The following is a 72089-nucleotide window of genomic DNA, read 5'->3' on the forward strand; positions in this document are numbered from 1 at the left end:
CGTTGGACTGGAGGGCGGCATCTCCGGCCTGGATCGATCGCCTCACCGCAGAGGGAGAACAAGGAGGGAAGAGACGGAAACTAAGACTTTGCCTCCATCACAGTGAGGATGTGCTTGGTGAACTCACTGTGGTGGATGTTTAATTTGTGTTTATTGTATGTTTTGTTTTTATTGGTTCTGTGTATGACTGCAGGCAACACAATTTCGTTCAGACCGTAAGGTCTGAATGACAATAAAGGAATCTAATCTAATGCCACCCAGACTGTTCGACACCAGACCGGAGTTTTGACACCACTCCACAACAGTACAACCGATCACAAATGTAACAAAATGTTCATTTACAGGAACACGTTGACTGCTGCAGGATGCAATATAATTAGTTGCAAATCTCATCGGCCCCAGTTAACCTACAACAAATTATAATTAATCAGATCAGATAGAAGGCAGGTACGGGATACCGAGTTGGATGATCAGCCATGATCATATTGAATGGCCTACTCCTGCACCTAATTTCTATGTTTCTATCTCGTGGTCACTGCTCCCTCTGTGAGGCTGTGGGCGGCTCTTAGAAGAGCCTTTGTTTTGTGTTGGAATAAATGGGGTAGTTATTTAGCCGCCGAAGCCGTAGAGAGTGCGGCCCTGTCGTTTCAGAGCGTATACCACATCCATGGCAGTGACCGTCTTGCGCTTGGCGTGCTCGGTGTAGGTGACCGCGTCCCTGATCACATTCTCCAGGAAAACCTTCAACACCCCGCGGGTCTCCTCGTAGATCAGACCCGAGATCCGCTTGACCCCACCACGCCGAGCCAGGCGGCGGATAGCTGGCTTGGTGATGCCCTGGATGTTATCGCGAAGCACTTTGCGGTGCCGCTTTGCTCCGCCTTTGCCTAATCCTTTGCCTCCTTTCCCTCTGCCAGACATGATGCTGCTTCACTCGAGTAGCTGCTCAGTAATAATTTAACTGGTGCTATCTCATTTTATACGCAGCGCCCCGACCTGCCCGAGATACGCAGAGAGTGAGAGGCGGGGAGAGGAGGAGACAAAGTGACAGACAGAAAGAGGGACGTCTCCCATCTTCCAGCTCCGCCCTCGGTTTTTTGCAACAGGAAGACGCCCCACAGACCTAGATTTTGCCGATGACATTGCACTACCAGTAGAGTCGATATAAATCCTTAAAGAGATATCAGCTCTGGAGGAGAGTGCATCAAAGGTTGGATTAAAGATCAGCTGCCAGAAGCCAAAGACCATGCAGACTGGAGACCAGCAGCCAATAGACCAACTGATAATCAATGGGGAAGCTGTGAAAACGCCACAAGATTTACCTTTCTTGGCAGCATAGAACCATATAAAAGAGGTGCAGGAGTAGGCTTATATTATACTGCATTTGTCACGCATCTGCCCACTCACTAATTCCCTCTTCCAAATCGTTAATATACATGGTAAACATTTGCGGCAACACCGAGCCTTGCGGCACTCCACTCGACACTGCCTGCCATTCTGAAAAGGACCCGTTCACTCCTACTCTTTGCTTCCGGTCTGCCAACCAATTTTCTATCCATGTCAACACCCTACCCCCAATACCATGTGCTCTAATTTTAGTCACCAGTCTCCCATGCGGGACCTTATCAAAGACTTTCTGAATGTCTAGATACACTACATCCACTGGCACCACTTCATCCATTTTACTTGTCACATCCTCAAAAAATTTCAGAAGATTAGTCTAGCATGATTTCCCTTTCATAAATCCATGTTGGAAACATAGACATAGAAATTTAGAAAATAGGTGCAGGAGTAGGCCATTCGGCCCTTCGAGCCTGCACCGCCATTCAATATGATTATGGCTGATCATCCAACTCAGTATCCTGTACCTGCCTTCTCTCCATACCCCTTGATCCCTTTAGCCACAAGGGCCACATCTAACTGCCTCTTAAATATAGCCAATGAACTGGCCTCAACTACCTTCTGTGGCAGAGAATTTCAGAGATTCACCACTCTCTGTGTGAAAAATGTTTTCCACATCTCGGTCCTAAAAGATTTCCCCCTTATCCTTAAACTGTGACCCCTTGTTCTGGACTTCCCCAACATCGGGAACAATCTTCCTGCATCTTGCCTGTCCAACCCCTTAAGAATTTTGTAAGTTTCTATAAGATCCCCCCACAATCTTCTAAATTCTAGCGAGTACAAACCGAGTCTATCCAGTCTTTCTTCATATGAAAGTCCTGACATCCCAGAAATCAGTCTGGTGATATTGACGTGGACTAATCCTTTTACTGCTATCCAAATGACCCGTTATTACCTCTTTAATAATTGACTCCAGCATCTTCCCCGCCACCGAAGTAAAGACATTTCCAATCGTCAATCAACAACAGAATTTAAATTTACCAATCCCGCTAATCCCTGTGTTGAACTGGTTGAAATAAGGAGCTGCAGATGCTGGTTCATAATAAAGATTGTGTGTGTGTGTGTGTGTGTGTGTGTGTGTGTGTGTGTGTGTGTGTGTGTGTGTGTGTGTGTGTGTGTGTGTGTGTGTGTGTGTGTGTGTGTGTGTGTGTGTGTGTGTGTGTGTGTGTGTGTGTGTGTGCGTGCCCCTCCCCCCCCCTCTCACCCCTCCCCCCTCTCTCCCCCCCCCCCCCTTCCCCTCTCCCCTCTCTCCCCCCCCCACTGGCATCCCCACCTCAAGACGCTACCCTCCGCCTGGCTATAGGATGCTCCCCCTCCTGAAGCTGCCCCCATCCCCAGCTGCAGGGCACCCCCTCCCTCATCAGCCCACGAGAGCCCCCGCCTGAAGCCGTCCCCCTCTCTCGGCTACAGGACGTTTGCCACCCCCGGGGTGGAAGATTGAAACCTTCACGTGGTCCGCCCAGTTTCGAGTAATGCAATCAACTCGACGTGCACAAACAGAAGATCAAATAGGACAAGATGTCCTACAACTTTAGGCTGTGCACGCCACACGAAATAAAAAGCCACCCCCCACCACACCTTGACAGCCCCCGCCTCAAAGAAATGTTTTGCACAAATTCTTCAGTGAGCCCAGAGGATTGAGAATTACAACAAATTACAACCGCTCAATCTCTATATTAAAATTGTCTCCTTTTTTTATCAACAGCAAATAGCCATCAAGAGGCAGTGAACAGCAGAACACAACAAGAAAGAACTTAATAACTCTCATCTTTAACATTTAAATTGTTCTTATATTTTAAGAGTAATTCACAATTTAAACTTTAATAAATCCTTTTTCCACTTTTCATGCCTGCGTGTTCTTCATCACAATGGGAACCTATTAGGCAGGAATGGCTGTTCTGTGGGAGAGCCACTAAGAGTGCATGGGGGGAGGGAGGTTGTAGGGAGATGGACTGAATGTGTGGGGGGGAGGGAGGGGAATGGCAAAGAGCAGAGTGGGGGGATGAAGGGAGGAGCGATAACTGAATGAACTGCCAGCGTACCAGGCGTGAATTACTGCACTGCCAGTCCACCAGCCATGAGTAAGTGAACTGCCAGCCCACCAGCCGTGAGTAAGTGAACTACCAGCCCACGAGCCGTTAGTAAGTGAACTGCCAGCCCACGAGCCGTTAGTAAGTGAACTGCCAGCCCACCAGCTGTAAGTAACTGAACTGCCAGCCCACCAGCCGTAAGTGACTGAACTGCCAGCCCAATAATCTATTCAGTCCACCCTCTCCCCCTTCTCTCTCACAGTCTGTCACCTGTTTTTGGCAGAATTTCTGGCAGTTTCTCAGCTGCCAGCATCAAAGATCTTAGAGCAGAGCAAGATAGGCCACTCCTGCGAAATACAATGGGCTGACGTGTAGTACGCTACGGTGGGGATCCTGGGCATTTTTCCCCGCCCATTTTAGTAACCGGAGCCTACCTGACCCGACCCGACTCGCAGTGTAATCAATGTTGCGGGGCAACCGTTTGTGTGGGTTAGATTCATAAATCTGTCAGTTCATACTTCTTGTCAAGAATAAAATTTGACTCTGGTAATTGTCTTTTTCAATGTTTTTTAAATCATTTCTTTTTAAATGGCTCACAAGCAGTGTTTGAGTTGATTTTGTAGTAACCGGAACCTACCCGACCCGACCCGACTCGCAGGGTAATTGACATTGCGGGGGAAGTTTTTGTGTGTGATATAGGGTTAGATTCATAATTCTGTTAGTTCTGGAAGCTCATTCCAGATATGGACGACACTCTGATTAAAAGTGTTGCCCTTGAGGTTTCTCTTAAATTTATTCCATCTCACTCTCATCATGTGCCTTTGATTTTTTTAATCCTCTACCCTGGGGGGGAAAAAAAACTTCATTCAATTATCCTGCCCATCAGTTTCTTGTACACATCAAAAAGGTCACTGTTTAGCCTTCAATGCTGCAAAGTATAAAGTCCCAGCCCATCCATCCCTGCACTGGCCCTGCTTATAGCTTCTAGAGAGGAATGTGGTGGGGCGCTTACCATTGGTGGCGCTGCGCTTCAACTCATTGGTAACATGAAATAGGCCAATCGTAGAGCTGCCTCGTTCTCCAATGACCAGACGCCAATAATAAACCTAAATGTGTTTAATTCACACAGTGAGTGCCAGTCATCTGTCATTCTATAAAATACAATTCATAAAGTCATAAATAGGAAAACAACCGTCGCTCCACAAAAGAACTGACATTTAAAAAACCCGCCCAAAAATAACATATATTTTCAGCAATACCTTAGACTTTAAGATATTAATGACACGTTTATGTATGATAATGGATCCCCGCATCCACAGTTATTCTATGCTGACCCACCTACAAAACACACCGAGTGTGAATTAGTTTCACGGTGAGAGACTCCTAGGAATGCATTCTTACTATTTTAAACCGCTAACCTATGGGAACAAGATCGCTCTTTGCATAAACGACATTAGAGTATTGACGGTAGACAAAAATGATGGAGAAACTCAGCGGGTGAGGCAGCATCTATGGAGCGAATACAACTATTTTCGGATCAACTATTGACGATCAATTGTCTAATAACTCTCGGAGCCGTCGCAGCAATGTTTCTCGAATAGAAACCGGGACTCACACGTTCAAAACAACAGATTGCAGTCAATAAAAGTCACTTCACAACTAAAACAGCAGCAGCAACAAACACACAAACATCTTGTTTACGTTAATTCAATCTGAAGGGATGGATCACTGAGATAAGTGTATGAAGATTGAGACAAACTAACGAGAAAGGCGAGGGTGAAGTTTCTGTTTCAATGAGGTGGGCAGGAATGTACTCGCATCTAGATTATACCGGGTTTGGACGGCTCATTTGATCAAATTAAACAGAATGAGAACTATCGCCTGCGAATGAAATATCGAACCAGTTGCATCAATGCGGTGTCCAAATATCAACACAACACTTTCAGTGAGACCGGGCGTGAGCAGAGCCATTAGGATTTCCTTTAGCAGCGTCAGCGCTGTGTGGGTCGTTACTTGGAGTTGGAGTATGTGGTCGCCGCCTTTGTCCCTCCAACCGGCCTCATCATTATGGAGATGGTGTAACTCAGTGTCTGTGGAAGGACTGATCAGCGACTGAGGGGCGCGCGTGGAAAGTGCGTAATAAAGGCGTTTGTTGTCCTTGAACCCGGAGCGCGAGAGAAAAGGGGGCGCAGAGCGAACAGGGGCTGGTCGTGTACACACTATTATGAGCCGTGTTGGCATTTACATCGAAACCAGTTACACTTGACTCACTGAAGTCAGACTCCACTCAGCAGCAGTCTCTGCGGCATCAATTCAGATAAAAGCCCGCAGAAAGAAGAGAACATTGATGTAAAAGGATCATATGATGAGGCCGGTTGGAGGGAGAAAGGCGGCGACCACATACTCCAACTCCAAGTAACGACCCACACAGCGCTGACGCTGCTAACGGAAACCAAACCAGACTTCAGGAAGAATAAAACGGACATGGTACCATTAATTATCGGAGGGGACTGTGTGGAGAGGGTGGCGGATTTCCGCTTCCTGGGAATCCATATTGAGGAGGACCTGACGTGGAGCGTGAACACCTCTGCGCTGCTGAAAAAGGTCCAGCAGAGACTGCACTTCCTGAGGGTGCTCAGGAAGAATAACATCACTCAGAGACTGCTGCTGTCCTTTTATCGGTGCTCCATTGAGAGCATCCTAACATACTGTGTATGCGTATGGTACACCAGCTGCACAGCGGCTCAGAGGAAAGCGCTCCAGAGGGCCATTGACAACGCCCAGAGGATTGTCGGCTGCCCTCTCCTTACCTTGGAGGACTTACACAGTTCCCGCTGCATCAAAAAATCCCAGAGTATTATAAAGGACATTTCCCACCCCGGACACTCCCTGTTTGAACTGTTACCGTCAGGCAGACGGTACAGATCTACAAGGACAAGGACAAACAGACTTAAAAACAGTTTTTACCCCACTGCTATAAAGGCACTAAATGTAGCCGCCAAGGAACGCAGGGGCGATACATACTAAGAGACTGTGAAATCGACAGAAGGATGTAGGGCTGGGTGTTTATGCGTGCTATTTTTATGATATTTATTTTAGTTGTTTATCTTTTTTAAATATTTACCTTGTATGTATCGTTAGCTTTTAGAAATGTTTGAATGGTGCACTGACTGGATGACATTTTACAATTTCGTTGTACATGGTTCATGTTACAATGACAATAAAGAAACTATTCTATTCTATTCTATTCTATTAGAAAGCCACAGCTCTTTCTTCTGCCGGATTAGTGGCTCTTAAAAGAGCCGTTTGTTGTTGGTGGAGAGGTGGAGTTTAGGCGCGCTCCCCGCGGATGCGGCGGGCCAGCTGGATGTCTTTGGGCATGATGGTGACTCGCTTGGCGTGGATTGCGCACAGGTTGGTGTCCTCAAAGAGCCCCACCAGGCTGTGCTCGCGCTAGGTTAGCATTAGCCTGTGGTGGGATGTATATGGCCATGATGATAACCACAGTAAACCCCCGAGGCAGGTAAAACGGCCTACATTTAATCACTAGGCATTCCAGGTCTGGGGAACAGTAGCTCTCTACTGTAGTGTGGTTGGTGCACCAGTCATTGTTGATATAGTTACAGAGCCCGCCGCCCTTGCTCTTACCGGAGTCTTTGTGCTATCAGCACGATGCAGTGCCCGTTTGGTTAGGTCCACAGCCCCATCGGGAACCAGCGCGCTGAGCCAGGTCTCTGTGAAGATCAGCACACAGCAGTCTTTCAGGGATCGCTGGGTGTTGATCCAGAGCCTTACCTCATCCAGCTTGTTGGTGAGTGACCGGACATTTGCGAGGAAGACGCTTGGGAGCGATGGTCTTTGTGGAGCCCTCCGTAGCCTGTCCTGCACCCCCGCTCGCCTTCCACATTTCTGCTTTCGCTCCCGGCGCTTGCTCCGTCTCCTGCCCTCCGGGGTGGTGATCCAGGGGGCTGTTCTGCCCAGCTCCATCGGGATTTTGGTGAGGGTGCTGTAGTACTCACAAGCCAGTTTCTCGCAGCCACGTCCGATATTGAGCAGTTCCGTGCGGCTCCATGTGCGACCCGTCGGGATTGCAATGTGGGTCCTGGATTTCCTCATCCTGGAGGTGAGTTTCTTACTATGGTTTCTGGGGGTACTGGGGTTTCTAGGGGTTCCAGGGGTTCTGAGATTTTTAAATACCTTATTTTCACAGCCGCGTTCGGTACCGGGCTGCTCCGAATTGACTCGGACTTGGGAGCGCAAAGCCGCTGCGTCTGAACGCGCCGCCATCTTGCATCTACATTAACTCTGCACTACGTCCTATTTTGATTTGTCTTGCCAAGGTGTAGCACCTCACATTTATCAGCATTAAACTCCATCTGCCATCTTTCAGCCCATTCTTCCAAATGGCCTAAATCAATCTGTCGACTTTGGAAATCCTCTTCATTATCCACAACACCACCTATCTTGGTGTCTGCATACTTACTAATCCAATTTACCACACCTTCATCCAGATCATTGATGTACATGACAAACAACAAAGAACCCAACACAGATCCCTGAGGCACCCCACTAGTCACCTGCCTCCAACTCGACAAGCAGCCATCCACCATTACTCTCTGGCGTCTCCCATTCAGCCACTGTTGAATCCATCTTGCTACTCCTGCATTTATACCCAACAGTTGAACCTTCTTAACCAACCTTCCATGAGGAACCTTGTCAAAGGCCTTACTAAAGTCCATATAGACAACATCCGCTGCTTTACCTTCATCAATTTCCCTAGTAACCTCTTCAAAAAATTCAAGAAGTTTAGTCAAACATGACCTTCCAGGCACAAATCCATGTTGACTGTTCCTAATCATAAGAGAAACCTCAGGGCAACACTTTTATTCAGAATGTCGTCCACATCTGGAATGAGCTTCCAGAAGAATCTATAGGAGCGGATACAATTATGACATTGGACAGATACAAGGCCAGGAAGGTTTTAGAGGGATATGGGCCAAAAGTAGGTAAAAGAGACTAGCCCAATATGTCAACTTAGTTGGTATGGACAAGGTTTCCATGCTGTACAGCTCTATCACTTTATGACTTGTATTTTATACAATGACAGATGACTGGCACTCACTGTGTGAATTAAAAAGATTTAGGTTTATTATTGTCACGTGTACCAACAGGAAACAATAAAACTTCCCTGCACTGTACTGCAAGGAGACAGGCCTGGAAAACACACTATTTGACCATCACACCGCACAATAATGTAATGACATGGACCTCACACTTCCCTGTGGGGCAACAGATTTCCAACACCAACCCCTCGTGTACAGATAAAGACAGGAACACCCCCTGCACTACACTGTGAAGTCACAGCCCAGTACAGACCACACAGCCTGTGGTCTGAGAGATTTGCACCAGCCACTCCCAACACTGTAAGGGCACAGACCTGCACAAACCATCTCAGAACTGCATGGAGACTGCCCAGTACAGCTCCAGCACTGACAGCAGGGAGATGGACAAAGGGAAATCAGCCACAGTCCAAGACCAAGCTCAGGGAACTGGGTCTCTGCACATCCATATGCAACTGTATCAAATTGCTGGGCATGCATATTTCTGAAGATCTGTCCTGGCCCCAGCACATTGATGCAATCAGAAAGAAAGTGCATCAATGTTTCTACTTCTAAGACTGGGGAAATTCAGTATGCCAACAAATACGTTATTTAATTTCTATAATTGCATCATGGCCTGGTTCAGCAACTTGAACGACCAGAATCAAAGATGATTGGACAAATGGATGAACACTGCCCAGTCCATAAACACACAAAGCTGGAGCAACTGAGTGGCACAGGCAGCATTTCTGGAGAGGTTGACGTTTCAAGTCAAGACCCTTCTTCAGGCTGGTTAGGGAAAAGGGAAACAAGCGATATGGAAAGGTAAAGAACAATGAATGAAAGATATGCAAAATAGAAACAATGATAAAATTAACAGGCCATTCCTAGCTAAGAAGCTAGTGCGTCTTGTGTGGGGGAGGGATAGAGCGAAAGAGACTGCCGGAGCTACCTAAAGTGAGAAACATAGAAAAAGGTGCAGCACAAGGCCATTCGGCTCTTCGAGCCAGCACCACCATTCATTATGATCACGACTGATCATCTAAAATCAGTAGGTACACAAAAGGCTGGAGAAACTCAGCGGGTGCAGCAGCATCTATGGAGCGAAGGAAATAGGCAACGTTTCGGTCCGAAATCCTTCTTCAGACTGATAGGGGGTGGGGGGGGTGAAGGAAGGAAAAGGGGAGGAGGAGGAGCCCGAGGGCGGGGGGGATGGGAGGAGACATCTCGAGGGTTAAGGAAGGGGAGGAGACAGCAAGGGCTAGCAAAACTGGGAGAATTCAATGTTCATGCCCCCAGGATGCAAACTCCCCAGGCGGAATATGAGGTGCTGTTCCTCCAATTTCCGGTGTTGATCACTCTGGCAATGGCGGAGACCCAGGACAGAGAGGTCGGATTGGGAATGGGAGGGGGAGTTGAAGTGCTGAGCCACCGGGAGTTCAGGTAGGTTATTGCGGACTGAGCGGAGGTGTTCGGCGAAACGATCGCCCAACCTACGCTTGGTCTCCCCGATGTAAATCAGCTGACATCTAGAGCAGCGGATGCAGTAGATGAGGTTGGAGGAGATGCAGGTGAACCTTTGTCGCACCTGGAACGACTGTTTGGGTCCTTGAATGGAGTCGAGGGGGGAGGTGAAGGGACAGGTGTTGCATTTCTTGCGGGAGCAACGGAAAGTGCCCGGGGGTGGTACGGGAGGGAAGGGAAGAATTGACAAGGGAGTTGCGGAGGGAGCGGTCTTTGCGGAAGGCAGACATGGGGGGGGATGGAAAGATGTGGCGAGTGGTGGGGTCACGTTGGAGGTGACGGAAGTGGCGGAGGATTATGTGTTGTATTTGCCGGCTGGTGGGGTGAAAGGTGAGGACTAGGGGGACTGCCCTTGTTGCGAGTGCGGGGATGGAGAGAGAGAGCAGTGTTGCGGGGTATGGATGAGACCCTGGTGCGAGCCTCATCTATGGTGGCGGAGGGGAATCCCCGTTCCCTGAAGAACGAGGACATTTCCGATGCCCTGGTGTGGGTACTAATCAAAATCAGTACCCAGTTTCGGCTTTTTCCCCCATATCCCTTAATTATTTCAGCCCTACAAGCAAAATCTAACTCTCTCTTGAAAACATCCAAAAAAGTGTAGTTACAGTGTCTACCCTCCAGTACAAGGAACTGATCCAGAGTCGAGTGAAAATTGGAAAATGATCACCAATGCATCCATGATTTCTGGGGTACACCTCGTTGAGTACGCTGGGATGTAGACCATCACGCCCTGGGGATTTATTTGCCTCCAGTCCCAACGATTTACTAACACCATTTCTTGACTAATGTGAATTAGTTTCAGTTCCTTCCTCTCATTAAATTCTCGGTCCCCTAGTATTTCTGGGAGATTGTTTGTGTCTTCCATAGTGACGACAGAACTAAAGAACTCATTTAACTGTTCTGTCATTTCCTTGTTTCTCCATTATAAATTCATCTCTCTCTGCATGTTAGGGACCTATATTTGTGTTCACTAATCTGATACTATTTACATATCTAAAGAAGCTTTTACAGTCTGTTTTTATATTCCCGCAAGCTTTCATTCATGCTCTTTTTGCCCCTCTTAATTAACCCCTTTGTCCTCCTCCATTGAGTTCTAAATGTTGCGGTTCTTCTCACAGTCCTGGTGTCGCTGTTACGTTCCCGTCCTCTGCACTGACACGGAAACTTTATCTTCTTATTCCCTCTCAGCTTGTCTCTGTCTCCAAATATTTCACCCACAACGTTACATATAGAGCAGACTAATATGAACAAGGTACTGCTGTTGATGTGGTTTAATTGCTGTGGTGAACATGATTTATTAACTGTAACCTCCCGTGTTATAAGTCCCCTGAAATCTCTTCTTATCAAGATCAGTACAAGTTCTCGGTCCTTTCACTGAACCAACTTTTACACCTAAGTGCGGATTTGACCCCGGTATATGAATAATAACCTGTCCACAACCTAATCCCCTTTTCATTAAAATCCAACCGCTGTTATGTTCCATGAATCGTATTTGTTTCGAATGGTTACCAGGTGAAATTAATGGGAGGTTACATTCCCAGAAACTCCTATCAGATAATTAATTCACCCGCAGTCTGTATTGTAAATGGATCGGGATCAAGTGAAGGGTGCAGTGGCTAAACCACATTCACACATTTATAATGTACTAGACTAAGTGGAACCAGTTGGGCTGGTCACCCAAAGCAATATTCCAGCTCACCACCAATTCCAATATTGTTCGCCAGTGGGGGGGGCTTTCTGTTGCACTAGTATGGGTGTTGTGGGCCGAAGGTATTTGTTTCCAGAGGGCTAGTATTGACATTGTGGGCCAAATGGATTCTTGGGCTGGCAGCTCAGTCACTGAGGCCTGGCAGTACAGTCACTCGGACCTGCCAGGCTGGCAGCTGAGAAACTGCCAGAAATTCTGCCCAAAACAGGTGACAGACTGTGAGAGAGAAGGGGGAGATGGTGGACTGAATAGATTATTGGGCTGGCAGTTCAATTACTTACGGCTGGTGGGCTGGCAGTTCACTTACTCACGACTCGTGGGCTGGCAGTTCACTTACTCATGGCTGGTGGGCTTGCAGTGCAGTCACTGATGCCTGGTACGCTGGCAGTTCATTCAGTCACCCCCAAAGATCCTATAGCGGAACAAGTTAGGCTACTCCTGCAAAATGCAATGGGCTGCAATTCCACTCTGATTTTAGTAACCTGAGCCTACCTGACCCGACCCGACTCGCAGTGTAATCAATGTTGTGGGGCAACAGTTTGTGTGGGTTAGATTCATAAATCTGTCAGTTCATACTTCTTGTCAACAATAAAATTTGATTCTGGTAATTGTCTTTTTTAATGTTTTTTAAATCATTTCTTTTTAAATGGTCCACAAGCAGTGTTTGAGTTGATTTTGTAGTAACCGGAACCGACCCGACTCGTAGGGTGATTGACATTGCGGGGGAAATTTTTGTGCGTGATATAGGGTTAGATTCATAATTCTGTTAGTTCATAATTCTGTTAATTCTTGTTAAAGAATAAAATGTTTATAAACACACATACATGAAAATTATATAAATGTATATAATCATATAACACACACAATTATATTTCTTCTGATCCAATAATGAACTTTATTTCAGACTAGACAAGGGACATTAAATAAGAAACATTGTAAATAAGAAACATTGTAAACCTCCCCGCAACTTCACACATGCTAGGCCTTATCCCCCCCGGCACTCCCTCGCCTGCCCCCTCACTACAATGTCTCCCCCCCCCTCCTATTCCCCTCTCCCCGCTGCCCCGGGCCCCGCACTCCCTCTCCCCGCTGCCCCGCACTCCTTCTCCCCGCTGCCCCGGGCCTGCGGATCCAATCTTTGGCCGGAAGCAAGAGGGTGGAACAAAATGGCGGAACAAGATGGCGGAAAAAGATGGCGGGGGCATGTTGCTAAAATGGGTCACAAAATCACCCATGAATCCGCCCATGAGCGTACTACACATTTGCGTGAGAGTAACCCATCTTGCTCCGCTATAGGATCTTTGGTCACATTTTCTTCCCTTCATCCCCCCACTCTGCTCCTTGCCATTCCCCTTCCCCCCCACACATTCAGTCCATCTCCCTACAACCTCCCCCCATGCACTCTTAGCAGATCTCCCACAGAGCAGCCATTCCTGCCTATTAGGTTCCCATTGTGATGAAGAACACGCAGGCATGAAAAGTGGAAAAATGATTTATTAAAGTTTAAATTGTGAATTACTCTTAAAATATAAGAACAATTAAAGATGAGAATGATTGTTATTTCTTGTTGTGTTCTGCTGCCCACTGCCTCTTGATGGCTATTTGCTGTTGATTAAAAAAATAGAGACAATTTTAATATAGAGAGATTGAGCGGTTGTAATTTGTTGTAATTCTCAATCCTCTGGACTCACTGAAGATTTTGTGCAAAACATTTTTTGAGGCGGGGCTGTCGGGGTGGGGTGGGGGGTGGCTTCTTCTTTCCTGTTGTGTGCACAGCCTAAAGTTGTAGGACAACTTGTCCTATTTGATCTTCTGTTTGTGCACATCGAGTTGATTGCATTAGTCGAAACAGGGCGGACCACGTGAAGGTTGCAATCTTCCACCCCGGGGGTGGCGAACGTCCTGCAGCCGAGGAGAGGGGAACGGCTTCAGGCGGGGGCTCTCGTGGGCTGATGAGGGAGGGGGTGTCCTGCAGCGAGGGATGGGGGCGGCTTCAGGAGGGGAAGCATCCTACAGCTAGGCGGAGGGCAGCGTCTTGAGGTGGTGATGCTAGTGGGGAGAGGGCAGTGAGTGACCCACTCATGGCCTCTGGACTCACTGCCTTGGGACCAACTCATGGTCTCTGGACTGACTGACCAACTGATGGCCTCTGGACTTTCAGACTGAATCACAGCTTGTGGGCTGCCTTATGCCCGACTTCTGGAGGCTGACTTTTGTAAACTGAAAACTATAACATCCACATTGAAGAACAGCTTCTTCCTGACAGCTATCAGGCTATTAAACATAACGAAATACTATATTATTTGTACTATTTGTTGATTACACACACACCCTCCACTTCAGACAGACAGACAGACAGACAGACAGACAGACACACCTAATTCACTAATTCACGGTTAATTAGTAAATAACTTGAACCTGGGCCTTTGGCGCTCTTTTTAAATCTTCTTTCCCTTTGACTCACTTACTTCCAGCCAATACTAGCTCTCGCTGCTTCTCTCCTCTCTCCGGCGGTCAGAGCTCAGTCAATCGGAGAAAAGACTGCAGTGTGATTGCCGGCCAATTTCAGTGCAAACAAGAACAGAGGCAAATGTTATCATAATATCGTTTCCATCAATTTATATCGATTTTAATGTCCCCATAAATCGTATGCGGTGCGGATTTACTGATCCACTAGCGAAACTGACGGAATTCAGCTCTGCCCGAGGCTGGATATTAGTCGCTGTTTTCGTAGAGAAGCCTTTGAGTCGATGTTAGAGTTGCTGCATTAATTGTTCTGTAGGTGAGAGGGAAACGGAGTTGGTTTCGAGGAGGATCTCTTACTGTAGGTCGCTGCCAATGTTCTGAGGAATATCTGCCTAAATGTATGTTCCCGCATCAGCCAACCGCTGTTTCATGTTTAGTTTTGAGGTACAACGCGGAAACTGACCCTTCGGACCAGCGAGTCCGCACCGACTAGCGATCCTCACACATGAACACTATCCTACAAATGAACACTTCCTACACTGGTCCCATTTAAAAATAAATTGGATAGTTATATGGATGGGAAAGGAATGGAGGGTTATGGTCTGAGTGCAGGTATATGGGACTAGGGGAGATTATGTGTTCGGCACGGACTAGAAGGGTCGAGATGGCCTGTTTCCGTGCTGTAATTGTTATATGTAGGTATGTTGCAAAGCCTACCTGAAGCGTCTTTGAAAATCTGCCGCTGCGTGTGTGCGCGATTTTGGCGCCGTTTAGAGGGGGCGGGTTTAAAACGCGATTTTCTCTAGGCTGTTCAAATCGAAGATGTTCAGCCTAGTTAATTATTAACGAAAAATCGCTGGAAGACCCCGTCGCAAAAGCTATTATTAGGTTTAAAGGCCTCGTATAATAGTTATAGTAGTTTAAAAATCAATCTCTAAACCCGCGACCGCCAGCAACCGCAGAGTCTCATAAAGCAAATAGCAGAAGTTAGGTTGTATATTTTTACATTAAAAAGGGCTTCTAAAGATCCCTTTATACAAAGTTTAATATTGCGAGTAGCTCAATTTGGGCCCATTATATCGCGCAGTATTTTTCTGGGCATTTGGGGCACAAATCTACCGCAATGTGAACGTTCTAAACCAGCGCGTTCCACAGGGACCCACTGGAAAGCTGATTTAAATGGGCATTTATTTACAGCAATTAAACACTGAATTCCTTCCATTTGGCCTATAAATTAATGTAAATGAGATTTAAAAATCATGTTTTATTGTGAATTATTTGTGAATATTATTTGGACATTTAGGCTATTTAAAAATGTTAATAATTTATTAAGAAATGGATAGATGTTTAGATCTAGTAATTGAAGTCTGAAATTAGCTACAATTAGGTAACTAACTAATTATATGCTTTAATTTCAGGTCATCCAAGTAAGATTATTTTATATTTGTTTCAGAATGCTTCAATCTATGATAACTGAAAATTTCATTCAGTTCTCTTAATTTTTAAGAAAGTTATGGGCTTTTGACTGTTCACGATCACAACTTTTTTGTTATGTCCATAGAAAATCAATAGGGAACAAGATGCTCATTTCCGAGTATGAAAATGGCCATAACTTTTTAAATACTTGAGATATGAAAGTGAATTAGGTGTCAAATTAAACTTATTTTTATGCTTTATCTGATGGGATAAATTACAGACTTGATTTTTAAAATCTCAAAATTTTGTAACATTGCTATTATATGGTTATATTATATGGTTATAAGTGTTTGAAAAACATATTTTTAAACATTTATATCAAACCAATTAACCTACAACCGTGGACGTTTTTTGAGTGTGGGAGGAAACGGGGAGAACGTACAAATTGTGTACAGGGAAGCGCCCGTAGTCAGGATCGAACCAGGGTCTCTGGCGCTGTGAGGCAGTTGGTCTACCGCTCCGCCACCGTGTAGACAACTGAATGTAGTCGGTTTTCGACAACAAGGAACACTTGTCCCGCACTAAACATAATCGATGATCAGCCCTTCCACAGACATGGTGAGTGGCTCTGAAAAGAGCCTTTGGGTCACTATGTTGAGTATCTCTCGCTTACTTGTTCGATCCGCCGGTTTTCTTGGGCAACAGCACGGCCTGGATATTGGGCAACACACCGCCCTGAGCGATGGTCACCCCTCCCAGCAGCTTGTTGAGCTCCTGGTCGTTGCGGACGGCCAGCTGCAGATGTCTGGGGATGATGCGGCTCTTCTTGTTGTCCCGGGCCGCGTTGCCGGCCAGCTCGAGGATTTCAGCCGTCAGATACTCGAGCACAGCAGCCAGATAGACAGGGGCTCCTGCACCCACCCGCTGGGCATAGTTGCCTTTCCTCAAGTGCCTATGAACACGACCGACCGGGAACTGCAGTCCAGCCCGGGACGAGCGAGACTTGGCCTTGGCCCGAGCTTTGCCGCTGGTTTTTCCTCGTCCAGACATCTCCTGATGTTTTGTACACGCAGAATGAGAACATGATCTCATAAATCTGTATGTCAATACAATTTGCTACATCACATAATCATTGCGTTTTTGATTATCATTTTTTATGTAAGTGCATTGCGTTAAGATGTTAATTATACTGCTGCGAGTAAGAATTTCATTGTTCCGTTCACGGTACATATGACAATTAAATACTCTTGATTGTTTGACCACCTTGAACCCCGGGCAATACAGCACAACACATTTAATTTACGATTTATTTGGGCCGGTAACCGATTACAAAAAATGATCCTCGGCATCAATTAGCGATCGGTCACTGTGTAAACGGTGTCGGATTATCGTCCGGTTCATTTTCATAAAAATCGGAATATGGGTGACTGTGAAATGTTCCTCCTTGAAAGACTGGACGAATTGCCGAGTGGAAATGCAATTCAGTACACTTACAGAGATGAAGACAATAAAACAGCAACTACAGCACTAATCGGCTGGCCGTGGGCATAATTTATGATGACTGGGTAGACAAAAATGCTGGAGAAACTCAGCGGGTGAAGCAACATCTGTGGTGCGAAGGAAATAGGCAACGTTTCGGGTCGAAACCCTTCTTCTGACTGGTTTATGACGACTGGGACAAGCTGACGTGAGTTTTACTTCTGTTTGATGAACAGGAACGCAACATGGATACCGGGAATATCCTGCGTACATCGGAACATTTAATCACTAAACAGAATGTAAAATAATTCGCCAAACAAAAATATCCTGAAACAATTCTGCTGCGATTCAATGTCGAAACATTAGTACAACTCTTTCTGCGAAAATGTCGGTGGCTCTTAAAAGAGCCGTTTGGTTTTGGGTGTTTTCTCAACAATGTGTGGATCTTTATTTGGAACTGGTGTACTTGGTCACCGCCTTTGTCCCTTCCGACACGGCGTGTTTGGCCAGCTCCCCGGGAAGAAGCAGTCGCACGGCGGTCTGAATCTCTCGGGAGCTGATGGTCGCCCGCTTGTTATAATGCGCCAGGCGGGAAGCCTCGCCCGCGATACGCTCGAAAATATCGTTCACGAACGAGTTCATGATGCCCATGGCCTTGGAGGAGATGCCGGTATCCGGGTGAACCTGCTTCATCACTTTGTAGATGTAGATGGAGTAACTCTCCTTCCTCGACCTCCTGCGCTTCTTGCCGCCTTTGACTGCGGATTTCGGCAAAGCTTTCTTTGCGCCCTTCTTGGCGGCTGTTTCCTTCTTGGCGGCTGTTTTCGGCAAAGATCCTACAGCATCTTTGGTTTTCGCAGGATCAGGCATTTCCTCGGTTGATTTCAAACACGGAAGTGACCAGCTAGGAGTCGGAGCGCGGATTATATAGGCAGCGGCGTCACCCTATGCTAATGAGGGATGGAGCAGGAGCGGATCGTCATTGGGTGGTCGGAGACATGAATCACACTTCGCTATAAACCTTCTGATTGGATATCTGCGGTGAAACATTGCAATCCCTCGCTCCCCCAATCAGAAGCCGCTTCCACAGCCTACGTTCGCGTCACACCAAGCTCCAGTATCTTTGGCGTGACACTACATTTACATGGATAGGGAAGGTTTATAGGGATACTAGACGAAGTGGGACCCGTTGGGTCCCATGTTCACACGGGACGGCTGGTCCCCAAACGCAATATTCCACCTCTCCACCAATTCCAATATTGGTGGCCAGTGGGGAGGGGGCTTTCTGGAACGCTAGTATGGGTGTTTTGGGACTGGCTACCAGAGGGATAGTATGGACATTGTGGGCCGAATGTATTCTTGGGCTGGCAGCTCAGTCACTCAGGCCTGGTGGGCTTGCAGCTCAGTCACTCAGGCCTGGTGGGCTTGCAGCTCAGTCACTCAGGCCTGGTGGGTTGGCAGCTCAGTCACTCAGGTCCGGTAGACTGACAGCTCAGTCACTCAGGCCTGGTAGGAAACTGCCAGAAATTCTGCCCAAAACAGGTGAGAGACTCTGTGAGCGAGAAGGGGCATTCTTTTCCGTTGCTGGTTGCTCAAGTTGCCGAACCAGGCAACATGCTCTCTACTGTACACCTTTAGAAGTTCGAGAGAGTCCTCTTTCACATACCGACTCTCCGTAATATTCTCAGGAAGTAGAGGCGCTGATGTGCTTTCTTTATTATTTCATCAGTATGCTGGGACCAGGAAAGAACTTCGGAAATATGCACGCCCACGAATTTGAAGTTCTTGACCCTATAAACGGGATTGTGAGTCCCTATCCTACCCCTCCCTAAGTCCACAATCAGTTCGAGGATCCAATTGTAGACGGATGCGCAGAGACCCAGACCTGAGAGCTTGGTAACCAGCATGGAGGGGATGATGGTATTAAATGCCAACTTTTAATGCCAACTTTAGGCTGTGCACATCATACGCAGGAAGTTTGGTTTGGTGGGGAATGACAAATATAATTTAACTCTGACAAATGTGAGGTGTTGCACACTGATATGCAAATCCAGGGTAGGACTTGCACAATAAATGGTAGAACCCTGGAGAATGTTGCAGAACAGAGATCTCGGATTACTGGTGCATGGTTTCTAGAACATCGTAAGATGGATGGTGTGGTGAAGGCTTTGCCATACTTGCCTTCAATGGGAAGAGTATTGAATACAAATATTTGGATATCATGATGCAGCTTTGTATTGGTGAGACTACACCTGGAATAGTGTGTGTAGTTCTAGTTGCTCAGCTGTAGCAGGATGCCATTATGCTGGAAATGGTGCAGAAGAGGTTTACCAAGATGTTTCGGGGACTTGTGTGTTTGAATTATAAGGAGAGGCTAGATAGGCAAGGATTGATTTGGGAGAATAGGAGGTCGAGGGGTGACCTAAATAAAGTGTGAAAAATCATGAGGGGCATGAATATTCAACACTCAGTTTATTTCCCCCAGGATAAAGGATTCTAAAACAAAAATCATTGGCCCAAGGTGAGAGAGAGAGATTTAAAAGGGACATCAGGGCAACATTTTAACTGAGAGTAGTTCATATCTGGAATGAGCTGCTGAGGAAACAGGTATAATTACAATGTTTAAAATATATTTTGACCAATATTGGGATAGGAAGGGATTAGAAGATGAGGGTCAAATGTGGGCAAGTGGAACTGACCCAGAATGCAGACATGATTGCCATGGCCAAGGTGGACCAGGCGGCCTGTTTCTGTGCTATAAAGCTCTATGACTCATTAATTCTAGAAATGTTCCACAGCTCAAGGGACAACACATCATCTTTCACCTGTGCACAATGCAGCATGTAGGACTCTATGCTGGATCCTCGTGTTGATATCAGTCTGACCAAGTTTGCCTGCCATCTATCTTCATTACATAGAAACGTAGAAACATAGAAATTAGGTGCAGGAGTAGGCCATTCGGCCCTTCGAGCCTGCACCGCCATTCAATATGATCATGGCTGATCATCCAACTCAGTATCCCGTACCTGCCTTCTCTCCATACCCTCTGATCCCTTTAGCCACAAGGGCCACATCTAACTCCCTCTTAAATATAGCCAATGAACTGGCCTCAACTACCCTCTGTGGCAGAGAGTTCCAGAGATTCACCACTCTCTGTGTGAAAAAAGTTTTTCTCATCTCGATTTTAAAGGATTTCCCCCTTATCCTTAAGCTGTGACCTCTTGTCCTGGACTTCCCCAACATTGGGAACAATCTTCCTGCATCTAGCCTGTCCAACCCCTTAAGAATTTTGTAAGTTTCTATAAGATCCCCTCTCAATCCCCTAAATTCTAGAGAGTATAAACCAAGTCTATCCAGCCTTTCTTCATAAGACAGCCCTGACATCCCAGGAATCAGTTGGTGAGCCTTCTCTGCACTCCCTCTATGGCAATAATATCCTTCCTCAGATTTGGAGACCAAAACTGTACGCAATACTCCAGGTGTGGTCTCACCAAGACCCTGTACAACTGCAGTAGAACCTCCCTGCTCCTATACTCAAATCCTTTTGCTATGAAAGTTAACATACCATTCGCTTTCTTCACTGCCTGCTGCACCTGCATGCCTACTTTCAATGACTGGTGTACCATGACACCCAGGTCTCGCTGCATCTCCCCTTTTCCTAATTGGCCACCATTTAGATAATAGTCTGCTTTCCTGTTTTGGCCACCAAAATGGATAACCTCACATTTATCCACATTATACTGCATCTGCAAAACATTTGCCCACTCACCCAGCCTATCCAAGTCACCTTGCAGTCTCCTAGCATCCTCCTCACAGCTAACACTGCCCCCCAGCTTAGTGTCATCTGCCAACTTGGAGATATTGCCTTCAATTCCCTCATCCAGATCATTAATATATATTGTAAATAGCTGGGGTCCCAGCACTGAGCCTTGCGGTACCCCACTAGTCACTGCCTGCCATTCTGAAAAGGACCCGTTAACTCCTACTCGTTGCTTCCTGCCTGCCAGCCAGTTCGCAATCCACATCAATACTGAACCCACAATACCGTGTGCTTTAAGTTTGTATACTAATCTCTTATGTGGGACCTTGTCGAAAGCCTTCTGAAAGTCCAGATATAAGACATCCACTGGTTCTCCCTTATCCACACTACTAGTTACATCCTCGAAAAATTCTATAAGATTCGTCAGACATGATTTACCTTTCGTAAATCCATGCTGACTTTGTCCAATGATTTCACCACTTTCCAAATGTGCTGCTATCCCATCTTTAATAACTGACTCTAGCAGTTTCCCCACCACCGATGTTAGACTAACTGGTCTGTAATTCCCCGTTTTCTCTCTCCCTCCCTTCTTAAAAAGTGGGGTTACGTTTGCTACCCGCCAATCCTCAGGAACTAATCCAGAATCTAAAGAGTTTTGAAAGATTATTACTAATGCATCCACTATTTCTGGAGCTACTTCCTTAAGTACTCTGGGATGCAGCCTATCTGGCCCTGGGGATTTATCGGCCTTTAATCCATTCAATTTACCCAACACCACTTCCCGACTAACCTGGATTTCACTCAATTCCTCCAACTCCTGTGACCCGCGGTCCCCTGCTATTACTCTTTCAGTTGTATTGTCTGGCCCATTCAGAATGTACCAGTCGACCAGACTACAGCAGATTAGGTGCGTTGGAAGGAACTGCAGATGCAGGTTTACATCAAAGATAGACACTAAATTTTGGAGCTACTAAGTAGGTCAGACAGCATGTCTGGAGAGAAAGGAAGGGTGATGTTTCAGCTCATGACCCTTCTTCAGACTGAAGGTCAGGGGAAAGGGAGTCTGGAGATATCGTGGGGTAAAATTATAGTTCAAAGCAGACGATGATAAGGAAATGTAGAATGGTTCATTGTTAGCTAAGGTGACAAGGAATCATAAGGAAGGGGGAGGGATGGAGAGAGAGTTAGAACTAAACCAAGGTAAGTACATTTGCTTATTTATCTCATGGGGACCTGCTGACTCCGACCTCGTACTCCCTCACTGTTTATGCTTCCCACACACCAGATTGTTTCCCCCTCTAGCCGCTGCTCCCAACTTTCACTGGACATGTTGAAGAGTCAAGAGTGTTTTATTGTCATCCTAAGTGGGACCCGTTGGGTCCCATGTTCACATGGGAGGGCTGGTCCCCCAACGCAATATTCCACCTCTCCACCAATTCCAATATTGGTGGCCAGTGGGGAGGGGGCTTTCTGGAGCTCTAGTATGGGTGTTGTGGGCTGAAGGGACAGGTTTCCAGAAGGCTTGTATGGACATTGTGGGCCGAATGGATTCTTGGGCTGGCAGCTCAGTCACTCAGGCCTGGTTGGCTGGCAGCTCATTCGCTCAGGCGTGCGTGTGTGTGTGTGTGTGTGCGCGCGCGCGCCAGCCCACCACGGCTGGTAGGCTGGCAGTTCACTCACTCACGGCTGGTGGGCTCACACACACACCCAATCTCACACACACCCTCCATCTCTCACACACACTTACACCCTCCATCACTCACACACAACATATATATGACAGTAAAACTCTCTTGAATCTACTCATGTGGTTGAGCGTGGCCTCTCCACTGAGCAGGACTTCCTGAATGACCAGAACCTCTGCACTGAGCAGGAAGTCTGGAGTGAGCGGGACTTCCGAAATGAGCGTGACCTTCGGAGCAAGCACGGTGCAGGCCAACAACTGAGTTGAAGCACGATGCAGGCCAACAACTGAGTTCAAGCACAGGTTAGGCCAGCAACTGTTTTCAAGCACAGTGCAAGGCCAACAACTCATTTCATTTCCATTTCAAGCACAGTACAAGGCCAACAACTCATTTCATTTCCATTTTGAGCACAGTGCAAGGCCAACAACTCATTTTACTTTGGAGTCACGTGAGTGACTATGTGAATAAGCCCGCCACGACGCATGCGTGTCATATCGCTTTCACGCTTGAGAAACGACAGGCGGGTTGGAGCATTCCCCCGCAGCGGTAAGTTTGAAACCGCGACCTGCAGGTAAGTGATTTACTCTGTGGTAGTGTTTGTCCCCGCGCTGTTTTACACAGGGGGGGAAGCTGGTCAAAATAGTGTCCACAAGTGCTGCGAGTGAAGCTGGCTGGGGAGGACCGCTAAGTTGCGGGAGCCTGCAGCAGCTGAAGGCACAAGCCCCGTAAGGGATCAGCTGAGCCGATTTCTGATCCCGCGGCAGCAAGAATACCACGGCCGGGCGGGAGACTATTCAGAATGGGGCCTTCGACTTTTGACAAGTCGATAACGGCAGGAGGCGGGGTGGAACGACGTTCCCCCGTAGCGTCAATTTAAACCAGGACCTGCAGATAAGAACTGCGGTCTTTTTGTGTTTTCCCATGCTGATTACAGGTGGAGAAACCAACGGGAAACAAAGAAGACAAGGTCTACGATAAAGCTGGTGAGGGAGGACCGCGGAGCAGCGGGCAGCCAGCAGCAGCCAGCGGCACTCGGATCACCGATAGTGAGATCAGCTGTGCCCGATGTCGCCTCCGCACCGGCCAGATCCACGCGGCCGGGCGGTAAGGCTAGACACAAAAACAAACAAGGTCATGGACTCAGAGGAGTCCGACTTTGAACAACTGCGGGCGGCCAGCGACTGAGAGCGCTGGAGCTGGATGGAGCGGTGTGTGGAGCATTTGCTCCAACGTGACAGACTCCGGGAGATGGAGTCGGGTCACTGTGGGCCCTATGATAAACCCACAGCAGTACATCTTGAAGGGCTGCACAGTGCTTCTACCTCATCAGAGGGGAGCACTGCGGGTCAGTTCTGGGCTGACCTGGAAGAGGGGTCCGCAGAAGGAAAGACAAGTGTGCAAGGGGTGCAGGAACGAGAGAACCTACTGGACTAATAAAAGGGACTCCAACAAAAACCCACTACAGCCAAAGACAGCACCCCTACGCACCCACTAGCAGAACTGGTGGTCGAAGGCCCGGTACTCAAAACATGAGTCTTTTTTAGGCCATGGCCCAGGCCGGCCTTCTTGGAAGATGCGGGGACCTCCAACGCCAACCAAACCGAAAATCCAGACACCAGCGCAACAACAGCAGCGAAGAACCTACAAAAAGAAGTAAACCTGCCACTGGTAACTATGGAGGTAGGTGGGTCTGGTTCCCTACAAAATACAGGGAGCATGGAGGTTGTGGGAGATTACACTCTTTTCTGAATGCATGGAGCATGTTAACAACCGATACTTACATCTTAAGCAGTATCCAGGGATATACAATAGAGTTTATACACAAGTACAGCCCTCCAGTTCAACATATACCGAACCGAATGTTCGTGCTTTCTGATAAAGAAAAATCAAAAGCGCAAGCTGAACTGGAGCGGCTTTATGTAAAAGGTGTAATTGAGAAAACTCAACACGACCATTAGAATTCGTGTCCAATATATTTACCAAAAACAAAAAAGAAGGTGGTTGTCGCATCATCATAGATCTGACAAAATTGAATACATTTGTACAATATATTCACTTCAAAATGGAAACCTTTGTTACTGCAAAACAATTAATTTCCAAAGGTTACTTCATGGCCAGCATCGATTTAAAAGATGCTTACTATTCAGTGCCTATACGAGGTGACCACAGATGTTACTTAAAATTCAACTGGATGGGACAACAATGGCAGTATAAAGCACTGCCAAATGGTTTATCATCAGCCCCAGGCTGTTCACAAAAATTTTGAAACCAGCCCTAGCGTTTCTACGTAAACGTAAACACATGGTCATGGCATATTTAGATGACATACTCATTGTGGGCAAAACTTAGAATTGGCCAAACAAACTGTAACAGCCACAAAACAGTTATTTGAAAAACTGGGATTTATTATCCATCCAGTTAAATCTAAACTAACGCCTTCCACTACTATGGACTATTTGGGGTTCACCATTGACTCAGTTCACATGTCGGTGACTCTGCCTAAGGGAAAGGCTAGAGATTTAATAGAGGTTTGCAATAACCTCATTGACATCAGCAAACCATCCATCAGATTGGTAGCAAAAGTAATTGGCAATCCGGTGGCTGCCTTTCCAGCCACACAATTTGGACCTCTACATTACCAAAACTTACAGAGAGCAAAAATACAAGCACTCTAAATTAATGCAGGTCACTTTGACCGACCTATGAAACTACGAATCAAGCTAAAATGGAAATAAAATGGTGGATAGATAACATCTGGCTTTGTTCCAATCCAATCATTGTCAGTAACCCTTCCATGGTACTACAAACTGATGCCAGTGCACTTGGGTGGGGAGCCACCAATACCATCACCAGCTGTGGAGGTAGATGGACTGCTCAGGAGGCATCATTATTATTCACACTGGGCATAAACTACCTGGAAATGTTGGGTGCATTCCATGGCCTAAAGTCATATTGTACTGGGTCATATCACCAGCATGTTAGACTACAGATAGACAATACCACCGTGGTAGCATACATTAACCACATGGGTGGAAACAAATCGACATCATGTGACAATCTGGATAATACAATTTGGCAATGGTGTATCCAGAGAAATATTTGGATATCAGCCACTTACCTACCAGGAAGACTAAAATTAGTGGCAGACACCAGGTCACGCAAATTTAATGAAAACACCGAATGGATGTTGAATAAAAAAGTATTTGCTGATATTACAGCAAAATATGGAACACCTGATATCGATCTATTCGCATCCAGACTTAACCACCAGTTATCAAATTATGTTTCATGGGAACCAGACCCTGGGGCAGCGGCGACAGATGCATTTTCGCTGCATTGGGGGAAATTGTTTATTTGCGCATTCCCTCCTTTCTGCCTCCTCAGTCGGGTATTAAGGAAAATACAACAAGACTCTGCGTCTGGTATTTTGGTAGTACCCGATTGGCCTACTCAACCATGGTTCCCAGTGGTATTAAACATGGTATTAGAACCATGTATCACCATCCCACATAGACCAGATTTATTGCTACATCCCGTAACAAGGGATAGCCACCCATGCCATAAACATTTGAACTTATTAATTTGTAGAGTTTAAAAACACCTCTACTACAACTGGGACTGGCGGACCGAACAGTGAGCATGATCTCGGCGGCCCAAAGACAGTCAACCAAAAAACAGTATCTGGTCTATATCAGGAAGTGGGAGATGTACTGCCATAAAAACAACATCACCTACAGAGACATGAACATCCCATCTGTTCTGGAATATCTGGCAGGCCTCCACTATGAAGAGGGGCTCAGTTACAGTGCCATCAACTGCGCCTGAAGTGTCCTATCGACTTACCTATGGCAGGGGACAGAGCGTTACTCTGTTGGGACTCACCCACTGGTAACAAAACATATGAGGGGAATTTTTAATACTAATCCCCCAAGAACCAGGTACTCCCAAATATGGGATGTAAGTATTGTCCTGAAGATGCTCAGGAATTGGTCTCCAGCAACAGCTCTGTCCCTACACAGACTGACATTAAAAACAGTCATGCTAATAGCTTTGGTCACGGCACAGAGGGTACAGTCACTGCAAAAACCAAGACTGGACAACATGACTTCCTCAACAGAAAATATTACGTTTCATATCTATGAGTTAGTAAAGCAGAACAGACAGGGATCAGCAGGCCTCAATATACAATTTAGGTCATACCCAACAGATGACCGTCTGTGTATAGTAAGACATTTGTCGTTATACATGGAGAAAACGAAAATCCTAAGAGGCAATGAGAAGGCACTTTTTGGTCAGCCACAAGCAACCACACAAAAGAGTGATGGTCCAGACCATCTCAAGATGGCTGAAACAGGTGCTAACACAGGCTGGGGTGGATACTAATATTTTAAAATCTCATTCGACCAGGGCTGCAGCTACATCGGCAGCGATACAGTTGGATGTACCAATGGACCAAATCCTCAAGGCAGCAGGATGGTCTGGGGAAAAAACATTCCAATTATTTTACAACAAACCAGTAATGAAACCTGGAACGTTTGCAGAAACAATTTTAAGTTCTGTAAATTAATTTAAACCCATAAAAAGGGGTTATAATTTTGTGTTAATAAATTTTATGATTTCAATGTCGAATTCATGTCCAAATTATGTTAACACAATTCCTCCTACAGTCATCAAGGCAGACGTGATGCATGGACTCGTTTCCACGGCATGAAATCACAGAGTTTTAAAATCTTCACGTAGTCACTCACGTGACTCCGAAGTAAAATAGTAAGATTAAACGAGAACTTAACAGTTTGAAGTTTGATCTGTATTTTATGAGGAGTTACGATGAGGGATTACGTGCCCTCCGCTCCCACCCTTGATCATATACTTAACTGGTATCTCTTCTCTAATCTTACTATGTTTAGTCATTACAGTTATCTGTGATTTCACACCGCTGCTTTGAAGAATGACACGCATGCGTCGTGCGGGCTTCTTCACGTAATTCCTCATCGTAACTCTTCATAAAATACAGATCAAACTTCAAACTGGTAAGTTCTCGTTTAATCTTACTATTTCATTTCCATTTCAAGCACAGCGCAGGCCAACAACCCATTTCATTTCCATTTCAAGTACAGTGCAGGCCAACAACTCATTTTGAGAATTTTAGTAAAAGTATAGATGTCGCAGAAAGAACAATGAATTTCTTACTTGCTGCAGCACAACAGAATAACTATATAACTTTAGCTTGTGGAGCAGTTCTGTGTTTTTACATAACTGTATTAACACAAATAGAACTAAAGTTCCTCCCCACCTACATTTCAGACACTTGCCCTATTTCACAAGAATAGTTTAAGCTTTGCCCACCCCCTCTAAGCCTCAATCCTAGTCTATATCCAGAAACGTAAAATCCACTTCACAGCCTTTGTTATTCTTGGAACTTTCTCCAATCTTTCTGCATTTTGCTCTTTCCCAACAAGATCACCCCCATATTTCAATGTTCCATTCATAAATCCTCAATACTTTCATCTTAGATAACTGCGTGATGTTCCCCCTCATCAAAAACTCAACTACCTCTCCTCTCTTTCTCCTGCTCCATCTCGCCTATCGCACTGGTACCCTGGAACATTAAGCTACCAGCCCAACCCTCTATTAACTATATTTCTGCAGCGGCTGTAATATCCCAATCCCATGTACTTATTCACGTCCAGTGTTCGACGATCTTATTTGTCCGGCCACATTTACTGAAATAAATGTGATTTAATCTTCCCTGGTATCGTGAGCAAATCTGCCCGCCAGAATATTGGTCACCCTGACTTCCGGTGGCGCTATGGAGTAGGAGAGACTCGCGCCAACTAGCTCTGTGAAAAAAACGAAAAAACGGGGGGAAAAGACAGATCCTACCTGCAGAAAAAGGCACCAATTCTTTTGCAATAGGCCCGTGACGTCATCAGGCGCGCGACACCGGCAGTATGTCGACTCAGCATACTCCCCCCCACAAGACAAAAAACGGCAAGACTAAAGAGGTAGGCCCAACTGAAGCCTCGGCCTCAGGTAAAACAGCATCCCGAGAAGACATCTCAAAGAAGAAGAAAAATACCTAGATGGAAGAATTAAAAATGTTTCTTACAGAGGAACTTAAAAATCTTAGACAGAACTTTAAAGAAGAGCTGACATCTTTTAAAAAAGAAATTAAAGAACAATTTAAAGAAGATGTTACAGAGATTGTACACGAAGTCCTTGAAGACTGGAAATTAGATATGGAAAGAAATTTGACTCAAAATGTAGAAGTAAATGAAAAACTGAATATGATGGAATCCAGATTTGATTCTAAACTTGAACCTATCTTCCAGACATTAAACCAACACCACAAGATTGTAAAAGAACTTGAGGAACTTGCTGAGACAAGCACCGCAACTACAAAACAACTCATCACTGAGAACCAACGCCTATCAAAGTTATTGCGTCAAATAACCGAAAAATGTACAGACTTGGAGGGACGACAGAGGCGTCAGAACTTAAGAATCGTGGGCATCCAGGAAGGCAGAGAGGGGACTCGTGACCCCCGTGAATTTGCTGCAGATGTACTGAAAACAATTTTGAACCTGGACCAGGCACCATTACTTGCCCGAGCGCACAGAGTGCCGAGACGTCGCCCAAAGGTGGGCGACCGACCAAGAATAATGATAGTAAAGGTCCAATATGACCATGTATTGGATGACATGATGAGGAAAATTGTCAAAAGCAGAAATCTTGTATATGAAGGAGACAAGATTAGCGTATTCAGAAATTATCCTGTGGAAGTTGCTTAGAAAAGAGCATTGTTTACAGAAACAAGAAGAATACTGAAGAACATAAAGAATCTGAGATATGGACTGTTATACCCCGCAACACTAAGAGTTAGTTAAGAAAATAAGGAACACTTCTTCATCAAGCACACAGAAGCATTTGAATTTGCCAAGAACATCGAGGACAAGATCGAAGATTGAAAAATATTCAACATTCAACACCTACCTGGATACTGCTATCTCGCAGAGAAGATATGGAACTCTAAACTCTAAACTTTAAACTATTATATTTAAGAGTTGCCTAAAATTCGCAATAAGATTTGGGTAAATATCCTGCAACAGATATATAATACTTACATTTTAGTACTAACTTCTAACAACTATTAATAATCATGAATACTAACTAACACTAATTATTGATAATTAGATTATTTAGATAATTTAAGAATTAACTAAAAGTATGAAACATAAGTAAAGTGTGATTCAGATATTTTACAATGAAAAATGTATGGTGGCTCTCTCTCTGATGTTTTTGTTTTTGATTATTCTTTTATAAATGTTTATATTATACAAAACTAACATTTCAATTTGAGACTACTAATTATATCATTAATGGAATATAATCATTATTTCTTTCTCCCCCACAAATTGTTTGCATCGAATTGGAAACTTTCCTTTCAAGGAAAGTACGGAGCTAGTATTTTTATTAACCAAAAGCTACGGAAGTCCATAAATGCTTAGCCACATTAGGGTGGCTATCACTAACTGCACTAATTGTAGTTGTAGTTGCTTTTTCTTTTTACTTTCCACACTTTACTAATCCAATTTGCTGTCACTTTTTTTATTTTATATCATATTATATTTTGTATTTGGAATGGAATTGCATATTTTACTTAAGGAGATATGTTCGGATGGAAAACAGACGTGACCTAAAATTCATCTACCTGATGTTCGAGTATAAGGTAGGGTTGAGTGTGCTGAATCATCTGCTCTACCACTTAATCACAAGATGCAAGACATGAATATAAAAATTGGGGGTGAGGGAATTAAATTCTGTAGTTGGAATGTTAAGGGAATTAATGAACCTATCAAGAGAGGCAAAGTGTTAGCTCATTTAAAATCATTGAAAACAGATATAATATTTCTCCAGGAGACACATCTTAAAAAGGAAGCACAACACAGATTGAAAGCAAAATGGATTGCTAAAGCGTACCACTCTTCATTCTCACATAAATCTAGAGGTGTTGCAATATTAATTCGTAAAGGTATACCCTTTAAACATATATCAACGATAGAAGGCACTGAAGGCAGATATATTGTAATAATAGGGGAGTTATACTTAAAAAATGTGACTCTCCTCAATGTGTATGGACCAAATTTTGATAGCCCTCTGTTTTTTAAGAGAATTCTTAACAATATCCCGGAATGTACACAACAAAACTTAATAATCGGTGGAGATTTAAATTGTACATTGGATGCTTGTTTGGATAGATCATCAACTCAAAGAAAACAAAAATCTCGATCAAGTGAATTTTTAAACTCATACATTAATACTACTAATATTAAGGACGTTTGGAGAATTGAAAATCCATTGGGCCGAGAATATTCATTTTACTCACCAGTACATAAAACTTACTCAAGGATAGACTATTTTTTAGTAGATTCAAAACTTATCCCATTTACCTATAACTCACAATATCATAACATCATAATCTCAGACCACGCTCCACTAACATTTATGATCAAAGTAAACGGAATGGCAGAGACACAGTCACAATGGAGATTTAATCCCCAAATCTTAAAAGATAAGTTATGTAATGAATACCTAATAAAACAGATTAAAATGTTTTTTGAGGCTAACGATAGCCCTGAAATCTCTGCTTCCCTTCTTTGGGAAACATTTAAAACATTTGTACGAGGAGCATTAATTTCTTCCCAATCATTTTTTAATAAAGAGAATAGGGCCAAACAACAGAAACTGGAAATGGAAATAAAGCAATTAGACACAGAAAATGCAGTAGCACCATCCACGATAAAACACAATAAAATTGCAGTACTCAAATATAAATTAAACAAGATATATTCAGACCTAGTTATAAAACTTTATCAACATACAAAACAATTAAATTTTGAATTTGGTGATAAACCACAAAAACTACTAGCGCGTCAACTTCGTAAATTGGATGGGGAAAAAACAATATACAAAATAAGAACAGACAAGGGAGAAACATTAACACTGCCTAAAGATATTAATGATAGATTTCTACAATACTACCAAAAATTGTATTCATCTAAAATAACAGAACAACCAACGGGAATGGAAACATTTTTACAGAATTGTAAGTTTGCGGGTCTAGATCAGAAAGAGAGAGAATTACTAGGGGCTGAAATTACGATAAAAGACATCGAAGAGTCAATCAAATCTTTAAAAAACGGAAAGGCTGCAAAAGGCTGGTCTAAATTCTGAATTTTATTTTTAAAATTATGATTTGCTTTCCCCACGCCTACAGACAATGTACAAATACGCCTACACTCAACAGAAACTCCCAGAAACTCTAAATGAATCTACAATCATACTCATACCAAAAGCGGACAAAGATCTTGAAGACCCAGGTTCATACAGAGCTATAGCCCTCTTAAATACTGATCAGAAAATATTAAATAAAATTTTATCTAATAGATTGAGCTTAGTGATCAGTAAATTAATACATCCCGACCAAACAGGGTTTATCCCAAAACGTTATTCATTTTATAATCTGAGAAGATTATTTAATATTATATACTCCAATAGAATTCCTAATGCAGATCTAGCAATTATTTCGTTAAATAATAAAAATAATTTTTATTTTTTATTTATATAGCACATTTTTAGTCAACTTGCATTGACCCCAAAGTGCTTCACATAATTACATCCACACACACAGGCAAAGGTGGGTGAAGTGTCTTGCCCAAGGACACACACAGGCAAAGGTGGGTGAAGTGTCTTGCCCAAGGACACAGCGACAGTATGCACTCCAAGCGGGATTCGAACCAGCTACCTTCCGGTTGTCAGCCGAACACTTAGCCCATTGTGCCATCTGTCGTTAGATGCTGAAAAAGCATTTGACCAGGTAGAATGGCCATATTTATTTTCGGTGATGGAAAAATTTCAACTAGGAGAGAAATACTGTACATGGGTTAAATTGTTATATTCTAATCCAACAGCCAGAATATTAACAAACAAAATGTTATCAACTAAATTTAATCTCTCTAGAGGCTGTAGACAAGGATGTTCACTATCCCCACTATTATTTGCTCTTGCAAGCGAACCCCTAGCAGAAAGCGTTAGAAACCATCCAGGAATATATGGATACAATACTAGAGACACAAGGAATAAAATTTCCTTGTATGCAGATTATGTACTAATATATATTACAAAGTTAGAAACTAGTATTCCAAACTTATTAAATCTAATAACTCAATTTGGTCAGTTTTCGGGATATAGAATTAATTGGAATAAAAGTGAAATCATGCCAATAACAAAATTCAATTTACATACAATGCAACAATCCCCTTTTAAAATAGTTAAAGATAAATTTAAATACTTAGGAATCTATGTAACTAATACATCTCTTTATTTAAACTAAATTTCCCACCCTTACTGAATAAACTACATCAGAATATTCAATACTGGAAAACACTCCCCATTTCTATGCTTGGGAGAATTAATGCTATAAAAATGATTTTTTTACCGCAACTGCTGTACCTATTTCAATTAATTCCGATATATATTCCAAAAACTTTTTTCAAAAAAGTCGGCTCCAAGTTTTGTCTGGGATTATAAGAATCATAGAATAAGTAAAAAACATTTATGTAAGTCAAAGATAAATGGAGGTTTGGCTTTGCCAAATTTCTTATTTTATTTTTGGGCAGTCCATATTAAAAACATGAATTTCTGGCTGGAAGAAATGGATCGACAACCAGATTGGTTAATGATGGAAAAGGAAGACTGTCTACCTTTTGAAATAGGTCCGATCACGTTTGCCCCCACAAAACTGCACAAAAAACCTATAAAGAAAACCCCATAAATACATAGTGGAATACGAATTTGGAAACAAATAAAAAAAGATTTAAAATTGAATAATATACCACTATGCCTTCCCATTGTAAATAATCCTTCATTCAAATCATCCTTTATAGACAAAGGTTTCACACGATGGAAAAATTATGGAATCAAAAATATTGGACATCTTTATGGGAAAGGCACTTTTCTTTCATTTCAAGAGTTACAACAGAATTATGGACTGCACTCAAATAATTTCTTCAGATATCTACAAATTAGAGATTATGTTAAATCTAATACACAAGTCTACAGGAGTAGGAAATCAGAAATTCTTGATGAATGTTTGAACAAGCATCCTAATACTGAAAAACGAATAGCTTATATTTATAACACCCTACTAAACAACGAGGTATAGATAGATAACCATATAGATACAAATGGGAAAATGAAATAGGTCACCCTATAACGAAAGATATGTGGGACGAAAGTTTACAACAAATACATCAATGTCCATTAAATGCCAGACATACTTTAAGGTCAATTCAAGGTCTTACATAGACTACACTACTCTAAAATAAAACTAAATAGAATCTTCCCACAAATCTCTCCTATTTGTATTAAATGTCTACATCTAGAGGCTAATTTAACACATACGTTTGCAAACTGTATAAAACTTAAACATTTCTGGACTGATATTTTTGAAATAACTTCAGAAGTTATTAATACAAAACTGGTCCCAAACACAAAATTAATAATACTTGGAATATCAGAACAAAGTTTAACACTCACAACAAACCAAAGAAATTTCCTCGACTACAGTATAATGATCGGGAAAAAATTAAAATTAAAATTTTGGAAAGGCCCTACAACCCCCACAATTAATATGTGGATTACGGAAATGTCGGAGACCCTATACTTAGAAAGAATTAGACTTGTCTTAATGGACAAACAAGATATTTTCGATAAAATCTGGGCTCCATTCATTAACTATCTGAAGGGATAGATTGGCACAGCACGAGGACCCAACTGAAACTTGCTCAGGATCAGATGAAAAGCTATGCTTTATAATCTACGAACCTATCTCCATTGACGTATTACTGGTAACCCATTCCACCTCTGTTTTTCTGGGGTTTTTTTAATTTGTAACTTTCTACCCTGTTTTTCTCTCTCTTTCTATAAAAAATAAAAACACTAGAAGCAGAAGTAATTGATAATTGAAAATTTTAATAATGTATGACTGATGTATATGAAAAGTTTTTTTACTATAATATGTAACTATACTTTATAATATGTCTACTTCTAATAAAAATAATAAAAAAAAATTTTTTAAAAAAAAAGAATATTGGTCAGGTGTAACCCGTCCCTCTTGTGCATGTCACTGCTGCTGCAGAAAAGATCCCTATAATCCAATAATCTGACTCCCTGCTCCAACTTTTCAGTTATGCATTCATCAGTCCCATCTTCCTCTTCCTATCCTCACAGAATTTCCTTCTTTTCCCCTGACTATCAAGTATCCTATCACTGTCGCCTGACTGGTCTCATTCATCCCCACTGTGCCACAGAGCCAGTCCTAGTAGCACAGACCTGGATGTTGCTTTCTGTTGCAACATCACTGCTTTTCCCCACCCAACAGTTAAAATTACCCATGACTACAAACACATTGATTTCACATCCTTCCTCATTCAGCCTACATGCCTGGTCTCCTCATGCATGCTGACTATTGAGAGGCAGATAGTATAATCCCATCATAGTGATTGTCCATTTCTTATTCCCAAGTTTTAACCATAAAGTTCCATGAGTCGATCCCTCCAGGATATCCCAGCTCACCCATCTTACCCGTGAGACTCCTTTCATTCAAGTAAATGCAGTTAACCCCACCGGCCCTTCGCGAGATTCCCCTCCTGTCTCTGTCTACTCATCCCACTGGATTTTACTGTCCCATTTTCTACATAGCCCACCTGATCAGAATCACTGTGGATCCCAGCCCCCTGCATCACTAGATTAACTACTGAGTAGCCCTGGTGCAACTATCAGCGAACTTCACTCTGTTCCACCCACTGCCCTCCCAGCCCTCTCTGCTGCTGAGACACATTTCTTTCTTCCTCTGTTCCAATCAAGCATGTCAGAGTTAAAATGTCAGCCATTTCTCTTTCCACAGATGATGTCTGACCTGCTGAGTTTTCCACCATGTCCTACATTTCACATTCACATCAGAGTTGCCGCTTCTCATCAACAGCACGGCCATGACACAAGTTCCCAGTGAGTCCCACTGCCAGCAGCCGTCGGGCACTAAAGCATTTGTCAACAACTGTACTCAATCCTGTCACTGACACAGTCTTGGGATAAACTTGCACGTCACACAGATGCCATGTTTTCACTCCTCAGATCAACCTGATTTGTCACACTATGCGCCAATGTGCAAATCAACCATCTTGGATGCACAAACATCATAAAATATTCAGATCTCGATAAAGCAGTGCGTAGAAGAGCTGAATTACCTTAGCTTCGGCAGTAAATCCGCACCGCATATGATTTATATAGAGGGGGGAGAATTAAAGTGGATTTAATATAAAGTTGAAAGAAACTGATTATTCAGAATAATAAGGAAATGGGTGTAGAGGTAGATCGCTTGCAGCGCCGGAGACCTGGGTTCGATCACGACTACGGGAGCTGTCTGTCGGAGTTTGTACCTTCTCCCCGTGACCGTGTGGAATTTATTCCGAAAACTTTCCGAGAGAACTGAAAACGTTCAGCAGGTCAGGCAGCATTTACTGGAGTTGTGAAGCACAGAAACCGGTTCTTCAGCCCAACGTCCATACTGAGCAAGGGCCTCCGTGAGGGTGTCACATTGGCCAACCTTTGGCCCTTAATTCTACTTGCCTCTATCGTCTCATCTGTCAGCATGTCTCATACGCCCACATCCCTTTCTGTTGAAAAATCTTGCCCCTCACGTGTCCCTTAACTCTGTCCCCTCTCACCTTAAACCGTCGCCTAATACTTTTAGATTCTGAAACCCTCGGACAAAGACTGTGTATCCACATTCCCTCCGACCCTCATGATTTTCTGTAACTTTGAGGTCAGCCCTTCAGTCTACATAGTTTCTGATGAAGCAGTCCTTGTGAAAGATTAAACAGTGTTAATGATTCAGGCCAGAGATCCTTCATCAGATAACATTCTGTTTGGTTTTCAGATTGGTTCTGTACCTGGCGAATGAGCCGTTGAAAATCAGGCACCAGGAACCCAAGAACTCTCTGAATCCCAGATCTCTGTCATGTCTCACAATTCGGACAACATGCGTCCGTTTTCCAAAAATGGACAATTGCAGAGCGATAGAGTGCTACAGCCCAGAAATAGGAACTTCAGCCCTCTCCGTCCATCCCCACGTCTTTGCCCATCTACACAAATCCCATCTGACTGTGCCCTGTAGTTCTTGCCTATTTAACTATCTGTCTAAGGTAGACAAAAAGCTGGAGAAACTCAGCGGGTGAGTCAGAATCTATGGAGCGAAGGAATGGGTGACGTTTTGGGTCGAGACCCTTCTTCAGACTGCCTGTCTAAATGCCTCTTCAACATGCGGACCGTGCCTGATTCCACAACCTCTCTCTGGTGCCATGATTCAAATGTCAACCTTTCCCTGTCTAGAAAACTTCTGCTTTCTTGTTTTTGACACACCTGGCATGGGAAATAGATTTTGATGTTCTACCCTGTCATTGCCTCTCACTGGTTTATATACTTTTATCTGGTTAGTAATCAATCTCCTTCACTGCAGGGAAAACAAGACCAGCGGCTCCAATAATACCTCATAGATAAGGTTCTCCAGTCCATGCCAGATCGTGGGGAATGTCCTCTACACTCTCTCCTGTACAACCACATCCTTTCTCGTGCCACAGATGGAGAAGAGAGGCAGAATGGCACAAATACTCCAAATGTGGATTAACTAGTGTTTTGTAAAGTTGCTGCATAACATCCTATCCATTATATTCTATGCCATGACATAGGAAGGCAGGGATGCCATATACTTTCTTCATCAGCCTATCTACTGCATTGGAATTTTCAAGGAACTTTGGATTTTAACCCTCGGTCTGTCTATGCATCAACATAACTTAGCATCCTGCCAATGACCCATCTTTATTTTACATCCTAAAATGCATTTGTCAGGATTTCATTCCATCTGCCAATGCTCTACCCATGTTCCAACGGAAATATATCAATGTCTGGGCTCAAACCTCTTGCAATTCCTCTCAATTACTTCACTGAAGAATGAAGGTTGGATTACTGAATTTACGGATGGTACAAAGTAGGAAAGTACGTAGTGAAGGGGACGTGGGGATGATAAAATATGCCAGATCTCTGCCCATTTACCTGACACATATATAGATCATTGTATCCTCCTTATGTACCCTTCACAAAGTACTTTCCTAGCTCTCTTTATATTATCAGTAATATAGTTATCAAAACTTTGGTTGTCAGAGAAGTCATTCACATTAATTGTAAGAAGTTTGGGCCTGGGCATTAATCACTGTGACATACCACTCATGTCAGTGGGCAACCAGAGAAAGATTAATTCATGTCCACTCGCTTCTGTTCACACCCACGTCATCTCCCAATCTCTGAACTTTTATTTTCCACAATAACCTTTGATCTGGCATCTGATCAAATGCCTGCTGAGTACACCCACTGCTGCCTCATGAACGACAATACATGTTGCTTATCAAAGAATTGATGAAGTTGATCAAACATGTATTGACTTTCAGAAAACCTAGGAAACATTGTCCTCCTTCATTATCTTAAGGGAGGAAACCTTCCCCCAATCTGTGTACGCTTGGTTATTTTTAAAAAACAAGGCACCCATCTACTCACCAGGCGCTTCTTGTACACCACTGGGATGAAGAGAAGATGACCCAATCACCTGTCTGTGTCAGCTCCAATATGGGGTTCGTAAACAATTCCTATGGTTCTTGGATCTTGGTTTCTTGGTCCTCCAAAATATTCCAAATGGAATTTAAACTGGAGGTGCTGGAGGGAGGACTTAAGCCAGAAAGGGTTATTGGGAAGAAAGAGCTACTTTAAATTTAGTTGCATCTGGTTGGGTAACTATAGTAGGGTGGAGATTATTCCATGCTTTAATTGTGCGGGGGAAGAACAAATTGCTGTACACATCTGTCTTTGTAGCTGGGATCACAAATTGGATTTAATGCCCTTGTCTGCTCCTAATTGGTTTGGGTTTGGTGTAGGTCTTGTAATCTATGTCGAGCTGACCATTTAACATTTTGTAAAAACAGGTCAAACGGTGAGCTTCATGTATGTCTTGGAAAGTGTTCCACCCCAGAGAATTCAGAAGTTTGGTGACACTTGCTTCTCTCTCATAGGTGTTAGTAACAAATGCCTGTCTTTGGACACGTTCGATGGAAGAAATGGTTTTATTTGTGTATGGGTCCCATGCTGCAACTGCGTAATCCAAATGAGGTCTAACGAGGGTGAAGTGCAGCTTCTCCTTGACAGAAGTTGAACAATTATGAAAGTTGCGCCTCAGAAAATTTAGGACACCTGTTGCTTTCACCGTTGCATGATGAGTCTGAGCATTCCAACGCAGATCATTCTGCAATTTGTTTGGATTCTTCAAGGGTGGTACCAAGTATATTGTAAGATGTTTCGCCTGGATTCCTCTTTCTGGTGCCACGCATGGTTTCACATTTGGAAGGGTTGAACTGCATGCCCCATTGTTGTGACCATAGTATCGAGATCCTTTTGGAGAGCATCTTCATCATCAGCTGACTTAATTGGACGGTACAGCAAACAATCATCAGCGAATAGTCTGGTCGTACATGCGACTTTTTCATGGATGTCATTTATGTAAAGCAAAAATAGATGTGGGCCAAGCACTGTGCCCTGAGGTGTACCACTCAACACTGAATGCCAATTGGAGCTCTTTCTGTTCACACACACACGCTGAAGATGTTTTGTCAGAAAACCGGAAATCCATCGTTTCGTGTTGGAACGAATACCATAGAAGTCAAGCTTCCGAAGCAGTCTCTGGTGCGGGATGACATCAAATGCTTTAGAAAAGTCCAGCACAACTAAATCCGTGATTACGTTACTATCAAGGTGCTTGGCCAGGTCATTTGTCGTCAGGATAAGCTAAGACTCACATGATCTATGCCTCCTAAATGCATGTTGGTTGTCAGCAAGAATGTTATGTTTGCTCATGTGTCGCATCAGATTACTATCAATTAAATGATTAGTGTAATTTTCCTGAATTCCCCTCACTTCCAGTTCCTGATCAACAGCCATTTTAAGAGGTTCCTTGCATCCTCTGTAATGACATCTGATGGAGTTGTACAGCACAGAGACAGTCTGTGTGGCCCAGTATGCTGGCCATCAAGGACCCTCTGCACCAATCCCATTTATCATCTGTTGTTTTGTAACAATCTACACCGTAATGCTTCAAGCACTCATCCAGATACTTTACACATGTTTAAAGTGTACCTGCATCCCCCACATTCTCAGGCAGTGTCTCACATTGCAATCAGCCAATGGATGAAAATATAATCCTCACGTACCCTCTAAACCTTTCCGTCCTCCCATGGAAGCGATGCTCACTAGTTTCACATGCCTTTGTTTATGTCATAGCAGCAGAATTAAAACATTCAGCCCATTGAAACTATTCCACCATTCAATCCTTGCTGACCTACCTTTCCTTCTCAGCTACATTCTCCTGCTTTCTCCCCATAATCTTTGACATCCTAACTAATCAGGAAAGGCTTGGAAAGGTTTCTCACTATCCATGCTATCTCTGTCCCTATAATCTTTTACTATATCTTTATCAGGTTCCGCCTCATCCCAGGCAACAATCTTCCCTGGTGAATCTCCCCTGCGTATTCCAGTTCCTCCTGTAGTCTGATGACCAGAACAGCACATAACGATTCCAACTCCATACACAGGAGGGAGGGATTACACTAAATTGGCAGGGGGGTGGGATCTCATGCAGGACAGAGGCACAGGAGAGGCTATAGTTTGGTATGGATGGTGGTGTGGGAAAGGTTAATGGACAGAATAGGCAAAAATCTGGAGAGCGAGGAAGGAGGGTTGGTTTAAACTGCAGGTATTTTAATGCAAGGGGCTTGACGGGTAAGGCAGATGAGCTTAGGGCGTGGATACGTACGGGCAACTGGGACGTTGGAGCCATAACTGAAACCTGGTTGAAGGAGGGGCAGGACTGGTAGCTCAATGTTGCGGGGTACAGGAACTTCAGGAGAGACGGATGAGGAAAAAAGAGTTGGGGGAGTTGCATTGTTGGTTAAGGAGGATGTCACAGTTAGTGTTCAGAGGTGACATTATGGACATTTTGTCTAGTGAGGCTATATGGATGGAGCTGAGGAACAAGAAAGGGATGATCACCATGTTGGGGGTGTATTACTGACCCTCAAATAGTCAACGGGAATTAGAAGAACATATGTGCTGGGCAGCTGGGATCAAGTGCATCCTTGTTGGAGTTTCGGGAACTAAAAACTCTGTATTTACCGAGGAGAAAGACAGTAGGACGGAGGAAATTGGAGGAGTCACTGGAAGTGTCATGAGAGCAGTCAGGGTTACTGTCAATAGACAATAGGTGCAGGAGTAGGCCTTTCAGCCCTTCGAGCCAGCACCACCATTCAATGTGATCATGGCTGATCATCCCTAATCAGTACCCCATTCCTGCCTTCTCCCCATATCCCCTGACTCTGATATCTTTAAGAGCCCTATCTAGCTCTCTATTGAAAGTATCCAGAGAACCGATCTCCACCGCCCTCTGAGGCAGACAATTCCACAGACTCACTACTCTCTGTGTGAAGAAGTGTTTCCTCGTCTCCGTTCTAAATGGCTTACCCCTTATTCTTAAACTATGGCCCCTGGTTCTGGACATCCCCAACATCAGGAACATGTTTCCTGCCTCTAGCGTGTCCAAACACTTAATAATCGTATATGTTTCAATAAGATCCCCTCTCACCCTACTAAACTCCAGAGTATACAAGCCCAGCCGCTCCATTCTCTCAGCCTATGACAGTCCCGCCATCCCAGCAATTAACCTTGTAAACCTACGCTGCACTCCCTCAATAGCAATAATGTATTTCCTCAAATTAGGGGACCAAAACTGCACACAATACTCCAGGTAATGTCGAGGAAGAACTGAAGGTACTGTCGTGTTTGAAAGTAGACAAATCTCCAAGGCCTGATCAGATATAGTCGAGGACATTGCAGGAAACTAGAGAGGAAATTGAGGGAGGCCCAGTTGAAATGTATGAGTCGTACTTAAATACAGGAGAGGTACCAGAGGATTGGAGGGTGGCAAATGTTGTGCCTCTTTTCAAGAATAACAGCAGTGAAAATGCTCGGAACTCTAGGCCAGTGAGCTTAACATCTGTAGTTGGTAAATTACTGGAGAGTATTCTGAGGTATAGAATATACAGGCATTTGGATGGGCAAGGGCTGATTAGGGACAGTCAGCATGGTTTTGTACGTGAGAGGTCGTGTCTCACAAATGATTGATTTTTATGAAGACGTGAGCAAAAAGGTTGATGAAGGCTGAGCTGAAGATGTTGTGTACATGGTCTTTAGTAAGGCATTCGAAAAAGGTTAGATCTATAGGCATCCAAGGAGAGATAGCTGAATGGATAGCACATTGGCTCCATGGAAGGAAGCAGAGGGTGATTGTGGAAGGTTGCTTCTCAGAATGGAGGCCTGTGACTAGTGGTGTGCCACAGGGTTCGGTGCTGGGCTCGTTGCTGTTTGTCATCTACATCAATGATTTGGATGAGAAAATACAGGGCAAGATTAGCAAGTTTGCTGATGATCGATTGGCCAGGTGGGCAGAGGAATGGTTGATGGAATTTAATACAGAGAAGTGTGAGGTGTTGCATTTTGGGAGTCGAACAAGGGCAGGACCTACACAGTAAATGCTAAGCCTCTGGGTAGTGTTGTAGACCAGAGGGATCTCGGAGTACAAGTGCATGGTTCCTTGAAGGTCGAGTTGCAGGTAGATAAGGTGGTCAAAAAGGCTTTTGGCACTTTGGCCTTCATCAGTCAGAGTATTGAGTACTTGGCGGTGTAACATAGATTACTGTAGATTAAATGTTAACTCTCTGCGGATTGATAGTCTGGAACTGTCGGCCTTTCTGAAATTCCCCAGTTCCCCCACTCGGGCCCCATTGAACCTGTTGGGAGAGAATATGATACTGGCTGAAGAAATGTCTCCACCTGAAACGTCATCCGTTTCTTCGATCCAGAGATGCTGCCTGTCCCGTTGAGTCACTCCAGCATTTTGTGTCTATCTTCGGTGTAAACCAGCATATGTTGTGCCATCCTACATTAATTCCGCAAAATGTGTAAATTGTCCGTAGTGAGTGTAGGCTTGTGTTAGTGTACGGGGATCACTGGTCAGCGTGGAATCGCCAGGCCGAATGGCCTGTTTCTGCGCTGTATCTCTGAACTAAACATGTAATTGGCGAACATGAGAATGGGGGACAGTGGAGGAACCCGGACAGTAGTGGATCGTTGTTTGCTGTAGATTATGGTTTTATTCATGAGGACGTAACGGGGAGTGAGTGTTAGCCCGGGTGGTTTATAACAAGAGGCGCGTCCACACAAGACATGCGAAGCGGACCTCTGAACGGAAATACCCAGCCGGTGCTCAGCCCTTTGATAGACACTGTAGGTGGCTCTGAAAAGAGCCTTTGGGTCGTTAGATTGAGGTTTCGTTGAACTACTTGCTCTTGGTGCCAGAGGCTGCGCTGGTTTTCTTGGGCAAACAACACGGCCTGGATATTGGGCAGCACCCCGCCTTGAGCGATGGTCACCCCTCCCAGCAGCTCGTTGAGCTCCTCGTCGTTGCGGACGGCCAGCTGCAGATGTCTGGGGATGATGCGGCTCTTCTTGTTGTCCCGGGCCGCGTTGCCGGCCAGCTCGAGGATTTCAGCCGTCAGATACTCGAGCACAGCAGCCAGATAGACCGGGGCTCCTGCACCCACCCGCTGAGCATAGTTGCCCTTTCTCAGGAGCCGATGAACACGACCGACCGGGAACTGCAGTCCGGCCCGGGACGCGAGTGACTTGGGCTTAGCCTTGGCTTTGCCGCCGGTTTTCCCTCGTCCAGTCATTTCCACCAACTTCTACGCACAAAGAATGAGGAAATCCTCCCGCACTCGCCCTTCTTGTAACTTCTAGAGGAATGCGGTGGAGCGCTTCCCATTGGTGGCGCAGAGCTTCATCTGATTGGTGATTTCAAATAGGCCAATCGTACAGCTGCCTCTTTCTCCAATGAGCAGCCAACAACCGGAGATGCGCGGAAAATAACCGCCTGGCCCCAAAATAACAGGTTTGAAAAGCCCGCCCAAAAAGAAAATGTATTTTCAGGCAAAAAAATAAAAATAATGACACACATGTGTGTGATACTGGATCCCCGCATCCCAATTATTCTATCCTAACCCACCAACAAGACACACCGAATGTGAATTAATTACCTGAGAGATTTTTAAGAATGCATTCTTACCATTTTAAACTGCAAACTTATGGGTACAAACACTATTCATAGAACATGTTAGAGATCGCTCTTTGCATAAAGGACATTAGACTATTGACGATCAATTGTCTAATGACTCTCGGAGCCGTCGCAGCAATGTTTCTCGAATAGAAACCGGGACTCACACGTTCAAAACAACAGAATGCGGTCACTAAAAGTCAGTCACTTCACAACTAAAACAGCAGCAGCAACAAACACACAAACATATTGTTTACATTAATTCAATCTCAAGGGATGGATCACTGAGAGAAGTGTATGAAGATTGAAACAAACTAACGAGAAAGGCGAGGGTGAAGTTTCTGTTTCAATGAGGTGGGCAGGAATGTACTCGCATCTAGATTATACCGGGTTTGGACGGCTAATTTGATCAAATTACACAGAATGAGAACTATCGCCTGCGAATGAAATATCGAACCAGTTGTATCAAAGCGATGTCCAAATATCAACACAACACTTTCAGTGAGACGGTGCGTGAGCAGAGCCATGAGGATTTCCGTTAGCAGCGTCAGCGCTGGGTGGATCGTTACTTGGAGTTGGAGTATGTGGTCGCCGCCTTTGTCCCTCCAACCGGCCTCATCATTATGGAGATGGTGTAACTCAGTGTCTGTGGAAGGACTGATCAGCGACTGAGGGGCGCGCGTGGAAAGTGCGTAATAAAGGCGTTTGTTGTCCTTGAACCCGGAGCGCGTGAGAAAAGGGGGCGCAGAGCGAACAGGGGCTGGTCGTGTACACACCATTATGAGCCGTGTTGGCATTTACATCGAAACCAGTTACACTTGAATGACTGAAGTCAGACTCCACTCAGCAGCAGTCTCTGCGGCATCAATTCAGATAAAAGCCCGCAGAAAGAAGTGAACATTGATGTAAAAGGACATTAGAAAGCCCCAGCTCTTTCTTCTGCCGGATTAGTGGCTCTTAAAAGAGCCGTTTGTTGTTGGTGGAGAGGTGGAGTTTAGGCGCGCTCCCCGCGGATGCGGCGGGCCAGCTGGATGTCTTTGGGCATGATGGTGACTCGCTTGGCGTGGATTGCGCACAGGTTGGTGTCCTCAAAGAGCCCCACCAGGTAAGCCTCGCTGGCCTCCTGCAGGGCCATGACGGCCGAGCTCTGGAAGCGCAGGTCTGTCTTGAAGTCCTGAGCGATCTCCCGCACCAGGCGCTGGAAGGGCAGTTTGCGGATGAGCAACTCGGTGGATTTCTGGTAGCGCCGGATCTCCCTCAGAGCCACGGTGCCGGGCCTGTAGCGATGAGGCTTCTTCACTCCGCCCGTGGCTGGAGCGCTCTTCCGCGCCGCTTTGGTCGCCAGCTGTTTGCGAGGAGCTTTCCCTCCGGTCGATTTGCGCGCTGTCTGCTTGGTCCGGGCCATTCTCCTTCAACAGTGGTAGCGCAGTGTGAAATACAGGGACTGAAAGACGGAGCTGGCTCTGGGACCTGCTTTTAAAGCGTTGGTGAAGGGCCGGCCCACAGCCTCTGAATGGATGGAGCAGAGATGTCACTCACGGTGTCCCATCCCTGCGAGTGGCTGCAGGTCTGTCAGCACCAGGCGGCTGTTTCAGAAGGTCTGAGGCCGGCCGGCCGGGTGGGGTGGGGGAAGCTCGGCCAACCAGAGAGCACGGACTGCAGTATCATTGGTTGTGGGTTGAATTTCAAATTGAATTCAGTTTCTGTCAACTTAATATCAAATCCACTTTAACTTCTCGCTTAAATCATGACTGAATATGCGGCGCGGATTTACAGACCGGATCCCTGTGCAGACGGAATTCAGCTCTGCTCGTGCCTGGAAATAAGCGACTGTTACCCAGGGAACGGTTTGGAGTCGACCCTCCTGTTGCTGCATTAATCATGAGGTATATCGGTAAAAGGGAAACTGACATCGCCTTGTCTTGTTTATCTTTTACTGTCGGCTTTGCATTCTAATGACCGCGGTGATCAAGCTAAAATCTGTTATGTTCAGTGGTGGAATAACTAGTTTAATAAAACACATTTCTATCTGCATCTACTCTAATTCCCTAGTCTCTGCTCTTTCTGTGAGGTTGTGGGCGGCTCTTAAAAGAGCCTTTGTTTTGTGTTGGAATAAAGGGGGTAGTTATTTAGCCGCCGAACCCGTAGAGAGTGCGGCCCTGTCGTTTCAGAGCGTACACCACATCCATGGCAGTGACCGTCTTGCGCTTGGCGTGCTCGGTGTAAGTGACCGCGTCCCTGATCACATTCTCCAGGAAAACCTTCAGCACCCCGCGGGTCTCCTCGTAGATCAGACCCGCGATCCGCTTGACTCCACCACGCCGAGCCAGGCGGCGGATAGCTGGCTTGGTGATGCCCTGGATGTTATCGCGAAGCACTTTGCGGTGCGCTTTGCTCCGCCTTTGCTTAATCCTTGGCGTCCTTTCCCTTGACCAGACATGATGCTGTTTCACTCGAGTCGCTGCTCAGAGATAATCTAACTGGTGCTGTCTCTTTTTATACGCAGCGCCCCGACCTGCCCGAGATACGCAGAGAGTGAGAGACGGGGAGAGGAGGAGACAAAGTGACAGACAGCTTCCTCTCATATTCCAGCTCCACGCCCCAGATTCCTGAAAACATTTTTCAAACGGTTTACCCGCAAACGACCCGAAATTTATCGCTCCGGCCAAACTTTCAGACAGACATTCCGTGGTAAAAGTCAGTCAGTGATATTATCGTTGTCAAATTAAATTGTCTCCTTCCGGTTCATCCTCGGAGCCCGTTCCCTCTGCCGATATCGCCCACCCCACTGCGTTCAGCAGCTTTTAACACGGATGATTTGGCAATATTACTGAGTTGATGCATGGGCTCTGAGGCGGGGATTTTGTCAGTGTTATTGTCTCACTGACAAGGAAACGGCTTTGAACTCAGCTTGAAGCCAAACGTATGCCCAGTCCGAGTGAGGTTTAGCCGGGACATACCATTTAGTTGTATTCCATATACTGGATACCGGGGGGAGGTGCAGCGAATGTCAGCTAGTTACAAGGAACCCCCGGTAATTTAAACGAGTCCCCACTGGCACTGAGCTGGTTTTGGGTCTGGATCAGCTCTTTCCTGAGAGATGTGGGTGGCTCTGAGAAGAGCCGTTGGGTTCAGGTCTTTACAATGTGCGCTTTATAATTCACTTTTTGGTCACTGCCTTCTTGGGTTTCGCCGATTTGGTCTTCGCCTGGCCTTTTACCGGCTTCTTGGCCGCCTTCGCCTTTTTGACTACGGCCTTTTTTTGTTTTTTCGGCGCCGCCTTCTTGGGCGATGATTTCTTCGCCGCCATTTGTTTAAGCGCTGGTTTCTTGGCCACAACTTTCTTGGAGGGAGATTTCTTCACCAATGATCTTTTGATGGTTGATTTTTTTGCCCGTAATTTCTTGGTCGGGGTTTTCCTGGACGTTGATTTCTTGTTCTTGGAGGTTTTGGCTGCTGGAACAGTTTTCTTTGCCGACTTCACGGCGCCTTCTCCCTGACCGGTCTTGAAAGAACCCGAGGCGCCCACGCCCTTGATCTGAACCAGGGAACCGTTTACTAATTTCCTCTTGATGCCCGTCTTGATCAGGTGGCGGCACTTCTCCACATCCACACCCTTGGCGGCCAGTCCCTTCTTTATCGCATAGAAAGACATCCCTCGGCGATCGTGGCAATCCGCCACAATGTTGTCGATCTGGTCGCTCAGCTTCGGACCGGCTGCCTTCTTCCGGGCGGGCGCCTTCTTCTTCTTGGGAGCCTTGGTTTGGGCGGCGGGGACGACTTGAGGAGCCGCTTCGGCGGCTGCGGTCTCGGTCATGTCGGTGCCTCTACACAAACTCTCTCTGACACTCAGGACTGAGTGAGAAATGAAGCGAGAGGCGGCGGCACAGCGCAACTTAAAGGCAGCGAGCGGACGGGGCGGAGACATCCTGCTCTCAGATCACGGCCCCTTCGCCTCGCTGTGTTTCTCTGTCCTCAAAAACTCTCCGATTCCAATTAAAATCAGATATCTCGGAGACCTAAACTGACCTCGGTACATCTCTGAGACCGGAATGTTTATTGTCCAGTAGATTTGATACGAATTAAAGGCAGCGCTTTCCATTTCGCCCGGTTTCACTGCTGCACTGAGGGCGTTCTCTGCCCCGATCGCTGACATGCTCGCTGCTTATCGTCAGAAATATCGAAACCAACGTAAACTATCCGGTTAATTCCAACTTCAGGACTGAGCTGGGAAGTGGGGCGATCGCGTGCCACTGATAGCTTTACATTTTTCACCAGAGGGGCTGGGAAATCCGGCAAAGTGTTCGGACCCACAAACACAGTGACATCAGCCTGAGCCGCCCGCCCCTTCAACACACTCTCTGACACAATGTTCACGTCTGCACATTCACAGCTCAAACAGGTGGCCCGTTGCACAATTCCCAGGGTGGAATTACCTCGACGATTGACCCGTGCTGTGGATTCTCGGGGGTTACGTGTAGTTTCCCAGCTCAGTAACTGTTAAACTCGCTGACTCCGCCGCTCCTCAGAGTCTCTGATCCCTGGAATCGGATTCGTCTCTTTCATACATGAGCGACCCTGTATTTTAAACAGTCCAACACCCGACACAGACTCCAGTTGTGGTATCAACTCACTGTATGTCTGAAATATAATGTATTTACTTGTTTTTTATTAAAACTGATATAATTATGGTCACTGGCTCCCCACTGACACTTCAGTCACTTGGTCTGCCTGATTTACCAATAGGAGGCCCAGTGTCGCCTCCTCTCTATCAGGCCCTTCCTTATTGTATTGTATTGTATTCAAATTTATTGTCATTGTCTCAATTAGAGACAACGAAATGAATTTCCCTTTACAGTCAGTATCATAAAAATAAATAAATAATAAAACATATTAAAAATAAAATAGAATTTTAAATTAAAAAAAAAAAAAGCACAAACACAGAAAGTCCACGACACAACATAACACAATGGCACCAAGGTGAGGAAGGCACCATAGTCCAGCCAGCCTCCCCTCCGATCTTCCCAGATGTTCACCCGTGGTCGGGGCCTTCCACATATTATTTGAGAAATCGTTCCTGGACGCATTTAACAAATTCCACCCCCGTCCACATAGCCTCGAATCTATGGCAGACCCAGTCAGTATAACGGAAGTTGAAATCACCTACCTGTTATACATACAGCCTTCTGCAACCCCACTCCCTTACATAGAAACATAGAAAATAGGTGCAGGAGTAGGCCATTCATTCCGTCATTCAATATGATCATGGCTGATCATCCAACTCAGTATCCTGTACCTGCCTTCTCTCCATACCCCCTGATCCCTTTAGCCACAAGGGCCACACCTAACTCCCTCTTAAATATAGCCAACGAATTGGCCTCAACTACCTTCTGTGGCAGAGAATTCCAGAGATTCACCACTCTCTGTGTGAAAAATGTTTTCCTCATCTCGGTCCTAAAAGATTTCCCCCTTATCCTTAAACTGTGACCCCTTGTTCTGGACTTCCTCAACATCGGAAACAATCTTCCTGCATCTAGCCTGTCCAACCCCTTAAGAATTTTGTAAGTTTCTATAAGATCCCCCCTCAATCTTCTAAATTCTAGCGAGTACAAACCGAGTCTATCCAATCTTTCTTCATATGAAATTCCTGGCATCCCAGGAATCAGTCTGGTGAACCTTCTCTGTACTCCCTCTATGGCAAGGATGTCTTTCCTCAGATTAGGAGACCAAAACTACGCAATACTCCAGGTGTGGTCTCACCAAGACCCTGTACAACTGCAGTAGAACCTCCCTGCTCCTATACTCAAATCCTTTTGCTATGAATGCTAACTTACCATTCGCCTTCTTCACTGCCTGCTGCACCTGCATGCCTACTTTTAATGACTGGTGTACCATGACACCCAGGTCTCGTTGCATCTCCCCCTTTCCTAATCGGCCACCATTCAGATAATAACCTGATTACATCAGGTAACCTGTTAAGTTCACTAATTCTGTCTGCGTCTGCATGCGAGTTATTAAAATCATGCAACATGACCCTAAGGTCTGTGTGAACCTCAGGCCTTTGTCATCTCTTGGTTTTTTGAGTTGATTTATTATTGTCAAATGTAGCAATGTACAGTGACAACGTTTATTTTGCATGTAATGCAGGGAAATCGTTCACTCATACAATATATTACTGCAAAAAGAAAATAAAGTGCAAGGGGCCACAACGAGGTGGATTGGAAGATTGGAAACATATGAAAGGTGTCAACAGTCTGATAACAGCGGGCAAATAGCTGTTCTTGAATCTGTTGGTACGTGATTTCAAACTGTCATATTTTCTACCTGACAGCAGAGGAGAGGAAATAGAATGACCAGGTTGTGAGTGGTCCTTGGATTATGTTGGGTGCTTTCCTGAGGTAGCATGAGCTGTAGATTAAGTTGATGGAGCAGGCTGGTTTGTGTTGGACTGGGCTGTTTCCACAACTCTCCACATTTTTTGAGATCCCGGACAGACCAGCAAGCTATGATGCTGCTGGATAAATGATGTCTATAGTGGTGCATAAGCAGACATTGATAGTCACTGGAGAGCTGCTAAAATGCTTTGTTATTCTGAAGAAGTAGAGGCGCTGGTGTGGCACCTTAGCCCTAGTAACAATGTGGTTGTACCAGGACAAATAGTTGGTGATATGTTTGGAGAATCTGCTTCTTTTCCCCACCAAATATGATCATTTTATATTCAGATGGACAGAGTCATCCAGCCAATAAATGGAGCCTTTGGCCCACCACATTCATGCTCATCTTTTTGCCCACGTATATTTATCCCATTTGCTTGCATTGGGACTTCATCTTCTATGCTTTACATATTTATCCATCTGTCTAAATGTTTCTTAAACACATTGACTGTATCCGATTCCACCACCTTCTCTGGCACATGATTCAGATATCAATCAATCCCTTTGTAAAAAGAACCCTTCGATTTCCTTTAAACCTCCATGTGCCTTACCTCAAACCTATCCCCTCATGTTTTTGAAACACAGACCATGCTTCTCCAAGCTCCCCCCATGGCTAAAGTCCTCCAATCCAGACATCCTGCTGAATTTCCTTTGTACTCTCTCCAGCAAAACCACATCCTTCCAACAGTCTGGTGACATTTACTGTTCAGCCAAAATGAAAAACTATGCACTTGTTCAAGTTAAGTTCCATCTGCCATTCCTTGGGCCTCTGTCCCAGCTGATTTAAATCTTGTGGCAATCTTAGTTAACCTTATTCACTGTCGACTGTACCACTAATTTATTATTCATCAACTTACTAACCAAGGCAATCGCATACTCATGCAAATCATGGACATAGATGATAATCAACAGTGGACCCAGCACTGATCCCTGCAGCACACCACTGGTCATAGGCCAAACTCTAAAACAGCTCGACACAAACACGTCTATAGCCAGTTTTCTATCGATTGAATAGCTCACCCTGGATCCCTTATGGTCTAACTTCTGGACCTGTGTACCATACATGACCATGTCAAAGGCCTTGCTAAAGTCCATGTGGCAACATCTACTGCCCTTCCCTCGCCAATTTCCATGGTCCCTTTTTTGAAAAACCCAGTCAAATTCTTGAGGCATGATTTCTCATGCACAGAATCATTATGACTGTTCCTCCTCAGTCCTTGCCTTTCCAAGTGCAAGTGGATCCTCTCATAATCCCCACCAGTAACTTTCCCACCACTAACATTAGGCTCACTGGTCTGTAGTTCCCTGCCTTTCCTGAACTGTCTTTCTTAAGTAAAGGGACCACATTAGTCTTCCGGTATCTCAGCCATGCCTAACAGTAATACAAATATCTCTGCAGAGCCTCTGCATTTTCTTCCCTGGTTTCACACAAAGTTCAAAGATAGCCTTGATCAGGCCCCTGGGATTTACTCTTCGTTTTGTACTATAAGACCACCAGTACCTCTTTCCAGATTGAACGTAGAACAGTACGGGTCCTTCAGCCCACAATGTTTGTGCCAAACATGATGCCTGATTTTATCTGTCTATGCATGATCCATACTTCTCTATTCCCTGCACATCCATGTGCCTATCTAAAAGCCTCTTATACACCACTATTGTATCTGCCACCATCAACAAAGGCAATGCGAACAAGACCCCCACTATTCTTAGTAAAAAACCTGCCCCACATAGTCCTTTATGCTTTCTCCCTCTCATCTTACAGCTATGCCCGCTGGCACAGGACATTTGCAACCTGCAAAAATGTTTTGACTGTCTACCTTATCTATGCCTCTCAACGTTGATATTTTACCAGACATCGTAGTTCTCTTCACTGAATCCCTCAGTTCATGTAACATTCTCCATGGCTCTAAATATAGACATCCACATTGATCCTTCAACGACCCTAATCTCTCCTGAGTTACCTTTAGCTCTTAATATACACAAATCCACCCCTTTTATAACCTTCTCTGCCAAAGATATCTAGTGTCCTCTTTTTGGTCTTTTGCTTTTCCACTTAAGTTACTAGATTAGCTTCATCTCAGCTGTCTACACATGATATACACCTATTTTTTCCTTCCTCTATTTCCTAAAAGGATTAATCAATTCAGTTTGTTGACAAATACTTTATTTAACTTTTACAGGTGTACAGTTGCATCACGGTCTGGTTTGGCAACTCAAATGCCCTTGAACAAAGAAAACTACGGGGGAGACACTACCAGGTCACTCACAGGTAAAACCTCTCCAACATCTGAGCGATCTGCAGAAGGCAATGCTTTAAAAGGCAGCTAATATTGCTAAAACCCCACTACACCCTGGCTGTGAACACATTTTGCTCCTACCAACAGAATGAAAGTTGACGAATCTGAAAAACATGCTCACCAGTTTCAAGAACAGCTTCTTTCCAGTAATTACAGTGCTTTTAAACATGACACAACCTCAGTGATTTCCTGTGCACCAGGTTTTTGGCAGCACTATGGATTTCAGTTGTTGCACAATTTTGGTTACCTCGTAATGTGGTTACTAATTTAATGTACGTTTAATTATTAATTATGATCTGTGTGCACCGTGTGTGGTAGATGCCCTCCAAGGCTGGTAGCTGTGTTCCAATAATCCTCTGCGCTCTGTGGACGATGCACTGAAGAGCTCTCCTCTCCGCCTCCGTGCAGCTGAGATACCACACAGAGATGCCATACGTTAATATGCTCTCTGTGGTGCAGTGCTAGAACGTTGTCAGCAGCTGTTGGGGCAGACCAGTCTTTTTTAAGTGCCTTCTTGACCAGCGCAGCGGTGTTGGTGGACCATGTGAGGTCCTCTGAAATGTGAGTGCCCAGAAACTTAAAGCTGGACACTCTCTCCACACTTTCCCCGTAAATGGAGATTGGGGTGTATTCTCCATTATGGGACCTCCTGAAGCCAATAATCAGCTCCTTGGTCTAGGAGGTGTTTAGTGACAAGTTGTTACGTGCGCACCAGTCCACCAGGTTCTGCACCTCCGCTCTGTATTTTGTTTTTATCACCGTTGGTGATCAGCCCAATCACTGTTGTGTCGTCTGCAAACTTCACGATGGTGTTGGTGTCGAATGCAGGAACACAGTCGTGAGTGAAGAGGGAGTAGAGCATGGGGCTTAGTACACAGCCCTGTGGTGTGCCGGTGCTCAGGGTGATAGTGGAGGACAGGTGCGGGCCCAGTCTCACTGCCTGCTGTCTCTCCGTCAGATAGTTCAGGATCCAATCGCATATCGGCGAGCTGAGGCCTAGCTGGTGGAGTTTGGTGGTGAGCTTGGTGGGGATGACCGTATTGAATGCAGAGCTGTAGTCAATGAAGAACATCCTCACGTAAGTGCCCAGTCTATCCAGGTGAGTCAGGACAGTGTGAAGAGCCAGAGAGATGGCATCCTCTGTCGATCTATTTGCCCTGTATACAAATTGATGAGAGTCCAGTGAGGCAGGGATGCTGGATTTGATGTGGGAGAGGACCAGCCTTGTGAAGCACTTCATTGGGATTGGAGTTAGGGCAACCGGGCGGTAGTCGTTCAGGTTGGTGACTTTAGACTTGTTCGGCACCGGCACTATGGTGGCTGTATTCAGGCACTTGGGGACCGTTGCCAGAGATAGAGACAGATTAAAGATTCTCGTGAATACCTCCGCCAGTTGTACAGCACAGTCCTTTAGTACCCTTCCCTGGACTCCATCCGGGCCTGCAGCCTTGCGTGGATTGATCCTACGCAGAGCGCACTGTACCTCCTGAGTGCTCAGTGTTAAGGCCTGTCCCTCCGCCATGACTGGGGTTATTCCACTCCTGGTGGTGTTGCCAGTTTCATAGCGGGCAAAGAAGGTGTTTAGATCGTTGGCCAGTCTGATATCACCGTGGAGGCAGGCGGGGCTGCTCTTGTAGTCAGTGATGTGCCTGACACCCTGCCACATGCTTCTGGTGTCCGCGGTATTGAAGTGGGCTTCCACCCTTTGCCTGTGGATGTCTTTGGCCTTTTTTATGCCTTTGTTCAGGCTTGACCTGGCAGCACTTTAGGCAGAAGTGTCCCTGGATTTAAAGGCATTGTTGCGTGCCCTTAGCAGATTCTGAACCTCCTTGTTCATCCAGGGTTTCCGGTTTGGGAACATCTTTATTTGCTTGTCCACTGTGACAGTATCCACACAGCAGTTGATGTAGGAGAGCACAGTGGATGTGGACTCCTCCAAGTCTTCCTCTGTACCACTGGTTGCCTGTTGTGCAAACAGGTCCCAGTCGGTGCGATCAAAGCAGTCCTGGAGTTGTAGGGTGGCATCCTTGGGCCATATTTTGACCGTCCTTATTGCAGGTTTGGTCTTACGGATGAGGGGTTTGTATGCAGGCAGAAGAAACAGTGAGAGGTGATCGGATTGTCCCAGGGATGGGCAGGGGAGAGCTCTGTAAGCGTCCTTGATGTTGGTGTACACTTTATCCAGCGTGTTTGAGCCCCTGGTAGGGCACTGCACATGCTAGTGGAATTTGCGGAGTGCAGCTCGTAGGTCGACATGATTAAAGTCCCCTGCAACAAGAAGGCACCGTCGGGGTGAGCATCCTGCTGCTTACTGATGGCCGAGTGCAGCTGTGCTCGCGCTAGGTTAGCATTAGCCTGTGGTGGGATGTATATGGCCATGATGATAACCACAGTAAACTCCCGAGGCAGGTAAAACGGCCTACATTTAATCACTAGGTATTCCAGGTCTGGGGAACAGTAGCTCTCTACTGTAGTGTGGTTGGTGCACCAGTCATTGTTGATATAGATACAGAGCCAGCCGCCCTTGCTCTTACCGGAGTCTTTGTTCTATCAGCACGGTGCAGTGACCGTTTGGTTAGGTCCACAGCCCCATCGGGATCCAGCGCGCTGAGCCAGGTCTCTGTGAAGATCAGCACACAGCAGTCTTTCAGGGATCGCTGGGTGTTGATCCAGAGCCTTACCTCATCCAGCTTGTTGGTGAGTGACCGGACATTTGCGAGAAAGACGCTTGGGAGCGATGGTCTTTGTGGAGCCCTCCATAGCCTGTCCTGCACCCCCGCTCGCCTTCCACGTTTCTGCTTTCGCTCCCGGCGCTTGCTCCGTCTCCTGCCCTCCGGGGTGGTGATCCAGGGGGCTGTTCTGCCCAGCTCCATCGGGATTTTGGTGAGGGTGCTGTAGTACTCACAAGCCAGTTTCTCGCAGCCACGTCCGATATTGAGCAGTTCCGTGCGGCTCCATGTGCGACCCGTCGGGATAACAATGTGGGTCCTGGATTTCCTCGTCCTAGAGGTGAGTTTCTTACTATGGTTTCTGGGGGTACTTGTAAAATGACTTGCTTGTCACACAAAGTCTTTTACTAGATAACTTTATTATAAGCACTACACACACTATGCACTAGCTGTCCGTGGTCATCACTGGAGCTAGAGAGCGAGCTGGAGGTGGGGAAGCTACAATTATACAAGAGACAATGGGGAGTGGTTAGTAGTGGTGAGGTCACTATGTTAAAGGAGCATGCACTGATCTACATCCTTCCTCTTGGAAACAAAAGCATTGCACTTGCACAGAGCGACCACGGCTCATACGCTAGAATTAGAAACCGTGCAGGGAACAGTTAAAACATATCATGATACAGGCTACTCAAACACCCCGTAACGGACAGGCGGCTTGACCAACCGCCCAGAGCGGGTGCGGAACCCGCCTTCCCCCTCAACCGCAGGAGCCGCAGGGATGGGGGCAGGGACAGAGACGGGAGATCCGGGTGAAGAGTGCCCAGGGGAAGGAGGAGAACGGGGAGGCGGAACAGGTACACTCGCAGGCGAGGCAGGAGAAGGAGGCTGGCGTGAGCGGGGCACAGAGAGCTGAGAGGGCAGTTTCCGGGGCATGCGAGGAGTGACAGGGGCAGGAGGAGTTTCGGGCAGGGGGGAAGGGACAGGCGGTGAAAACGGGTCTGCGGGAGGCAGAGCAGGCTCGTTGACAAGCAGCAGGTGCTGGCGGGACCGACGGTACACGGTGCCCTCGTAGTCAACCAGGTATGACCGGGGAGAGTCAGCATTGCCAACGACAACGGCCAGCCGGTAGTGACCGGAGGGGGACTGCATCCGGACAACCTGGCCCGGGAACAGACGGGGAAGGAGACGGGACGACTTGTCAAAGGAGCGCTTCTGGATGGCCTGCTTCTCGATGATGCGCTCCTTGACAGCGGCAGGGCTCCGGACCGTGGGCTTTAGGGATTGCTGAGAGACCGGGAGAGGAGGGCGAGTGATGCGGGACATGAGGCGCTGGGCAGGCGAACCGAGTGCGGGGTCCCGGGAAATGTTGCGGAGGTTGAGGAGGGCAAGGTAGAAGTCAGAATGAGAAAGCCGACAATGTTCAAGCAGCTCCTTGGCGCTGCGGACAGCGCGCTCCGCAAGGCCATTGCTTTGTGGGTACTCGGGGCTGCTGGTGATGTGGCGAATGTTCCAACGGGCGGCGAAAGCACGGAACTCTGCGCTGGAAAACTGGCTGCCGTTGTCGGATTGGAGAGTCACCGGGGACTCAAAGGTTGAAAAGTGGCGGCGAAGCTTCCCGATGACGGCAGCAGACGTGAGGGAAGGCAGCTGGTCCACCTCGAACTAGCTGGAGTAGGAGTCCACCAGGACCAGGAAGTGTTTGCCACGCCATTCGAATATGTCAGTGGCGACAGCCATCCACGGCAACTCGGGAGCCGGCTGCTGCATGAGAGGTTGGCGCTGTTGATGAGGCAGGAGACTGTTGCAGGCAGCACAGGCGGAGACCCTGTCCCAGATGTCCTGAGCCATGCCCGGCCAGTAAAACTGGCTTTGGGCCTGGGACAAAGTTGTCTCAACCCTGGGGTGGCCGTTGTGGGCGGTTTGAAAGTAATGATCCCGCAGCGCAGCCGGCACCACGACCTTGTGACCCTTCACCACCACGCCGTTGTGCAGCACCAATTCATCCCGAACCAGGAAGTAGGGCACGGCACCAGCCGGCAGGGAAGAGCGTCAGTCAGGCCAGCCACGGCGGATGACGCCCGCAAGCTGTTGCAGGGCAGGATCAGCGGCAGTGTGTTTGACCAGGGACTGCATCTGCTGGGAAGGAACAATGTTAACGTTCAGTACCATCAGGTCAGACGATTCGTATGGATGGCGGGCAACGGAAGGGAGCGGCGCACGGGACAATGTGTCGGCCATGAACATATCCTTGCCCTTGCGGTACACAATTTGGAACGTGAAACGCTGGAGCTGCAGCATCATCCGCTGCAAACGGGAAGAGGCAACATGGATGGGCTTGTTCAAGATAGAGACCAGTGGCTGGTGGTCAATTTCAATGGTGAAGGTGTTGCCCAGAATGTAGTCCTTGAATTTGGAGCATGCGAACACCACGGCAAGGAGCTCCTTCTCGATCTGAGCGTAGCGCTGCTCAGCAGGGGTCATGGTGAGAGAGGCATAGGAAACAGGCAGCTGCTGGTCGTCATGGAGCTGCAGGCAGGCGGCACCGAGGCCGAACTGAGATGCATCGCAAGTGAGGACAATTGTGCTGTTTAGATCGTAGAACTTGAGAGTCGGGGTGCGTGCGAGCTTGGACTTCAGGGCCACGAATGCCGACTGGTGGTGCGGGAGCCAGACCCAGGCATTGTCCTTCTTGATCAGCTCCCTCAGGGGAGCACTCAGTTCGCTGAGGTCGGGTATGAACTTCCCCAGGTAGTTGACCATGTCCAGAAAGCGCTGCAGGCCGGGCACGTTTCGGTGACCGCTGCCGTCTTCTGGGGGTCTGGCTTTAAACCCCCGGCCGTGAAAACGTGGCCTACGTAAGTGACTTCCGGAACGCGGAATCGACACTTCTTCGGGTTGAGTTTGAGATTGATCTCACGAGCCCTGTCCAGGATTTGGCGGAGGTGCAGGTCGTGCTCAGCGACGTCCCTCTCGTACACCAGGATGTCATCCACGATGATAGCGCACGGCAACCCGGCAAACAGCTGTTCCATGGTGCGCTGGAAAACCTCGCTTGCTGAGTTGATCCCAAAAGGCACGCGGAGAAAACGGAACCTGCCGAAGGGTGTGATAAAGGTGGTCAGGAAGGAGGAACGTTCATCCAGAGGGATCTGCCAGAAGGAGCTCTTGGCATCTAGGACCGAGAAGACTGTGGCCAGACCGACCTGACCAAATAATAAAAATAAAGCCGATGAACAGGAGATGCGAGTCTACCACATCTGACACCATGTAAAATCTCTTGCTTGTCACACAAAGTCTTTTACTAGATAACTTTATTATAAGCACTACACACACTATGCACTAGCTGTCCGTGGTCATCACTGGAGCTAGAGAGCGAGCTGGAGGTGGGGAAGCTACAATTATACAAGAGACAATGGGGAGTGGTTGGTAGTGGTGAGGTCACTATGTTAAAGGAGCATGCACTGATCTACAGTACTGGGGTTTCTAGGGGTTCTAGGGGTTCTGAGGTTTTTAAATACCTTATTTTCACAGCCGCGTTCGGTACCGGGCTGCTCCGAATTGACTCGGACTTGGGAGCGCAAAGCCGCTGCGTCTGAACGCGCCGCCATCTTGCATCTACATTAATTCTGCCCCCATAATCAGATCAGTTTTATTTTATCTCACGTTTACTGTTTACACAATTCTGACTGGCTGCATCTCTCACCTCTTTCATTGTTCTTTATCTCTATCATGAATTTTTGTTGATCTTTTTCATTGCTTCTGGCTCGGAAACGATATTATATTTTGTTCACTTTTCTATCGCAGTTACAGTTTCTAGTTCATTTCTCCAGTTGCAGATTTTATAGCGAAACGTCTCTGTGATTTGTCTGTGCGCAGTGACTGCCCGTGCCTGTGCCTCTGATGGACAGCTCTCTCTGCCCCTCCCCCCGGGCTGCGGCCGTGCCTGTCACGGAATGAGAGACAATTTCACTGAAGAATCCAAGTCCAAGATGTAGCTATGGGCACCCGCATGGGCCCCAGCTATGCCTGTCTCTTTGTAGGGTACGTTGAACAATCCTTGCTCAAGGCGTGCACTGGCCCTGTCCTCGAACTCTGTCTCCGTTACATTGATGACTGCATCGGTGCTATTCCCTGCATCCAGGCAGAACTCATGGACTTCATCAACTTCACCACCAATTTTTATCCTGCACTCAAATTCACTTGGACCATCTCAGACATCTCCCTCCCCTTTCTTGATCTCACAGACTCCATCACAAGAAATAGATCACATTAATACTTAAAAAAGATAAAGATATAGAAGAACCAGGCTCATATAGAGCTATTGCTTTGTTAAATACGGATCAAAAAATATTAGCAAAAACACTAGCTAGAAGATTAAGTCAATATGTTAGTAAATTAATAAATGAGGATCAAACGGGATTTATACCTAAGAGACATTCATTTAATAACCTGAGACGTCTGCTTAACATAATGCACTCTCACAAACCTCAAGAACAAGAGTTATCTATCATTTCATTGGATGCAGAAAAAGCATGGGAGCATGGGATTATATGATTAAAGTATTGCAAAAATTTCAAATGGGAGAGAACTTCATCGCATGGATAAAATTATTATATAACAAACCCACGGCTAGAATATTAACTAATAATATACTATCTACGAAATTCTAATTAACAAGGGGCAACAGACAAGGATGTTCATTATCACCGCTGTTATTCGCTCTGGTAATTGAACCTTTAGATGAAAAAATTAGAACACACCCGGGTATTTACGGTTATAATACAAAATATTCAAATAACAAAATATCCTTATACGCAGATGGTGTATTACTGTATATCACAAAACCCCAAATCAGTATACCAAACATATTAAATCTAATTGAGGACTTTGGATCTTTCTCAGGATACAGAATAAACTGGATCAAAAGTGAAATTATGTCGATAAAACCGAAAGACTCAACACATCTCTTGGAATTCCCCTTTAAAATAGCCACAGAAAAATTTAAATATTTAGGAATTGAAATCACTAGAAACTATCACGCTACGTTTAATGCCAATTATAGCCCCTTACTTAAGAAACTAAATAATCTAATCAAATTCTGGAAAACGCTCCCGATGTCTTTAATAGGTCGAATAAATGCTATAAAAATGATCTTTTTACCACAAATCCTATATTTATTTCATTCAATTCCAATATATCTTCCAAAAAAGTTTTTCAAAAAATTACTCAAACATTACTAATTTTATATGGGATTATAAATCCCACAGAATACAACGAGCACACCTTAGTAAACCAAAAGAGATGGGTGGTCTAGCGCTCCCTAACTTTATGTACTATAATTGGGCAGTAAATATTAAAAATATGATTCACCTGCTGGACAACTCTGCCCAGCAGGTGGACTGGATTGTAATGGAGAGAGAGGACTGCTCTCCGTGTAATACAGGAGCGACTCTCCTCTCACCAATGAATCTGAATAACAAAAATTATAATAAAAATCCAATGATACATAGCACAATTAGAACTTGGAAACAAATACAACAGAATCTAAAATTAAGAAATCTATCTCTTTTAATGCCAATAGTTAATAACCCGTTGTTTAAACCTTCAATTATAGATAAATCATTTACACAATGGGAAAGAATGGGAATCAAAACGCTCGGAGACTTGTATGAATTAGGAAAATTATTATCATTTCAACAATTACAACTGAAATATAATTTGAAAAATAATCAATATTTTAAATATCTTCAAATCCGTGACTATCTGAAAAAATACACAAAAGACTATCATAACATGTCCACAGACTTATTGGATGAAGCCATGAAGACAAAGGCTGAATCAGCAAATCTAATATCATACTTATACAACATTATTTTAAATATAGAAATACCTACAACCGATGGTATTAGAAGAGACTGGGAACAAGAACAAGCTATAAAAATTTCAAAAGAGAGCTGGGATAAACACTTACTATATGTGCATAAATGCTCGATCAACGTACGACATACTCTAATTCAATATAAAACATTACATAGACTATATTATTCAAAAACTAAAATAAATAAACTTTTCCCCAATGTCTCAACCATTTGTGATAAATGTCAGTCACAAGAAGCTACCATAGCGCACTCTTTTGTTTTTTGTATAAAAATTCAAAAATTCTGGAACGAAATATTTGAAATCTTCACAAAATTATTTAAAATAAAACTTGTACCAAAAGCAGAATGGATCATTTTTGGAATATCGGAAGATAACCCCGAATTAAACGTGTTTCAAAAGGACTTACTTAATTACAGGCTAATAATGGGGAAAAAAGCTTAGACTCAAAAATACCCAACACTTTCCAGCACCTTCACGATTCTTGCTCACTTTCCTTACTTCTTTTATTTCTATCTTTTTAAAGCTTGAAAAACGAAGTGGTACAACAAATGTATTAAGATATATGTGATGTGTATTATTGTAATTTACTGTACTTCTAATTAAAAAAATAAATTAATTTAAAAAAAATTTTTTTAAATAAAATAAAAAATAAAATAAAATTCTTTAGGGAATGGGGGTTCCCCTCTCCCATCATAAACGAGGCCCTCATTCCTGTCTTCTCAGTACCCCTTGCTCCCCCTCTCCTAGTGACAACAGAGACAGAGTACCCCTAGTCCTTACCTTCCAACCCATCAACATTCGCATACAACACATAATCCTCTGAAATTTCCGCCACCTACAACAGGATCCCAGCACTAGCCACATTTTCCCTTCTCCACCCCTTTCCGACTTCTGCAGAGACCATTCCCTCTGCAACTCCCTGGTTAACTCATCCCTTCCCACCCAAACCACCCCATTCCCAGGTACCTTCCCATGCAACCACAGTAGATGCAAAACCTGTCGCTATACCTCCTCCGTCGACCCTGTCCAGGGACCCGACAGTCCTCTCAGGTTAGGCAGAGGTTCACTTGCACCTCCTCCATCCTCATCTACTGTATCTGTATTTCAAGATGTGGACTCATATACATAGGCGAGACCAAACGCAGACTGGGCGATCGTTTTGTGGAACACCTTCGCTCAGCTCACATGAACGAGCTGGTCCTTGCTCTCTGCCATTCTCATGTGGATCTGCGGCCTGACTGGCAGTTAAGAATGTCATTAAATTGTAACGGGTGCAGAAGAGATGCACCATATGTTACCTGGGCTTGCATTATAGGGAGAGGATGGATGGGCTGGGCCTTTTAACTTTGCAGCATTGAAGGCTAAACAGTGACCTTTTTGATGTGTACCTGAAACTGTTGGGCAGGATAAACTGAATGAACAGTTTTTTTCCCCCAGGGTAGAGGATTCATAAAAAAAAGGCACACAGTGAAGGTGAAATGAGATACATTTAACCATATAACCATATAACAATTACAGCACAGAAACAGGCCATCTCGGCCCTACAAGTCCGTGCCGAACAATTATTTTCCCTTAGTCCCACCTGCCTGCACTCATACCATAACCCTCCATTCCCTTCTCATCCATATGCCTATCCAATTTATTTTTAAATGATACCAACGAAACTGCCTCCACCACTTCCACTGGAAGCTCATTCCACACCGCTACCACTCTTTGAGTAAAGAAGTTCCCCCTCATGTTACCCCTAAACTTCTGTCCCTTCATTCTGAAGTCATGTCCTCTTGTTTGAATCTTCCCTATTCTCAAAGGGAAAAGCTTGTCCACATCAACTCTGTCTATCCTTCTCATCATTTTAAAGACCTCTATCAAGTCCTCCCTTAACCTTCTGCACTCCAGAGAATAAAGACCTAACTTATTCAACTTTTCTCTATAACTTAATTGTTGAAACCCAGGCAACATTCTAATAAATCTCCTCTGTACTCTCTCTATTTTGTTGACATCCTTCCTATAATTGGGCGACCAAAATTGTACACCATACTCCAGATGTGGTCTCACCAATGCCTTGTACAATTTTAACATTACATCCCAGCTTCTATACTCAATGCTCTGATTTATAAAGGCTAGCATATCAAAAGCTTTCTTTACCACCCTATCTATATGAGATTACACCTTCAAGGAACTATGCACGGTTATTCCCAGATCCCTCTGTTCAACTGCATTCTTCAATTCCCTACCATTTACCATGTACGTCCTATTTTGATTTGTCCTGCCAAGGTGTAGCACCTCACATTTATCAGCATTAAACTCCATCTGCCATCTTTCAGCCCATTCTTCCAAATGGCCTAAATCACTCTGTCGACTTTGGAAATCCTCTTCATTATTGGTGTCTGCATACTTACTAATCCAATTTACCACACCTTCATCCAGATCATTGATGTACATGGCAAACAACAAAGGACCCAACACAGATCCCTGAGGCACCCCACTAGTCACCTGCCTCCAACCCGACAAACAGCCATCCACCATTACCCTCTGGCGTCTCCCATTCAGCCACTGTTGAATCCATCTTGCTACTCCTGCATTTATACCCAACAGTTGAACCTTCTTAACCAACCTTCCATGAGGAACCTTGTCAAAGGCCTTACTAAAGTCCATATAGACAACATCCACTGCTTTACCTTCGTCAATTTCCCTAGTAACCTCTTCAAAAAATTCAAGAAGATTAGTCAAACATGACCTTCCAGGCACAAATCCATGTTGACTGTTCCTAATCATAAGAGAAACCTCAGGGCAACACTTTTATTCAGAATGTCGTCCACATCTGGAATGAGCTTCCAGAAGAATCTATAGGAGTGGATACAATTATGACATTGGACAGATACAAGGCCAGGAAGGTTTTAGAGGGATATGGGCCAAAAGTAGGTAAAAGAGACTAGCCCAATATGTCAACTTAGTTGGTATGGACAAGGTTTCCATGCTGTACAGCTCTATCACTTTATGACTTGTATTTTATACAATGACAGATGACTGGCACTCACTGTGGGAATTAAAAAGATTTAGGTTTATTATTGTCACGTGTACCAACAGGAAACAATAAAACTTCCCTGCACTGTACTGCAAGGAGACAGGCCTGGAAAACACACTATTTGACCATCACACCGCACAATAATGTAATGACATGGACCTCACACTTCCCTGTGGGGCAACAGATTTCCAACACCAACCCCTCATGTACAGATAAAGACAGGAACACCCCCTGCACTACACTGTGAAGTCACAGCCCAGTACAGACCACACAGCCTGTGGTCTGAGAGATTTGCACCAGCCACTCCCAACACTGTAAGGGCACAGACCTGCTCAAACCATCTCAGAACTGCATGGAGACTGCCAAGTACAGCTCCAGCACTGACAGCAGGGAGATGGACAAAGGGAAATCAGCCACAGTCCAAGACCAAGCTCAGGGAACTGGGTCTCTGCACATCCATATGCAACTGTAACAAATTCCTGGGCATGCATATTTCTGAAGATCTGTCCTGGCCCCAGCACATTGATGCAATCATAAAGAAAGTGCATCAATGTTTCTACTTCTAAGACTGGGGAAATACAGTATGCCAACAAATACGTTATTTAATTTCTATAATTGCATCATGGCCTGGTTCAGCAACTTGAACGACCAGAATCAAAGATGATTGGACAAATGGATGAACACTGCTCAGTCCATAGACACAAAAAGCTGGAGCAACTCAGTGGCACAGGCAGCATTTCTGGAGAGGTTGACGTTTCAAGTCAAGACCCTTCTTCAGGCTGGTTAGGGAGAAGGGAAACAAGCGATATAGAAAGGTAAAGAACAATGAATGAAAGATATGCAAAATAGAAGCAATGATAAAAGTAACAGGCCATTCCTAGCTAAGAAGCTAGTGCGTCTTGTGTGGGGGAGGGATAGAGCGAAAGAGAATGCCGGAGAAACATAGTGAGAAAGTAAGTGAGAAACATAGAAAAAGGTGCAGCACAAGGCGATTTGGCTCTTCGAGCCAGCACCACCATTCATTATGATCACGGCTGATCATCTAAAATCAGTACCCAGTTTCGGCTTTTTCCCCCATATCCCTTAATTATTTCAGCCCTACGAGCAAAATCTAACTCTCTCTTGAAAACATCCAAAAAAGTGGAGTTACAGTGTCTACCCTCCAGTACAAGGAACTGATCCAGAGTCGAGTGAAAATTGTAAAATGATCACCAATGCATTCATGATTTCTGGGGTACACCTCCTTGAGTACGCTGGGATGTAGACCATCAGGCCATGGGGATTTATTTGCCTCCAGTCCCAACAGTTTACTAACACCATTTCTTGACTAATGTGAATTAGTTTCAGTTCCTTCCTCTCATTAAATCCTCAGTCCCCTAGTATTTCTGGGAGATTCTTTGTGTCTTCCATAGTGACGACAGAACTAAAGAACACATTTAACTGTTCTGTCATTTCCTTGTTTCTCCATTATAAATCCATCTGTCTCTGCATGTTAGGGACCTATATTTGTGTTCACTAATCTGATACTATTTACATATCTAAAGAAGCTTTTACAGTCTGTTTTTATATTCCCGCAAGCTTTCATTCATGCTCTTTTTGCACCCTCTTAATTAATCCCTTTGTCCTCCTCCATTGAGTTCTAAATTTTACGGTTCTTCTCACAGTCCTGGTGTCGCTGTTACGTTCCCGTCCTCTGCACTGACACGGAAACTTTATCTTCTTATTCCCTCTCAGCTTGTCTCTGTCTCCAAAAATTTCACCCACAATGTTACATATAGATGAGACTAATATGAACAAGGTACTGCTGTTGATGTGGTTTAATTGCTGTGGTGAACATGATGTATTAACTGTAACCTCCTGTGTTGTAAGTCCCCTGAAATCTCTTCTTATCAAGATCACTACAAGTTCTCGGTCCTTTCACTGAACCAACTTTTACACCTAAGTGAGGATTTGACCCCGGTTTATGAATAATAACCTGTCCATAACCTAATCACCTTTGCATAAAAATCCAACCGCTGTTATGTTCCATGAATCGTATTTGTTTCGAATGGTTACCAGGTGAAATTAATGGGAGGTTACATTCCCAGAAACGCCTATCAGATAATTAATTCACTCGCAGTCTGTATTGTAAATGGATCGGAATCAAGTGAAGGGTGCAGTGGCTAAACCACATTCACACATTTATAATGTACTAGACTAAGTGGGACCAGTTGGGCTGGTCACCCAAAGCAATATTCCAGCTCATCACCAATTCCAATATTGCTCACCAGTGGGGGGGCTTTCTGTTGCACTAGTATGGGTGTTGTGGGCCGAAGGTATTTGTTTCGAGAGTGCTAGTATTGACATTGTGGGCCGAATGGATTCTTGAGCTGGCAGCTCAGTCACTGAGGCCTGGCAGTACAGCCACTCGGACCTGCCAGGCTGGCAGCTGAGAAACTGCCAGAAATTCTGCCCAAAACAGGTGACAGACTGTGAGAGAGAAGGGGGAGAGGGTGGACTGAATAGATTATTGGGCTGGCACTTACGGCTGGTGGGCTGGCAGTTCAGTCACTTACAGCTGGTGGGCTGGCAGTTCACTTACTCACGACTCGTGGGCTGGCAGTTCACTTACTCATGGCTGGTGGGCTTGCAGTGCAGTCACTGATGCCTGGTACACTGGCAGTTTATTCAGTCACCCCTCTTCCCTTCATCCCCCCACTATGCTCCTTGCCATTCCCCTTCCCCCCACACATTCAGTCCATCTCCCTACAACCTCCCCCTATGCACTCTTAGCGGATCTCCCACAGAGCAGCCATTCCTGCCTATTAGGTTCCCATTGTGATGAAGAACACGCAGGCATGAAAAGTGGAAAAATGATTTATTAAAGTTTAAATTGTGAATTGCTCTTAAAATATAAGAACAATTAAAGATGAGAATGATTGTTATTTCTTGTTGTGTTCTGCTACCTACTGCCTCTTGATGGCTATTTGCTGTTGATTAAAAAAATAGAGACACTTTTAATATAGAGAGATTGAGCGGTTGTAATTTGTTGTAATTCTCAATCCTCTGGACTCACTGAAGATTTTGTGCAAAACATTTTTTTGAGGCGGGGCTGTCGGGGTGGGGTGGGGGATGGCTTCTTCTTTCCTGTTGTGTGCACAGCCTAAAGTTGTAGGACAACTTGTCCTATTTGATCTTCTGTTTGTGCACATCGAGTTGATTGCATTAGTCGAAACAGTGCGGACCACGTGAAGGTTGCAATCTTCCACCCCGGGGGTGGCGAACGTCCTGCAGCCGAGGAGAGGGGAACGGCTTCAGGCGGGGGCTCTCGTGGGCTGATGAGGGAGGGGGTGTCCTGCAGCGAGGGATGGGGGCGGCTTCAGGAGGGGGAGCATCCTACAGCTAGGCGGAGGGCAGCGTCTTGAGGTGGGGATGCCAGTGGGGAGAGGGCAGTGAGTGACCCACTCATGGCCTCTGGACTCACTGCCTTGGGACCAACTCATGGTCTCTGGACTGACTGACCAACTCATGGCCTCTGGACTTTCAGACTGAATCACAGCTTGTGAGCTGACTTATGCCCGACTTCTGGAGTCTGACTTTTGTAAACTGAAAACTGTAACATCCACATTGAAGAACAGCTTCCTCCTGACAGCCATCAGGCTATTAAACATAACGAAATACTATATTATTTGTACTATTTGTTGATTACACACACACCCTCCACTTCAGACAGACAGACAGACAGACACACACCTAATTCACTAATTTACGGCTAATTAGCAAATAACTTGAACCTGGGCCTATGGCGCTCTTTTTAAATCTTCTTTCCCTTTGACACACTTACTTCCAGCCAATACTAGCTGCTACTCTCCTCTCTCCGGCGGTCGGAGCTCAGTCAATCGGAGAAAAGACTGCAGTGTGATTGCCGACCAATTTCAGTGCAAACAAGAACAGAGGCAAATGTTATCATAATGTCGTTTCCATCAATTTATATCGATTTTAATGTCCCCATAAATCGTATGCGGTGCGGATTTACTGATCCACTAGCGAAACTGACGGAATTCAGCTCTGCCCGAGGCTGGATATTAGTCGATGTTTTCGGAGAGAAACCTTTGAGTCGATGTTAGTGTTGCTGCATTAATTGTTCTGTAGGTGAGAGGGAAACGGAGTTGGTTTCGAGGAGGATCTCTTACTGTAGGTCGCTGCCAATGTTCTGAGGAATATCTGCCTAAATGTATGTTCCCGCATCAGCCAACCGCTGTTTCATGTTTAGTTTTGAGGTACAACGCGGAAACTGACCCTTCGGACCAGTGAGTCCGCACCGACTAGCGATCCTCACACATGAACACTATCCTACAAATGATAAGTGTTTGAAAAACATATATTTTTAAACATTTATATCAAACCAATTAACCTACAACCGTGGACGTTTTTTGAGTGTGGGAGGAAACGGGGAGAACGTACAAATTGTGTACAGGGAAGCGCCCGTAGTCGGGATCGAACCAGGGTCTCTGGCGCTGTGAGGCAGTTGGTCTACCGTTCCGCCACCGTGTAGACAACTCAATGTACAGTCGGTTTTCAACAACAAGGAACACTTGTCCCGCACTAAACATAATCGATGATCTGCCCTTCCACAGACATGGTGAGTGGCTCTGAAAAGAGCCTTTGGGTCACTATGTTGAGTTTCTCTCGCTTACTTGTTCGCTGCGCCGGTTTTCTTGGGTAACAACACGGCCTGGATATTGGGCAACACACCGCCCTGAGCGATGGTCACCCCTCCCAGCAGCTTGTTGAGCTCTTCGTCGTTGCGGACGGCCAGCTGCAGATGTCTGGGGATGATGCGGCTCTTCTTGTTGTCCCGGGCCGCGTTGCCGGCCAGCTCGAGGATTTCAGCCGTCAGATACTCGAGCACAGCAGCCAGATAGACAGGGGCTCCTGCACCCACCCGCTGAGCATAGTTGCCTTTCCTCAAGTGCCTATGAACACGACCGACCGGGAACTGCAGTCCAGCCCGGGACGAGCGAGACTTGGCCTTGGCCCGAGCTTTGCCGCTGGTTTTTCCTCGTCCAGACATCTCCTGATGTTTTGTACACGCAGAATGAGAAAATGATCACAGACTCGCCTTTCTTATACCTGTTTGAGGAATCCAGAGAACCGCTGGTGATTGGTGAAAAAGGACATGATCTCATTGGTGTGAAGAATGACCCAATCACAGAACTGTTTTATCTACCAATCAAAACCCACAACAGAAAAGCGCTGAAAATAACTGCCAGTCCCTCCAAAACTCGACCTTTGAAATAGCCGCCAAACTATAAATCTGTATGTCAATACAATTTGCTACATCACATAATCATTGCTTTTTTGATTATCATTGTTTATGTAAGTGCATTGCGTTAAGATGTTAATTATACTGCTGCGAGTAAGAATTTCATTGTTCCGTTCACGGTACATATGACAATTAAATACTCTTGATTGTTGACCACCTTGAACCCCGGGCAATACAGCACAACACATTTAATTTACGATTTATTTGGGCCGGTAACCGATTACAAAAAATGATCTTCGGCATCAATTAGCGATCGGTCACTATGTAAACGGTGTCGGATTATCGTCTTGTTCATTTTCACAAAAATCGGAATATGGGCGACTGTGAAATGTTCCTGCTTGAAAGACTGGAGGAATTGCCGAGTAGAAATGCAATTCAGTACACTTAAAGAGATGAAGACAATAAAACAGCAACTACAGCACTAATCGGCTGGCCGTGAGCACAACTTATGATGACTGGGTAGGCAAAAATGATGGAGAAATTCAGCGGGTGAAGCAGCATCTGTGGAGCGAAGGAAATAGACAACGTTTCGGGTCGAAACCCTTCTTCTGACTCTGGCTTATGATGACTGGGACAAGCTGACGTGAGTGTTACTTGTTTGATGGACAGGAACGCAACATGGATACGGGGAATATCCCGCGTACATCGCAACATTTAATCACTAAACAGAACGCCAAACAAAAATATCCTGAAACAATTCTGCTGCGATTCAATGTCGAAACATTAGTACAACTCTTTCTGCGAAAATGTGGGTGGCTCTTAAAAGAGCCGTTGGGTTTTGGGTGTTTTCTCAACAATGTGTGGATCTTTATTTGGAACTGGTGTACTTGGTCACCGCCTTTGTCCCTTCCGACACGGCGTGTTTGGCCAGCTCCCCGGGAAGAAGCAGTCGCACGGCGGTCTGAATCTCTCGGGAGCTGATGGTCGCTCGCTTGTTATAATGCGCCAGGCGGGAAGCCTCGCCCGCGATACGCTCGAAAATATCGTTCACGAACGAGTTCATGATGCCCATGGCCTTGGAGGAGATGCCGGTATCCGGGTGAACCTGCTTCATCACTTTGTAGATGTAGATGGAGTAACTCTCCTTCCTCGACCTCCTGCGCTTCTTGCCCCCTTTAACTGCGGATTTCGGCAAAGCTTTCTTTGCGCCCTTCTTGGCGGCTGTTTCCTTCTTGGCGGCTGTTTTCGGCAAAGATCCTACAGCATCTTTGGTTTTCGCAGGTTCAGGCATTTCCTCGGTGGATTTCAAACACGGAAGTGACCAGCTAGGAGTCGGAGCGCGGATTATATAGGCAGCGGCGTCACCCTATGCTAATGAGGGATGGAGCAGGAGCGGATCGTCATTGGGTGGTCGGTGACATGAATCACACTTCGCTATAAACCTTCTGATTGGATATCTGCGGTGAAACATTGCAATCCCTCGCTCCCCCAATCAGAAGCCGCTTCCACAGCCTACGTTCGCGTCACACCAAGCTCCAGTATCTTTGGCGTGACACTACATTTACATGGATAGGAAAGGTTTATAGGGATACTAGACGAAGTGGGACCCGTTGGGTCCCATGTTCACACGGGAGGGCTGGTCCCCAAACGCAATATTCCACCTCTCCACCAATTTCAATATTGGTGGCCAGTGGGGAGGGGGCTTTCTGAAACGCTAGTATGGGTGTTTTGGGCCGAAGGGACTGGTTACCAGAGGGATAGTATGGACATTGTGGGCCGAATGTATTCTTGGGCTGGCAGCTCAGTCACTCAGGCCTGGTGGGCTTGCAGCTCAGGCCTGGTGGGTTGGCAGCTCAGTCACTCAGGTCCGGTAGACTGACAGCTCAGTCACTCAGGCCTGGCAGGAAACTGCCAGAAATTCTGCCCAAAACAGGTGAGAGACTCTGTGAGCGAGAAGGGGCATTCTTTTCCGTTGCTGGTTGCTCAAGTTGCCGAACCAGGCAACATGCTCTCTACTGTACACCTTTAGAAGTTCGAGAGAGTCCTCTTTCACATACCGACTCTCCGTAAAATTCTCAGGAAGTAGAGGCGCTGATGTGCTTTCTTTATTATTTCATCAGTGTGCTGGGACCAGGAAAGATCTTCGGAAATATGCACGCCCACGAATTTGAAGTTCTTGACCCTATAAACGGGATTGTGAGTCCCTATCCTACCCCTCCCTAAGTCCACAATCAGTTCGAGGATCCAATTGTAGACGGATGCGCAGAGACCCAGACCTGAGAGCTTGGTAACCAGCATGATGGTATTAAATGCCAACTTTAGGCTGTGCACATCATACGCAGGAAGTTTGGTTTGGTGGGGAATGACAAATATAATTTAACTCTGACAAATGTGAGGTGTTGCACACTGATATACAAATCCAGGGTAGGACTTGCACAATAAATGGTAGAACCCTGGAGAATGTTGCAGAACAGAGATCTCGGATTACAGGTGCATGGTTTCTAGAACATCGTAAGATGGATGGTGTGGTGAAGGCTTTGCCATACTTGCCTTCAATGGGAAGGGTATTGAATACAAATATTTGGATATCATGATGCAGCTTTGTATTGGTTAGACTACACCTGGAATAGTGTGTGTAGTTCTAGTTGC

At 45.3% G+C, this 72089-nt stretch overlaps 5 protein-coding genes and 2 pseudogenes across 5 annotated transcripts; all 7 read right to left on the reverse strand.

Moving 5' to 3' along the window:
- Positions 1-548: 548 nt before the first annotated feature.
- LOC116968401 lies at positions 549-46330 on the reverse strand (annotated as a pseudogene).
- LOC116968569 (histone H2AX-like) lies at positions 16211-16717 on the reverse strand. The gene has a single exon (XM_033015340.1). The coding sequence runs from the start codon at positions 16692-16694 to the stop codon at positions 16314-16316; it is 381 nt and encodes a 126-aa protein (XP_032871231.1). The 5' UTR covers positions 16695-16717; the 3' UTR covers positions 16211-16313.
- On the reverse strand, positions 17556-17993 carry LOC116968599 (histone H2B-like). The gene has a single exon (XM_033015365.1). The coding sequence runs from the start codon at positions 17991-17993 to the stop codon at positions 17571-17573; it is 423 nt and encodes a 140-aa protein (XP_032871256.1). The 3' UTR covers positions 17556-17570.
- LOC116968543 lies at positions 43094-43554 on the reverse strand (annotated as a pseudogene).
- An 874-nt stretch (positions 46331-47204) lies between the features above and the next one.
- On the reverse strand, positions 47205-47707 carry LOC116968402 (histone H1.2-like). The gene is made up of 2 exons (XM_033015179.1): positions 47392-47707; positions 47205-47329 (listed from the first exon to the last, which is right to left on the reverse strand). Exons 1-2 carry the CDS (start codon positions 47705-47707, stop codon positions 47205-47207), a joined length of 441 nt encoding a protein of 146 aa, XP_032871070.1.
- Positions 47708-68773: 21066 nt separating this feature from the next.
- Positions 68774-69436, reverse strand: LOC116968552 (histone H2AX-like). The gene has a single exon (XM_033015322.1). The coding sequence runs from the start codon at positions 69246-69248 to the stop codon at positions 68868-68870; it is 381 nt and encodes a 126-aa protein (XP_032871213.1). The 5' UTR covers positions 69249-69436; the 3' UTR covers positions 68774-68867.
- An 813-nt stretch (positions 69437-70249) lies between these two features.
- On the reverse strand, positions 70250-70735 carry LOC116968511 (histone H2B-like). Its single transcript, XM_033015278.1, has one exon. The coding sequence runs from the start codon at positions 70729-70731 to the stop codon at positions 70309-70311; it is 423 nt and encodes a 140-aa protein (XP_032871169.1). The 5' UTR covers positions 70732-70735; the 3' UTR covers positions 70250-70308.
- Between the last annotated feature and the right edge of the window lie 1354 nt (positions 70736-72089).

Source organism: Amblyraja radiata, chromosome 45, assembly GCF_010909765.2.
Source record: "Amblyraja radiata isolate CabotCenter1 chromosome 45, sAmbRad1.1.pri, whole genome shotgun sequence".
NCBI classification, from domain to species: Eukaryota; Metazoa; Chordata; class Chondrichthyes; order Rajiformes; family Rajidae; genus Amblyraja; species Amblyraja radiata.

Excerpts from the sequence above, each read along its gene's own strand:
- LOC116968569 (XM_033015340.1), bottom strand. The coding sequence starts at position 16,694 with ATGTCTGGACGAGGAAAAACCAGCGGCAAAGCTCGGGCCAAGGCCAAG.
- LOC116968599 (XM_033015365.1), bottom strand. The coding sequence starts at position 17,993 with ATGCCTGATCCTGCGAAAACCAAAGATGCTGTAGGATCTTTGCCGAAA.
- LOC116968402 (XM_033015179.1), bottom strand. The coding sequence starts at position 47,707 with ATGACCGAGACCGCAGCCGCCGAAGCGGCTCCTCAAGTCGTCCCCGCC. Across the intron at positions 47,330-47,391 it reads CTCGGGTTCTTTCAAGACCG|AACAAGAAATCAACGTCCAG; the intron begins GTCAGGGAGAAG and ends AAAACCTCCAAG.
- LOC116968552 (XM_033015322.1), bottom strand. The coding sequence starts at position 69,248 with ATGTCTGGACGAGGAAAAACCAGCGGCAAAGCTCGGGCCAAGGCCAAG.
- LOC116968511 (XM_033015278.1), bottom strand. The coding sequence starts at position 70,731 with ATGCCTGAACCTGCGAAAACCAAAGATGCTGTAGGATCTTTGCCGAAA.